Below are 72,089 nucleotides of genomic sequence, written 5' to 3'. Positions count from 1 at the left end.
TTTGGGAGACTGAGACTAGAGAATCACAGGTTTGAAGATAGCTTCTGAAAGTAGTGAGACTCTGGAAACAGATTGCTTCTCCCAGCTCCCCAGGCCCAGCACAGCTCCTCACACGGGTTCCAGGCCTGTGACTAACTTTAATATGCCCACTCAGCCAAATGCCAGGCACACCAAGAGTGCCAAATACAAACTAAAATTTCCCCAACCTTTCATTCCCTTTAAAACTGCTTTCCAATATTTGTAATTCACCATTTTTATATACTAATTTAGGCAAACACACCTCCTCCCAGTTTTTTGTTCACACAAAAATGAACAGCTTAATAGGAAACAAATAGACATAGCTCCACATGTTTTGAAGCTTTGCAGGAGAGCCTCTCTGCAGACCTGTCACCCACTCCCAGGGCGAAGGGAGGCACCTCTCCAGCTCACTTGAGGGTCAGCGGGTCACTGCTGCATAACCAGGTAGAGCTCAGAACACAGCACGTTTCCACAGAGGAAAACACTTCTGATAACAATTCTGTTAATACTTCTGTTGACAATTTCATTAAGACAACAGTAGATTGCAGAGGATTCAACATAATACAAATCATTAGGCAGTTTTTTAAAACATAAAATGAACGAACACATATAGCAAAGGCTGCCTGTGTTGGGCTCCATTAGGAAAGAGCATTTATTTATTTATTATTTATTTATTTAAATATTTATTTATGCGAGTCTGGGGATAGAACCTAGGGGCATTTGACCTCCAAGCTACACCCCCTGCCATATTTTTTATTCTTTATTTTGAAACCGGGTCTCACTGAGTTGCAGTGAACTGCGATTCTCTGGGTCTCAGCCTCCTGAATGCTGGGATTACAAGCATGCACCGTATGCCCAGCTACACACAGTATTTATTTATTTATTTATTTATTTGTTTGTTTGTTTGTTTGTTTGTTTTTGGTGGTACTGGGGTTCCTGGAAGCCCTTCTATTTCCGGGCTACACTCCCAGACCTATTTTTTATATTTTTATTTGAAAACAGGGTCTCTTAAGCCAACGCGGCTGGACTTGAACCTGTGCCATCCTCCTGTCTCCGCCTCCCAAGCACGGGGATTACAAGAGTGCGCCACCACGCCCGGCTACAAACAGCATTTAAACAAGCAGGTCTACAACTTAGGTATTTACAGACTTTTACCTGAGGTGCAAGCATTGTATATACTCCCCCCAACCCCAAATGATTCTTTCCAGCAGCGCTCAAATATGCAAAAACTCCATTTTTTTGGTCAATGCTAAAGAAAATATTATTCGGGGACAAAATAGAGATTTCCAGCCCCCCATTTGTGTACAGCCTACCTGTTCTGACTAGTTTTTATTGGTATTTGGTACAAAAGTTAACAGAACATCTTTACAAAACTGTAGTGTTCCTCATATGCTCTTTACAGGTTCTATGTACAATCTCTCTCAGCTTATTTCAGTAGGTGTCACCATCCACATTCTCAAAGATGAACTAAAATCTAATTTCATGGAGAATACAAATTAATATCCAGAGCAAGACCTTTTTTCCTATTGGGATATTACTGGTTTTGTATGTGTTCTTTTTTTTTCCTTTGAGACAACAGTACACACGATAGAGATACAAATTGTAGGATTTTTTATGTATTTATTTCATTCCAGTTTGACTTATTTTAATTGTCAATACTTTTAAGTTGTCAAACAGTAGACATTACTTGTTCTATTTATGATATATTTCAGCCTAAAGTTATGTTGTTATATGTGGATGTAAATAGAGATCTGGTGTTTTGCAAAAAAAAGAAGAAGAAGAAGACAAAGACGAAGACGAAGACGAAGACGAAGGAGAAGAAGAAGAAGAAGAAGAAGAAGAAGAAGAAGAAGAAGAAGAAGAAGAAGAAGAAGGTAGTGAGACTATCATCAACCTAAAGAGATTCTGTCTCGAAATAAAAATAAATAAATAAATAAATTAGGCTGGGGGGGTGTATCTCAAGGTAGAATGAACCTGGGTTTAATCCCTACTATTGCAATAAATAAATAAATTAATTAATTAAATTAGATTATTAAAGCAGACACTTGATAATTGGAATAAAATCTAAGGTTTCAACTCAATAGACAACTGCAGATATTTCATTTCACTCAATATAATTCATGCCATTTCTGAAATTGTACAAAAATACTTGTCTCCAATTTTTACCAAAATTATCAAATTATTTGGAGAAAATTATTAATACAGTTGCCTCTTTCTTCACAGTATGTGATATTTTTGGACCTCTCCAGAAAGGTGAAACAATACATTTCATGTTTTCATGGGCCATACACATAAAAGAGGAAAATAATCTAGATTAAGAGGAGATTTAAGTGGCTGCTACTTATGTGATCAATTTGAGACCCTGAATATCCAGTCTAAGGAAAACAACAAAAGTTGTATAAAATATAAATATCTTTTAAAAATTTCACCATATATTTGGCAAGAAGTAAAAAGTAAACAAATGACAAATAATAAAAATAAAATAAAAATCTTGGGAGATCAGAGAGAATTAAAAGCAGCCTTTGTCGCTGGGGCATCTATTAACCTTGACAATCTTGAGCAGAGCATTCTCTGCTGACATCAAAGACAATGAAGCACAGTTTACAGCTTGGCCAAAGTTGGAGTCTAATACAACTTCCAGGATAAAGCTAGGACTCAAAGAGGACAGACATCCTATATATTGGTAATGAGAAACCTGGCCCACCAAGCGGGCAGTAACAAATTTACTTACCTTGATATTGACCTTGTATGAAGAAGTAAACAACCTCTTCTAAGAACTCTTAAACACAAATAGTCCTCACACGCATTACAAATTCACATAAACTGAAACTTCTAAAGAAACACTTCAGATGACTGTTGAAGCAGATCACTGGCTGACTCGCACAAATCCTCTTTCGATGGAAAATGATTGCAACCAAGTCCTCAAAAATTTGCACTGATAACAATCTAAGTAGCATAAAATCATAAAACAGAAATAAATAGCCACAAGAAACCAGCTACTATACTTGAGAGACAGAAAATGAATGTACAAAAAAAATCAGTGTTGGAATGCCCAGACTTAGAATATAAAGAAAATATATTTGTACATTGTACATTTCCTTTTTTGGTACTGGAAATTGGACTCAAAGGCATTCTACACCTAAGCACCCCTCGACCTTATTTTTTATTTTGAAACTGGGTCATGCTAAGTTGCTGAGACTGGTCTCAAATCTGCGATCCTCCTGTCTCCACCTCCCAAGTACTGTGGTTATAGGTATGTGCCACCATGCCCAGCTTATTTTTGTATATTTCAAAATATAAAATAGATGTTTAAAATTTTAAAGAATAAATAAGAAATAATAAAAATAAAAGTAGATTTAAAATAGAATGAAATTTTAGAAATAAAAAATAAAATCACCAGTGGCCTAGTTAGCACATTAGATAATCAAGAAATAAGTGAAAGATTAGTCAAAACATATTAAGTGTACCCTTAAAATTAATAAATGTTGTATTATTTTTATTCCAGTAAAGATGATAAATATCAAAAGGGAACAAAACCCAAAGGCTATATAAGAGTTATAAAAAAATCTGTGTACTCTCTTATAAATCAACTCTTATTTCACTCCAGCTGCAGTAATGACTTTTGTGCTGTCTTGTTTTTATTTTTATTTTTTAGTATTGAGGATTGAATCCAGGAGTATTCTGCCTCTGAGCTACACCCTGAGCCCTTTTTATTTATTTATTTATTTTAGTTTGAAACAGATTCTCATTAAGTTACTGAGGGTCTCTCTAAATTGCTGAGGCTGACCTCTAACCTGCATCCTCCTGTTTCAGCCTCCCAAGTGCTGGGATTACAGGTGTGTGCCAACATTCCTGGCTCCATGGTGTCTTTAATGCATTTGTTCAGGAGCTACCTTCAGAAACTTGCCCTCCCAGAGTTGCATACAGCATTTCTCTCTTCCAGGAATCATGCTGATAAAGTTTACCTATAATAACCCACTTAGATTCACACATGCGAAACCTAAAATACAGGGTTAACAGCTTATGAGTCCATCTTGACTACCAGGATAAAAGAGTCCATGGATCAATCAGTGTTTCCCTCAAGTGGATATTCTTAGATATTTTCCTAAATCTCCTTAGGTTACCTAAGCGATCATAATAAGATGGATCAACAAAAATGTTTATTTCCTATAGAGTTTCTCGGAGCATGACTTGAAAAACAGTTTGGTATTGGTTACCCAATAAAAATAACAAGAGCATAGTTTATGACCTATGATTTCATTCTTGAGTATATACAAGAATGTTTTTCCCATTATTGTTCTTAAAGGTAAAAAATGGAACCAGCCCCAATGATCTTCCACAGAAGAGTGGACACGTTCATTCATGATATAAATATACACTGGGATATTATACAACAGAAAATACCTCACAAATGAATAGCAGTAGCCTGCATCAGTATGAATAACATTCAGAAAAGAGTCACAGAAAAAGATATGATGTAGGATTATATTGATGTAGCACCAAATAAAGTAAAGCCAAATTCCTATTGTGGTAAAAATATAAAGTAAAACCAAGAGATTAACTAATTAATATGAATTTTTTGTACCATGAGTACATCTATGCTGAAGAGAGAAAGGGAGTATACCAGTGAATTGCACGTAGAGTTCTAAGGTGCTGATAATATTCTAGTTTAAATTTGGGAATGGCTCCAAATTACTCAGTTAATTGTCTTTGGTTGTATTTATATACACCCTTTGTAAGTGTGGTGTTTCATAATGAAAGAAAATGTCAAAATGGTGTTAGGTTGAGAATTTGCTTATAGGCTGAAGATAGCAGATAAGGACTTGCGTCTTTGGAATGGAAGAATTCATGTGCAATATTCATTGAGATTTGGCTATAACACTCTCCAAAGACCTATTTATGTAAGACCACATTTCAGTACTCATCATCACCCTACCCATGCCCAGTGATGTTTTCATAAAGTTAGAAGGCTAAGCATAACTCTCCTCCCCATAATGTCCTCTGCTGAAAAATCACCTGCTGCAATCTAAGCCATGGGGAGCCTATAAGAGCACCCTTTTAAACAAGTGCAAGGCCTTGGACACCTTGGAAAGATCAATAGCTAATATCACTGCTCAGAGAACTTTTCTGCATTTCATTCCTCCCCTCTGCACTGTAAGTCTTATACATCATTTCATTTCTTCAGTCCTGTCTGTCAAATACTTGGACTTTACTTCTTGGTCTGTTATCAGAGTTATCTGTTTATATGATTTGGCTGGCATCTGTCCAAGATGTACCTCTTTACATTTTTTCCTTTATCTGCATTCACTGTACTGCCCATGAACAAGTAATGCTCTGGCAAGAATCCAGAGCCTTTTTATCTTGCCTTTTCATGAGGTAGGAAGGGGCATATTCACCCGTTTTAGCTTAGATCTTTTAACTGCATATTCACAGATTTTTATGATGTAAAACACAACTAACTTGGATTGGACTGAGTACAAATATTGGTCCAACTGTAGTAGCCAAAGCAATAAAGTTAATTAAAAAAAACATGAAGATGTTTCTAGAGTATGTACCTAGAAGTGGAATTATTGAATGAACCAGAAGCAAGAAAATAACAAGATAATACAATGTTTTAAATTAATTAAAAAAAAACAGTTCTTCTAAACCTGAAGCTTCTCTTCTTTGTAAATAAAGTGATGGTAAATAAATTAATTCTTTATTTTGGAAATATATTTAGATCACTTTATACTAAATCTAGCAATATTTCCTAAAATTTAATTATTTTTTTCAGTAGGTTGACATGCAAGTGAACTAATACCTTTCATTTTTCAAATTGATTGCTTAACACCTCACATGTCCTTAATAGTAGTATGTACAACTTTTTCTTTTGTGTATGTGTGTGTGTGTGTGTGTGTGTGTGTGTGTGTGTGTGTGTGTTACCAGGGATTGGACCCAGGGGCATTCTGCCTCTGAGCTACACCCCTAGCATAATTTTTTTATTCTTTATTTTGAAACAGGGTCTCAGTAAGTTGCGGAGGGCCTCACTAACTCGAACCTGGATCCTCCTGTCTCAGCCTCACAAGTACTGGGACTGCAAGTGTGTACCACCACATCCGGCTCAATTTTTTCATTTTGAGGCCTTTAGTTTGCATTTATCAAGAAAAGTAGAGTTTACATGGTCCAAAGAAATCAATTTTCCTTCCTAATGCTACCCACATTGAGAGCTAAAAAGTCCAGTTCTAATACCATTGCATTTCTTTTACATGGAGCCACAGTTGATCTCTGATTCTCTGCTTTCTAATGGCTGCTTTTCTACTGCTGAGGTAAAACTTTTGTGGTTTGGTTGCCTTATAAAATATAAGAGTACCTTGGTTTAGAGCTCCAACATTGTGTGTGTGTGTGTGTGTGTGTGTGTGTGTGTGTCTATTTGTCTGTCTTTGTTTAACTTCATACTCACATTATCAGATATTGTTCTTCCAAGTAAAATGAGACCTCTTCACAGTATAGAAATCTATTCACAAATCTTACAATACAGAACAAAGATATTTCCTTTGAATAAGAGGTCACTGATTGAAGTTTGATGATATTTTTAGGAGTGAATGAAAATTCAATTTTAACTATATTTTATAGCAGTTTTAATTTTCAGTAAAATTGAAAGGAAATACAGAGAATTCCATATACCTGTGTTCCCACACATGCACAACCACCTACAGTGGTATTTTCTCTTGGTGCTGTACATTCTATGGATTTTGACAAATGTATAATATGTATCCATTATTTTATTTTTTATTTTATTTTATTGTTATTGGTGTATTGTAGTTATACACCTTAATGGAGTACAAGATGGTAGAGGCATACTTGCACACAATACTCATTCAGCCATTACCCAATTCCCACTCCATTCCCTCCACCCTCCATCCTTCTCATGTTTGGCTTAGTAATTGATATGTTTGTGCATGTACGTCATGTACTTTAAGGGATTTTCCTCTTCTCCCTTCCCATCCCTCTCAGTTAAGTCACCTTATTTGCTCATCTATGGTTTCTCCTTCCTCCTCTAGAATTCCTCCTATGACCCTTTTTCTCTCTAGCTTCCACATATTACGGAGAGCATCTGATTTTTTTTTTTACTTTTTGTGACTGACTAATCTCACTTAGCATAATGTTCTCCAGTTCCATCCATTTCCCCAAAAATGATGTAATTTTGTCTTTCTTTATGCCTGAGTAAATTTCCAAATGTTCTCCAGTTTCATCTATTTCCCCAAAAAATGACATAATTTTGTCCTTCTTTATGGCTGAGTAAATTTTATCGTGTACATATCCCATAATGTTATAATCCATTCATCTGTTGATGGTCATCTTGGCTGGTTCCATAGTTTGGCAACTGTGGATTGTGGAGCTATGAACATAGGTATGCATGCATTAGTTTGGTAGTTTGTTTTTCATTCTTTTCTATAGATATCCAGAAGTGATATTGCTGGATCATATGGTAGGTTTATCCCCATTTTTCTGAGGTTCCTCCATTCTGTTTTCCAAAGTGGTTGCACTAACTTGTAATCCCACCAACAATGTATTAGAGTTCCACTTCTCCACATCCTCACCAGCATTTTGTTTTTGTGGTTTAATGATTGCTATTCTGGTTGGAATTAGGTGAAATCTCAGGGTAGTTTTGATTTGCTTCTTTCTGTAATCATCATTTTATCATCATAAGTATAGCTTCAATGTCTTAAAAATGCTTTGTGCTTCACCTCTACATCCTTGATTTCTCCCCAAGCACTGGCAACCACTGACTATTTTATTATCTCCACAGTTTTGCCTTTTCCAGAAAGTCATATGGTTGGAATCATTCAGTATTCAGCTTATTAGAAATGATTTCTTTCACTTTAAGTTTTTTCCATGCATTTTCATGACTTGGCAGCTCATTTATTTACAGTGCTGAATAATATTCCATTGTCTAGATGTACTATAAGTTATTTCTCCATTCACCCACTAAAACACATCTTGGATGCTCTAAGTTCTGGCAATTATAAATAAAGCTGCTATAAACACCCATCTGCAGGTTTTTCTGTGGACATAAGTTTTCAACTCATTTGAGTAAATATCAAGAAGCATGAATGCTGAGTCATATGGTGGGTTTATGTTTAGTTTATTTTTTTCAAGAAACTGCTATTTTGCATTTTTACTAGCAATAAATGACAGGCTCTGTTACTCCACAACCTTACCAATATTTTTTATTAGTATTTCAGCTTTTGGCCATTCTATAGCTGTGTCATGCCATAACATCAACATTTTAATTTGCAATTTCTTAGTAACTTGTAATGTTGATAAGCTTGTCATATTACTTTCATATATTTATCTTCTTTGGTAATGTCTTTGGCTCATTTATTGAATCAATGTGACTTTGTCAAGTTTTAAGTAAAATGAATCTTCTTCAGTGTATAAACATCTTTTCTTCAATATTGTAATACGGGCCCAAAATACTTCCTTTGAATAAGGGTCCACTAATGGAAGTTCCCTAATATCTTTTATGAATAAAAATTATCCTTTTGTTCATTTGTTTGATTTTTTAAGTAGAAAGAGAACTCAGATCATTAGGAGTCATTCTGGATTTGAATTATATCTAGATTGTTGTCTGAATATTTCCAAATATTTACCTTTTCTTCCTAAGTTAATTTGACACTTATTGGAATGTGCAAATAGAACAAACAGGTATCAAAAAGTTTATCAAAAATAATTTGTGGGCTTTTTTGTGTGTGTATGTGTGTGTGGTACTGGGGATGGAACCCAGGGGCATTGTACTGCCTAGTTACACTCCCAGCCCTATTTTTAGTCCATTTATTTATTTATTTATTTATTTATTTATTTATTTATTGCGGGTCTGGGGATGGAACCCAGGGGCATTCAACCTCTGAGCTACAGCCCCTGGCCTATTTTTTATTCTTTATTTTGAAACCAGGTCTCACTGAGTTGCAAAGGGCCTCACTAAGTAGCTGAGGCTGTCCGCGAACTGCGATCCTCTGTCTCAGCCTCCTGAATGCTGGGATTACAAGCATGTACCACCACGCCCGGCTGTCCTTTTATTTTTGAAACAGGGTCTCACTGAGTTGTGAAATGCCTTGTTAAGTTGCAGAGGCTGTCCGTGACTGTGATCCTCCAGTCTCTGCCTCCCAAATGCTGGGATTACAAGCATGGGACACCACACCTGGCCTCCCAGACCTATTTTTATATTTTATTTGGAAACAGGCTCTCACTAAGTTGCCGAGGCTGGCTTCAAACCCGTGTGATCCTCCTGTCTTGGCCTCCCAAGGGCCACCACGCCCCATTCCAATTTGTGTTTGTCATACCTATTTGTGCTATTTGACCCATCTCGCTTTATATAATCAGTAGATGACATTGGTTAATTTGGTGAGTTATTTGAATAGAAATAAGTTTCTAAAATGAGACTTTGGTATATTAAAAATTACATTAAAGTCCTATAATACAAAAGGAATCTGATTTGGGAAACACAGGTATCTCAACATTTATTAACTTTCACTTAAGACACATTCATTTATCTCTGATTAGCATAGTAGCCTTACAGACTTTTTCTTCACATTTGTATTCAGCTCATTCTTTACATAAAGTTAGCTTGGTGTGTGTTTTTTGTAAACACTGCTTAGTCTTACAGACTAAGTCTCAAGGTGGAGAGAACTGAATTAATGATGCCAGGGGAAGTAAAGGGGTGAGTGGGGTCAGTCATGAGCTGCAGTCTGCTCACAGGAATAAAACAAAAGGCAATCCTTCACCACAGTGTATAACATAGCTTTTGTCATCCTTGTAAAATAATAAAATATAAAATAAGATAAAGACACAGTTGAAAATAATGAAGCATCTTGCCATTGTATCACTTTCTTATGACATAATATTAAAATCTCAGCTTTACTACTTAGTTATGTGGCCTTATGCAACTTGGTTTTGTCATCTGAAAAGAAGGGTAATCATACTTCTTGGTGTAACCATATTCATTTAATAAATAAAAGGACATATTTAAAATACCTCAGAAAAGCTAGAATGGAAGGGTAGGAGAGAAAGAAGGCTGAGGTTGATTAATGGAGGAGCTACATTGGAATATGTGTGAAAGTATGAATGTAGCATGGTCAACCTGGACACTCTTGTTGGGAGAGGGAGGGGAGGGAGGGGGAGGGCATCAAGCACTGTCTGAATGTATGACATTTTCCATATGATCCACATGAAATTTTTTTTTTTTTTTGTGGTACTGGGGTTCCTGGAAGCCCTTCTACCTCCGGGCTACACTCCCAGACCTATTTTTACATTTTCATTTTGGAAACAGGGTCTCCTAAACCAGCGCGCACGGCTGGCTTCGAACCTGCGCGATCCTCCTGTCTCCGCCTCCCAAGCGCGGGGATTACAAGCGTGCGCCACCACGCCCGGCACACATGAAATTTTTGAAAAAGCATATAAAGAAAAGCAAAAAAAAAAAAAAAACCAGAAAATGCTGGCAGATGGTGGGCACTTACAGTAAATTACAGTTAATAGTAGTAAAATGATGTGCAATGAAATCTAATTCATATCTGTTTGCATCTCTTGCATTCCAGGTCATTAATACATGTGTGTAATAACCTTTAATTTTCTAACAGTCCTTGACCAGTCATCAGAGTGGTGTTCACACTGTTCTCTCTCTTTCTAAATAAAACATTATAACTGCTGATTTGAGATTTTATTTGAGACTTGAAGTGATCACAAGATTCTTTAATACATGAAATTGAATGGACACCCATGGGCTCTGTAAGAGATTTCAATGAGATGAAAATGTTTTGAGTGATAAAGAAAAAATAAAGTTGCTTTTTGTTACTGGAAATTGAACCTAGGGGAAATCTATCTCTGAGCTACTCCTCCAGACCTAATTTTATTTGGAAATGGGTTCTCCCTAGGTTGTTGAGAATCCTGCTAAGTTACTAAGACTGGTCTCAAACCTTCAGTCCTCTTTTCTCAGACTCCCAAATATTGGAATTACAGGCATGTACCATCATGCCTGGTTTAAAGTTGTCTTTTGACTCATACTTTTTCAAAAGGACCAGTTACCATTCATGACAAAATAATTTCAAAGTTTTACTCTGTAGTATCCATATATCTTGGTTGTTTCCAAACAGGTTTTGCATTTTTGTCTAATAGTTTTCCAAACTTTTCATTCCTAATATATTCTTGTCAAAACAATTATTCAGTTGTACAGTGAAATATAACTCAATATAGAATAACTTCAATTCTAAACTTCTGACCTCTTTTCATTTAAAGCATCATCAATGAACATCACCAAAACTCTCCTCCTTTATTGCACATAATCTGTTTACATTATGCTGATACTTGCCAGAATAATAGTAAGAAGGCAAGAAATACCTTCTAAGACTAAACACTGTAGCATTAGTGAATATGATGAGAAACTCAGAAAGGGTTGGAAACCATTTAAAAGAGTAAAGTAAAAATGGATTGATGATAAAGCCATGCAGATGTGTGTCTTCAAAATTAAAAATGTCTGAGTAAAAAGAGAGATCAAGGAAAGAGTAAGAATTTCACATTATAGTTTCAGCAACCCTATATTCCAGGTTTCAAAACAGTACCAATTTTTAATAGTTTGTCTGGGTGTTTCTTCAGAACAGTTAATCAAACTTTGTATCCTAATTTGTCTTTGATAAACATGCTGATTGGCATGGATCTGGCTTAGTAATGGCAATACCAGTACTCGGTAAAATGTCAGTAGGAAACATTATTCCAAGATATGTAGATCATTTTCAGTTTTGTGAAATGTGATTATAAGTCAGCAGAATACAGTTCTATACCTTTCCTGAGGACAAAGAAAGGACAAAGATAGAATGTCATAAAACAATGTACTGTGGGTTGTGTGTGTGTGTGTGTGTGTGTGTGTGTGTGTGCTCAAATAATTTGATTTACCGTTTTCTTATAAAAAAAAAAGAATGTGGGTCATGTGGAGAAAAAAAGAATATGATGTGTGTGTGTGTGTGTGTATGTGTGTGTGTGTGTGTGTGTGTGTGTGTGTGTGTGTGTGTATGTGTTTTGCTGGGGATGTAGTCCCTAGGTCTTTCACATGTTCTGCCATTTAGCTACTCACCCAGCCCATAGGGCAAGATTGTTTAAGGGAGAAAAAGTAAACTGTGTATACATATTTAGAAATTTCTTTTGTTTTCTTTCTTCATGTCTCTCACTTTGAATTTGGAATATAGGAGTAAGCATTAAAAACTTCCATGTAAACATCACAAATTTAGAAGGATATAACAAATTAATATAGAATTAAGAAATATTAAATAACTGAGCAATGTATAGCCAATATTTAATAATTAAAGACATACCATAAAATAATTATTGTAAGTTTTACCTTTTCATTTTTCTGATTCTAATGCACCACTTTAGTGTATTTATTTTCTCATATTATTTGATTCTGCACTCAGATACTTGAGCAAAGAATGAAAGGCAAGTTTGGTTTTTCTCTTAAAAGCAAGCCTCTTTTTTTGTGGTATTGAGAATTGAACCCAGGAGCATTGTACTTCTGTGCTACACCCCAGCTCTATATTTTTTAGTCTTTTTATTTTTGAAACAGGGACTCCCTGAGTTGTGAAGAGTCTTGCTAAGTAGCTGAGGCTGTCCTCGTACCGTGATTCTCCGGTCTCAGCCTCCCGAATGCTGGGATTAAAAGTGTGAGCCACTATGCCCAGGCTGCAAGCCTCTTTTTAAGAGAAAACCATCCCAGTAAAGGTATGAGTAACAACAGTGCACATCAATGAAAAAAATATGTTAAACCAACAAAGGGACTTGAAGTATGTGTGATGCCTTTCCTCCCCGCACACAGTATGTATTTCTTTTCCTGGGCACACACAAAATATTAAACTGCATGACAAAGGAGTGTCCAGAAATTGAAATTGAAGTGGCAGTAATTCGTAAGAAGATTAAAAAGGCTATGAGAAAAATTGCAATAGTTATTCAATATATTGGAAATGTACTTCTAAATAGTTAGAAATTTTCTTCATCTGTCTTATTTTATCAAAATTGTTGATACCTTGTCAGGAAATAATAAAGATTTAGCAGAAACCACAGCTTCACTTAGTTCACTGTAGGTCAACAGTGTCAAAACATAAAATAGTGATGTCAATCACCCTGATCCAATGTTAGACATAAAAATTGGGTTCCTAAAAGGGTTTCTAGCATGTTATTCAGTTTTAATTGTCAACTATAATAATAACTTTTATTTCAGTTTTTTCTCCTGATGTACCAACTATTCTAATATTACTGTGCTTTTGTAATTCTGTTTAAAGTAAATTTTGCTTGTTTCCACTTTTATTTTTTCTCTGTCATTCAAGAGAACCTGTATCCACTATTTCTGCACATCATGCCCCTGGACTGACTGTCTCAATTTATATCTCTATCTTGCTTTTGCTTCTACAGGCAACTTCAGTTCTAAATACTATTCACTGGCACACCATTTTTGTCAATTAAGAAATTGACATACATAAGATTTCAAAATCTGATGAATGGGTTCGCAGACAACGAGGAATATAAGAGAATCCCTGGGAGCAAATGTCTAAGTTGCCAGAGTTTGAAATCATAACACTGCAGCTTCATCCTCTTCTTTACCTAGAAGTATCATTTCCTCACCATGACTTTCCCTATTTGATGGTCTTACTCAGTGGGAATTACGTATACTTTTGAACTTTTTTCCATGATCCTCTTTCAGATGACTTGGATGACTGACCTTCTGCCTTAACTTCTACATCCTTAGTAGCTTATTGGTATACTGTGAAATGAGATGAATGTCACCAAGTTAATTCATAAAAACCTGGGGTTGCTCTGTGTGTGTGTGTGTGTGTGTGTGTGTGTGTGTGTGTGTGAGAGAGAGAGAGAGAGAGAGAGAGAGAGAGAGAGAGAGAGAGACAGACACAGACAGAAAGACAGACAGAGAGACAAGGGATTGAATCTAGGGGTATTCTACCTCTCCAAGCTACACTCTCATTCCTTTTTCACATTTATTTATTCATTGTTTTGTTTTGAAACAGGATTTCGCTAGGTTGCTGAGAGTCTAAATACATTGCTGAGGCTCTCCTCAAACCTGCGATCCTCCTGTTCAGCTTCCCAAGTACTGGGATTACAGGTATGCATCTCTGTGCCCAGTTTGTATTCCTTAGTATTTAAAATTGATTTAAGGTAAGCTTGGAAAGGAATCTTCGTTTATCATCAATAAAGGAATGCATCATCAGAATCATGAGTGGCAAGGAGAATCATAGCTCCCAGAAGTGGAAGCATAACCAAACAATCTGGTTGAGAACTATTTAGTCAACAATACACTAGCCAGGTATGGTGGTGCACACTTGTATTCCCAGCCTTTGGGAGACTGAAACAAGAGGACTGTAGTTTGCGGAAAGCCTCAGCTACTTAGTGAGGTACTTTGCAACTCAGTGAGACCCTGTTTCAAAATAAAGAATAAAAAACTGGGCTGGGGGTGTAGCTCTGAGGTAGAATGCCCCTGGATTCCATCCCCAGCACTGCAAAAAAAAAAAAAAAAAGAATACATTGATGATTGATGCCAGTGATGATTGATGCCAGGTAAACCATTGAATTCACAAATACTAATAGGATCAAAACTAGTAAAAAATAGAGCTTTCTGAGAAGTGGATATGAAAGAAACACCAATCTCCTTGTGACCACGTAATGTGTTAAAGCATCAGAAACTAGCCAATTTTTATACTCTTAGAAGTTGTTTGATACAGTTACTTTCAGTAGAGGGTGAGCCTTGAGAGGCCTAAAAAGATGGTATAGATCAGGGCTTCTCAAACTTTAACTTAAGGATATAATCAAATGACAGATTGTAATTCAGTAGGTCTGGGGTGGGGCAGACACTGGCATTTCTAATGAACTTCCCAATGATTCTGGTACTGCTGACGTCTGTACTTCATGTAGTAAGGAGAAGATACAATAGGGATGGAAACCATTGAAGAAGTTGGTGAGAGCAGGGATGTGACTGACAGATGAAGACTTAGATGTAAAGTCTGATGAGGTGAGCAAGTTGCTGAAGACTTTCTTCTTCATAGTGTAGCACCCCTTCCTCATGACATCTCAAGCAGTCTGAAAAACTAAATTGTGTGATTTGATTTGTTTTTCTTGGTACCTGGTTGAAGAGGCTGATATTTGCACCTAGATTTACTAGAGGCAGAATCTGATATTTGAATGAATGCAGAATCAAATACTAAAAAGAACCAAAGAAATGATAATTTAGAAAAGGACTTTGGACTCTGAAGGATCATAAAATTAAAGATTTAAGCAAAGTTTACCTAAATCTCCCAGGGAACAGGAGGCCCTAGCTGACATATGGATTATAATAATGTAATAATTATGATTAGTGCTTACCATATGTCAGGCATCAGACCTTATGTAAATTACCTCATTAATCCTCACAACCCAATAACATGTCACCCCATTTTATAGACAAAGAAACTAAGGTTAATGGTATGACCAAATCTACATAGTCAATAGTTAAAATAGTGAGCATTTTAACCTTGGTTTTATTTAAAAAAAATCCCAGTCTTGTTTACCAAAAAAAGAGAAAGCTTGAAAGACAAGGAGGAAAATGTTAAATAGGTAGGCTAATAAAAGGTAGGGAGACAAAGGACTCAGGGAATGACATAAAACACTGATTCTCATATTGTTCTGATATTTTTCCACCTATGTTTGTTTGGACCTGAATAAGCTGACATTTTGAATTTTGACAGACTGCAGACATATCATTCAGTACTACTTACTCACTTTACAGATTAATTTGAAAAGGTGAATTCTAGAGGTGAGAGCCACACTGAAATAAAATTCCTAAGAGGGTCCTTTTTCCATTAGCTTCAATCCCTTAGCACTGCTGACATTTAAGACCACCTTTTGGAAACCCCAGAGAGTAATAGCTTAGCTATATTCTTCTAACTGGAAATGTGAGTATAAATTGCCCCAGGTACCCTTTCTACTTAATCCTTTTTAGCTTCAGCCTTTTCTTCAATTAATGTTGAGCCATCACTATACTTGAGATGGGTAATTTGGGGCCCATTTTCCTTTTGTGCATATGACTCCTTCAGGCTTCAAAGGAGGGAAGAGAGGCATACTTTCTAGAAAAGGAGAATTTTTTTTTTTGCACTGCTGACACTGTCTCTAACAGGGAAACATTGGAAATAGGCTCCCAACTACAACAGTTTTGAGATTGTGTATATTACAAACATAAACACATGAGAGAGAATGTAATAATGTCAATAATAATGGAAAACTGACAGTCACTATAGAACTCTAATTTGGAAACAGGGTGTCTAAAACCAAGTGTTTTTAAAAATTTTTTCATCTAGTTTAAGTGCCTCCATTCAAATGTCCAAAGGTAAAAGAGCTGTATAAAAACTATCTCTATGAAAACTCATCAAGAAGTACACAAAAATGGCTTTAGGCTAAAACTTGCAGCTTGAAAGCTTAGTTAACCAAAGCAAAGAATAGCAGGATAAAAGGGTGAACAATTCCCCATAACATCTTTTGATATTCTGTCCATATCTATTTAACATCTGGGTCTGTGTCCAAGTCAACACCTAAGATATGATTCAGCAATAATCACCTTCACATTCCACCAAGTGTAAACTAAACCTGTTCATTTCAACAGTTTCAAATATTAAGGAGGTTGTGTTCCTCTTTCAATTTATGTATTGATTGATACTGGAAATTGAAGCCAGGAGGGTGTTCTAACTTTGAGCTATACTCCCAGCACCTTTTTTGTTTTGTTTTGTTTTGAATCAAGTCCTGCTAAGTTGTTGAGGGTCTTGCTAAATTGCTGAGGCTATCCTCAAACCTGTGATTCTCCTGTCTCAGCCTAGCTTCTCTTTTCATTTTACTTCCCAAGCATTGAGTACTCAGCAACAGATACAAAAATGATGCATCACTTTATTGATGTCCAAGAATACCTAAAATTCCATTGGGATAACAAAATTAAAATATGTTAATATATACGCACTTGCTTCAGGGTAACTGAAACTGTATTGACTAGTAGTGATAGAAACAAAGAAACAAAGATTAAAAATTAAATGATGTGCTTAAAACTGGTCATTTCTGCAGAGCTATAAGAGAATCCAAATCAAATACAAATGTAGAGGAAGATTTGTGCCTGTACAAAACTGTTGTTAAGGAAATAAATGATTGAAAAAGATCGAAAGGACATTTAGAATTAATCCTACTGGGAATATTCTAATTTTCTCATATTCCTAACTCATGGGCATCTGACTCACACTTTTTACTTTACAATAAACATTTTGATTTTAACACTAATCATCCTTTCATTAAACTATCCTCTAGTGTTTTCACTTCCATGATTTATTTTATTTCTTTGTGGGCAAGTAAATTATTATGATTATGGTTACTACTATGAAAAATCAATTAACTTGAAATCATAACATCAACACAAAATGGAAACACCCAATGTATGATTTTTGACTTAACTATAATTGATTCCACAATATATTATATTTTAAAGCCAGAAAATGATTAGAAAATGACAACTATTTTACGGATGTGGAATTCCAATTTTTATAACTGTTCCTTTTGTTAAAAAGGTAGAAACATCATTTATTAGTCATAGTTGTTTTTGACAATTCTAAACCAAGAACGTTGCAACAACATAAGAAGAAATCCCTTAAATGGAATACAGAATGCATTTTGACATGAAACTTCCTTGACCTCATTCATTTTCATAAGTAGCATAGGCAGGGGTCATTATATCATTACTTCGCTTACATCACAATCTGGGAGTGACCAAGGAATCAGAATTATAGTAAGGAGAATAAACTTCTATTCTTTTCTGTTTCTTATTTCTAAAGTACTTTTTGCTAAACTTAATACTTTACACACGGGAAAAGCAGTTGGTATGCATGTCTAATGTTTAAATGGCTGCTTTATTGTTTTTCCTTCCAGGTAATGTCCTTCCATTCTATTTCTTCATTTTGGGGAGCAAAGAGGTCTTAGTAATGCATGCCTGGATAGATCCCAGTGCTGAAAGACCTTTCCAGAGTCTAGGAAGAAAAGCCTCACTGAAAATGGCTCTACACGGTGCCAGGCGTGGTGACATATGCCTGTAGTCCCAGTACTTGGGAGGCTGAGTCAGGAGGATCTAGGGTTCACGGCCAGCCTCAGCTACTTAGTGAGGCCTTCCACAACTTAGTGAGATTCTGTTTCAAAATATAGGATAAAAATTCAGGCTATAGGTGTAGCTCAGAGGTAGAATGCCCCTGGGTTCAATCCCAAGTGCCACACACACACACACACACACACACACACACACACACACAATGGCCCTACACTCAACAAAGAGACTATTCCATATGGATGGTGGGTCTGAGTTTAGAAAAGCTGTAGGACACCTTCCCACTGCCTGCCTAAATAAAGAAGGGCTTACTGCTGACAGTGTCCAGCAGCTGCTCTGACAGTGACAAGTTAGTGACTGCTTGAAGCAATGTATGAGATTCATTTGGCTCATTCCTGCAAATGGTAAACTGTTTTTCTTTCCCATTTGATGTTTATTCCATGTCACTGGCAATTAGTAGTTGCACATTTTTGCCAAGCAAAGACAGAGATGGTGCCCATTATAATAGTTTGTGAGCTGATATTTTGACATTAACTCTTATTCTCTTAAGAAACATTCAAAGTCTGTAATGTCCTCCACCCCTATCTTCCACACAGTCTGCTACAGCCATGACACCTTCCATTGACCTGATGGACTTCTAGTCTCTTCCATCTAACTCCATGTCTCATGTTGATCACCCTTTTGCTTTTCTGGCCTCACTGATTAAAACGTGGTGTTGATTTTTCCCTTTACTTCAGCAGAACAACCAATTTTCACAGAGCTCCTACACTATAACAGAGTTATTGACTATAGATGATAGTCTTTTCTTCCCTGATATTCAGCTCCCAATTTTCACATAACGGATGGTAGGCCAGTATTTACCTTAAAGCAAATATCAAAGATAATAGCCTGAACTACATGGAATAAAGATAAAATATTAACTGATCCCAAAAGTAATATATTAAAGAGAAAATGATAGAACTTGGAGAAAAAATATTCTTGTAACTTTGAGAAAATATTTCAAAAATTCTTAAAGATTACTGTTGAATGTACATTACAAACTCACAAAGATAAGTCCAGGTAAAATAAAATATCACAAACTTGGTCACCCCTTTTTATCAATCATTTAGGTTTTGACATTTTTTCTATATTTCCTAAAGGATATTCTCAAGGAGAAACCCGTGGCTTTTTCCCAGTTAGGAGATGGAGAAGCTGGTTGGAAGTTCTGGGTAAAAGAGCTCAGAATACTCCAGGCATTTTTCCTGAAGGGTCCTGCAGTAATTGGCATGATAATGATCAAGAGGGTAGGGGGAAAGTTGCTAGTTCCCCTTATGAAAATTATGGGCTATTTCCCACTGCATTGGTTCTTAATCTCCTCACTGAACACTAATTCTATTGATTCTTACACACAAAATGTTGCTTCTGTCAAAATAGTCAGTTTATGGAAAGAGGCTGTTAAAAAAGAATTATCCCCCCCCTAAAAAAAGTATGAAATTTTACAGCGCTGAGGATGGCCTTTTATAAAAAGGAGGTGAAATAAAAAACTTTAAAAATAAAATATAGGTCTTGGAGTATAGCTTGGAGGTAGAAAAGCCCCTGGGTTCTGCTGCCAGTACCACACACACACACACACACACACACACACACACACACACACACAAAAGAAAGAAAGAAAGAAAGAAAGAAAAGAAAAAATCTTAAAAATAAAAAGCAGAGGGTGAGAGCGTGTTTCTTACATTCTTCAGTTTTTAACTTCTATTTTGGGTTTCCCACTAAGTTTTAAAGATGGTGAGTGAGTTCAGAAACAACCCATTCTGCCAATGATCTACTCTGTAATTTTTTTTTAATAGAGACGGAAAGTAGTCAAAGAGATATAAGATACCTAAAAAGCCAACCACACGCTCAACCACTCAATTTCAGAGCTGCAGTTTCAATTTCAAAGGAATGTTTAGTCTCCATGTAAAGATGAAAAACACGAAGTGTCTCCTTAAGAACCCGGACAGTGCAGTCTTGGATTGAATTCTTAACCCGTAGGTACTCAATACATATTTGTAGATTCATTCCTTCTCCTTTCAAGAAAGATACACCACTTTTTCCTATTGTAGGCCCTGGAATAGAGCTTGCCTGGGACAAAGAAGAACTTAATACTCAGGTAGGGATTCAGATCTGGCTGGGCATAAGGCAAAGCAGAATAAATTAAGGTTTTAACCAACATGCAAAGGATAGAGAAGTGAAGATGCAAATAATGTTTACGTTTTGCAGAATCTCTCATTCCCATTTTAGTTCCTGTATGCCTAGAGCAAACGCCCTTCAACAGGGGGCACAGAGAACAGAAGCAGCAGCAGGTTTAAGGGAGAACTAAGGAAACAGGAATCTAGGGACTCCAGGGCCCATCCAGGGGTTGAAGAGAGGACAGAACGTCCTTTGTCACTTTTCCCCTCCTTCTTCCAAAGCCCTCAGGATGTGAAATTGGCCCTGGAAGAGGGTGTTAACAGCACTGAGAAGGAGACCTTTTCTCCCTCCAAGGCCACAGCCTAGAAAAACTAGGAATCCACCTCTGCCACCGACTTCTAAAATCGGCCCACCCTGCTCCCTAAGAAAAGGAAACCCACATGACGGGGCAAAGGGATTGAAAGAAGACCCCGGAGCCAGCATGGTCCGTCCGGGGCAGGCTACGGGTGGTGGAGCTCTGAGGAACCGCTGGGCGCGGGGGCACGTTGGGCTAGGCGGGAGCCTCCCGGGCCCCCGCCGGAGAGACTGACGCCGCCCGGGTGCAGAGCCGCCGCCCCTCTCTCCGGGCCCCGCCCCTCGGGGCGCGGGGCGGGGCCGGGGCGGAGCGAGTCGGGCGGGTCGGGGGCGGAGCCGGCGCGGGCGCGGGCAGAGCGCACGGCGAGGTCCGCGGCGGGAGCAGAGTCGCTGCGGCTGCCGACGACCCCCAGCCCTCCAGCCACAGACCCTCCTTCCCGGGCCGGCTAGACTCGCGCAACCCGGAGGAGCGAGTCCCCGCGCGCGGCGGCTCGCCTGCTTCCCTCCTCGGGAGGTCGGGTTCGGGCTCTCCGGACCCACCTGGCGTCCTCGCCTCCGGCGGGGCGGGCGACCGCGACGCCCCGGCATGGCTTCTGCGGGCAGCGGCATGGAGGAGGTGCGCGTATCGGTTCTGACCCCGCTGAAGCTGGTGGGGCTGGTGTGCATCTTCTTGGCGCTGTGTCTTGACCTGGGGGCTGTGCTGAGTCCGGCCTGGGTCACTGCTGACCACCAGTACTACCTGTCCCTGTGGGAGTCCTGCCGGAAACCCGCCAACTTGGACGACTGGCACTGCGATTCCACGCTCAGCAGCGGTGAGGGCCCGCGTCCCGAGACCCCCGCCTCCTTCGCGCTGTCCCGCGCCCCACTGCCGGGACGGCCGCCGGCTTTCTCTGCCTCTTTGGGTCTTCTGCCCCGTCCGGTCCCACCCATCCCGGCCCGGCCCTTCTCACGGATCCTGGGGCTACAGCCTTGTCCCTGCCTGCACCCCTCTCCCTTCTCTTTTCCCGATCGCCAAACCTTAAGCGACTTCCCACGCCCTCTCCCTCCTCCCGTGGCTATTCCCTCCCGCTCTGGAGTAACACTGTGCTATTTTGGGTATTGTTATCTTTTAAGGCGAGAACCATGTGGCTGTGTAAAAAATGCATTGCCTTCCACACCCCCGTTTTTTTTTTTTTAAAAAAAGGCAAAACACCGCCCCAACTCCACCAAGATGTGTGCGTTCTCTGCTGTTTTTCTCTCGCTCCTTTTTCAAAGAGAAATTTGCCTGAGTTTAGCTCTTAGAGCCCACATTTCAGCCTATACTAACTACTCCACCTCATCTGGGATTTTCCGAAACAATCTTGATTTGTATTTTATTTCTATAATTTTTTCATTTTGGAGGGAGGATATGGCGAGCTAGTTGAGAGGGACTTAATTTCCTTTCGTTTCTTGGTGACACCGGTGTTGGCTCTGAGTTGCCCTCCTTTCTCTTCCACTGTAAGAAACTCCTCTCCTCCTTGAGCTACTCACAGTTGCCTGGAAAGTTGTCCTTTATTCAGCCAGCACTGAAAGCTGCAAATGGATGTGATAGGGGTGGAGTAAAGGGCAGCCACTGGGGCTACCAGCTCCAGGGACTTTGTGGTTTTCTCTCTCTCTCTTTCCTCTCTCTCTCTCTCCTCCCCCCCCCCTCTCTCTCTCTCTCTCGTTGTTGCCTTCCCTTGTGCCCCAATTATGCCCTTAGCAGAAAAATGCCACTTCTGATTGCTTGCTGCAAAGTCTTCCTTTTCTAACCTTAATTCTTCAGCTGTTGGTGTCTTCACAGAGGCAGAGGGATAAAGGGAGAGGACCAGCCTGTGATTTTATACACACACACACAACCCTAAGAAACATTAAATTTCTTCTTGATAGTTCTGTAAGACTTTACTGGAAACGTTTCAAGTTCCAATAAAGTTGGAATAAAACAAAAAGCCACAAAAATTTGATTTTCCTTTGTCTTTTATTTCTCGTTATAAGAGAGATTAATTCACTTGGTTAAGTTCCCTCCATAAATTTAATTTTGTGTTTACAAAAGGCCTTTTCTTTGCTCTTACCTCAGAATTCCCATTAAAGGATTTTGTCTTTGTTAATTAATTCACTGTGCAGGGGACTGGTTGGCAGCAGGAGGTCAACATTGAGGCCTTTTAATTCTTTCAGGGTTGGTTGTTTACAACTTAAGATAAAGTAAATCGGTAAAATACCTTTCTTCGGTAACCTGGATATCCAAATAAACTTTGGAGAAAATATCTTTTCGTTCCCCTCTTCAATAGAAATGGAAATTTATGTAGGAATGCCAGCTTCAGTATGTCTCCTTAGCAACGTGAATCTTTTGCCCCTTTCTCTCTTTCTCCTGAAATAATAGCCCTCTGATTGCATAAAGACTTTTCAGATAGGTTAGAGAAACCAGCTTCAACTTCCATTTGCTTTCCAGGCCCTTATCCTTTTCTCTTGGCCAAAATGTAGGGAATGGGGAGAAGCCAACTCAAGTTTGTTTGAGCGGTATGCAGTGTTTGCTAATCTTTCCTTAATTGCCTCCATACCAATTTATTTCAGCTATTTTTTTTCTAAGCAAAGAAACCCGGAGACATAAGCTTAATGCAAATACAGTGGTAAAGGATTCTGCAGAGTAAAAATCAAAGGCAGGCATGGTTTCTGACCCCCCCCCGACCCTTTATTGTACCCACTTGCATATACTCATACCCCCAGTATTTACCTCTATTTGATTTCCTCATAATCAGCTTTAGCCTTATTTTGCTTAAAAATATTTTTCAGCCCAGAAAACTAGAGTTTGTAAGCAAATGGGTAACAAGTGGAGATGGCTTTGTGGGAGGCTATCTGGAACAAGTTTGTGACTTTATGTTGTAGTAACAGTTCAGTTTTGCTCTCTGTTGTGGTGGAGAGGCGGGTTGGGGGTGTGAGGGAAAGGAAATAAAATGTAAAAAATTGCTTTGTGTCCCTACTTACAAAATGTGCTTTCTTCAAATGTTATATGGAGCTGAAGCTTTTATCCACCAGTGTTTTGAAAGGAAGGGAAACACAGGAATCAAAACCAGCAATGCTTTTCTTGCCTGTTTCAAAGGGCAGGCAGCTTGTTTTCAGTCCATTTGCTGTGTGGAGTAGCAGAAGGCAGGGAGGGAAATGTCTTCTCTGAAGGTTTTAAGAGATCCACTTCATTGTCTCTTGAAATGAATTACCTTGGGAGGAACCACCAAGGACAGTTTTTCTGAAGGCCCTTCACCAGAATCTTCAGGGCTTAATTAAAAACCGTTATCTTAATCAGAATTAAAACTGCTGTGAAGAGGCAAGCTTGTATTTACAGAGGGAAATTTTCTGGAATGTTTCTTCAGATGACAGTATGCCCTAGTTAGGCCCAGTTTCTACTGAAACTTTCCCTTAAGCCATTATTTTTAAACTTGCATTTTAATTTTGGTGCCAAATGTGCATCATTTGCCGTTTATACCCCGTTTCATAGTTTTAAGTGAAAACAGAATCATACCTCTTGTGTCCTGGTGTATTGAAGGTTGCGTCAGCACTTCTAGCGTGAACCAGTAATCTGGCTGTCAGTCAGTCAGAATGCTTTACTCTGGCATCTGATTCAGTGTATGGGGGAGGGGGGCCATGCAGACACTTGTGTTAAGTTGTATGTTTTGCAAGAAGACAAATGGGAAAATGATTAATTGGCTGTCATTTGTGGTGGAAAAAGAAAAGAAAGTATGCTTGTTGGGAAGTTTAGAATGTGCAGTACTCACATGACTCCTGGCTACAGAATTCCTTTCTAAAGATGGGTTTCCCTAGTACTCTATTCAACAGACTTTTAATAAATCTTAAATCTTAATCAAAGTGGTGCTGACGTTTTAGGATGCTGCTTACTTATACTTAGCTTTGATAACTTTTTTTTTCTCAAATATAGTTGTTAGAGTTTCATATCCATAACCATTAGAAAAGAATTCTTAGTGCTAATAGGATGGCTAAAGTGTACACAAAAGGCTCACGCCATTAACTCAACATCAAATCATCTCTAGGAGATTTTATATTTATTTTGGAAAAATTTATAAATAGCTATTTCATATAAAGCAGATTGCTTTTTGATGTCTGTGTAATTTATTGACTCAGCAAAAAGCAGAGACATACAGATGGCCAAATGAGTACATTTTGCTGAGAGTAATTTGAGAATATAGCAAGTACATTCATCCATCTTTCCATACACAAAATACTTGATCAAATAGTGCCTTTTTCAAGAAATATTGTTAACATCATTCATGCAATGACCTAAAAATAGCTGCATTTGTAATATGAGTCACTGGTAGTTTTGAAATGGCAGTATACTGTGTACTAACAACAGGTGAATATTATTATTTCCAGTTGACGAGAGGTTCTTTTCAGAGTGCTTACTTATAGCTCAATTTTAAACCCTAGTATAAAATCCTTTTTAAAAGAATGTATAAGGAAACCTGTCATTGGTTTTAGTTTAAGATAAACAGGTCAGCTCGAACACCTATAGTTCTTAGAAGATCTGAGGCAGATTAGAAGATTCTGAGGTCAGACATGTATCATCTCTGTGATACATACTTCAGATCTATGCCTTAATTCAGATACTGAATTTCACTGGGAAACCTCAACAATATGATTTGCTCCAGGGAATGTTCAGGTTGTTGTTTGAAATAAGTTAATATTGATACTTGTTTACACATAGCTCAGCAAGCTTGGAAGCCACTGCAGTTCCACCCTCTTCTGGCTGCCTCTAAAAAACAAAAGTAGAACAATAATTTAATTTAACTTATACAGCATAGACAGGTGAAAATTTAACAATGCTAGTTAGCACCAAAACTTCCACAACTGATAAGCCAGAGAAAACCAAGTATAACTTCTTTCTAGATCTTCGTGATTTTTTTTAAATATCCTCTAGAATTTCAAATAGGACATTTTAATTTGGGGGCTAGTATGATTTCTTTTTTTCTCACATTCATAAAAGGATTATAATCTTCAGGGAGCCCCATGGATCATTCTTTAGCAGCTCATGGATTTGAAAGGTATGTGAAAAGCCTGGCTTTTAATAAAATAAATCAAAACAAAAGTGTATTTCAAGCAATAGATTTTACCTATTGTCAGTAATACAATTTAGGAATTTCCTTCATTTTTGTTTAATAGTAACACTCCTAAGAGAGACCATAGATACCACCAGTGCTATTAGATATATTAATGCAAATGGCTGCTGAAACTTTTCAAAGATTTATCATGAAGATTAAATATATAAGACACTGTACTGATTTTAATTATATATTTAGAAATATAAACTCAAAGTGATCTCTTTTTCAATAAGGACACGTCCCTCCCTTGCATTGCATAATGAAGTATTTAATTTCAAATTTAATTATATTTAAATATTTGTATACACACATATATTTAACAACTAGCATTTAATAATGCTCTTGGTAAGTCATGATCACAAAGCAGTTATTTATTGTCTACCTTTTATTCAATACTGTTATAAGCCATATATCTCCCTTATACCCATTGTCACAATAAATTTGCACAGTTGCTAATAGAATCCTTGTATACTATTGAGAATAACAGGGATTGTTACAAGTTTACCAAGGTCTTATTTAACTTGTGGTAGAGACAGGATTTACCAAGAGTTCAAATTACTAATGCTAGGAAATTAAACACACTAAAAGGTAATGGTGTAAAATAACCATTTTCATATGCTAATGAATTGTGTGGGTCAAGAATTCAGGTGGGGCATGATGAGGACTGTTTGTCTCTGATCCCGGATATCTAGGGCTGTTGCTAACAATGACTTCAGTACCAAACACCTGGAACTGGAAGGTCCTTTTCTAAATAGTTTGGCTCCAAGATTTATCACCTTGATGGAAATGGCTGAGAGGCTAGTCTCAGCTGGAACTCTGTCTGGGGATCTAAGTCAGACGTAGAATGCTCCTGGGTTCAATTTCCAGTACCCCCCCCCCAAAAAAAGTAAATAAGTAAATAAGTAGTATGTGAAATCAAATCATGGCTAATAATCTTATAAAAATGGGCATTTATTTCACATGTAGTTCTTAACTACAAAGGAAGGAGAATTTGGACTCCCATTTTGTGTGTGTGGGGGGTACTGGGGGTGGAACCCAGGGGCTTTCTACTTCCGGACTATACTCCCAAACATATTTTATATTTTATTTGGAAACAGGGTCTCACTAAGTTGCTAAGAGCCTCACTAAGTAGCTGAGGCTAGCTTCAAACCTGTGTGATCCTCCTGTCTCAGCCTCCTAAGCGTGGGGATTACAAGCACGCACCACCACGCCCAGCTTGGACTTCCATCTTGATGAAGCATATCATCTAACACTGAGTCTAGCTATAAATCTATATTTTCTATTACATTCAAAGATAAAAACATCCTCATAGCTTCTGTACTTTAGATTTTTTAGTCCATTATATAAATAATGCATTACTAAAAGAAGAACTGCCCTTAGCCAACATATGACTTTAATGATTGGTCCCTTTTATGGGGTCACTTTGAATTTGGGATGAAAGAAACTCAAGAACCTAACACGTCCACAAATACAGAAAATTATCTGTCATATCTGGTATACAGTTTTTGATAGTCAAAGCTCACTGATTAGGAATCTGGAATGTAATCTATTATTTAGTATTGCCTAAACATGTTTTACTCTTATTTACCAAGTTTTGAATGTATCCAATGATATGCTTGGTACATAAACACTAAAATGTTAAAATTTCACACAGGCACCAAGTTTTGCAGTGCTGGAAAGATATTGGAGCTGCAGAGTTTTTTTTTTTTTTTTTTGCTTCCTTTTTCTTTGTTTTAGCAACATAATTCACTTGATAATAGTCATATATTGAATTGCAGAACCATAGCACATTTAGAGTACAAAATGTATTTAAATAATCCAGTCAAATAACATTACATCTGTAAGGCAAATTAGGAAGGATACAACATTAAAGAGTCCATGAATATATTGCACTTACCTTAGTATTTTTGCAGGGTTGTTTTTTACATTTTTCTGTAATATTGCAGATAACTATCTCTTGGTGTTTAAAGGACTGTTGAATACTATGATATATGGAATTTTAAAGAAATGATTAAAAACTATGTATGAAATGAATGTCCATTTTCATAAATGTCCAGGATTTGATTTTACTTACTAGTTATTTATTTACCTATTTATTTTTTGTAGTATTAGAGATTAAACCCAGGTGTATCAGCCGGGTGTGGTGGTGCACACTTGTAATCCCCGCGCTTGGGAGGCGGAGACAGGAGGATTGCGCAGGTTCAAAGCCAGCTACTCACGCTGGCTTAGGAGAACCTGTTTCCAAATAAAAATATAAAATAGGTCTGGGAGTGTAGCCCGAAGGTAGAAGGGCTTCCAGGAACCCCAGTATCACCAAAAAAAAAAAAAAGAAGAAAGAAAAGAAAAACCCAGGTGCATTCTTCCTCTGAGTTATACTTCCAGCCTTATTTATTTATTTTTTAAATTTTGAAACAGGATCTCAATAGTTGCTGAGGCTAGCCACAAAAGTGATCCTCCTATCTCAGCCTCCTAACTACTGGGATTACAAGTGTCCAACACCATGCCTGGTGATTTCACATACATTTTAAAGGGTCTTTGAATAATAAATATGTATGTTATAAGTTAGACTTTAGATGCTTATTATTATATGTTAATTTTTAGCATTATTAGTTCTTTAGAATAAACACTTGCATTGCTTCAAATTTGTCCATGATGGAATATTTATAAAACAACAGCCTAATTGTGTGTGTGTGTGTGTGTGTGTGTGTGTGTGTGTGTGTGTGTTACTGGGGATGGAACCCAGGGGCTTTCTAACTCTGGGCTATACTCCCAGACCTATTTTTTTGTATTTTATTTGAAACAGGGTCTCACTAAGTGTGTGTGTGTGTGTGTGTGTGTGTGTGTGTGTGTGTGTTACTGGGGATGGAACCCAGGGGCTTTCTAACTCTGGGCTATACTCCCAGACCTATTTTTTTGTATTTTATTTGGAAACAGGGTCTCACTAAGTTGTTGAGAGTCTCATTAAGTAGCTGAGGCTGGCTTTGAACTTGTGCAATCCTCCTGACTCAGCTTCCCAAGTACTGGCATTACAAGCATGCACCACCACACTCGGCTACAGCCTAACTTTAAGTTGAGTAATAATTTCACAAGTATGTCAAAGTTAGACATAAGTTTTTCAAATTGATTAAGTGAAGTTAAATGCACTAGCATTTGGCTATTAAATATATATGAAGCCATATATAAAAGGTAGTAACATAAATCTTACCAATCTTTTAAGTATTACTGTATCATCTCCCTTGAAAATCAACAAGGATACTTTGCTATTTTTTCGGTTTCCTTTCCTTTTTTTCTGTATTGAAAATTGAACCCAGGGACATTCTACTTTCAAGCTATACCCCCATCCCTGTTTTTTATTTAGTTTGAAACAGGGTCTCACTAAGTTGAGGAGGGCCTCATTAAGTAACTGAGGCTGGCCGTGAACCTGTGATCCTCCTGTCTCAGTATCCCAAGTGCTGGGTTTATAAGCATGCATCATCACACCTGGCTTAAGGATACCTTTCTTTAGCCTTTTTGGTCTTAAATCTTTGTAGGATTTAGGGACACTAGTAGATTCACAGTTTTTACTTCTAGTCTAATCTTGCCTTGGACACCAAGGACTCCCATTAAAAAATACACCAGTGAGACATTCATGATCTCGCCCCAAAACAGGAAAAAATATGTTGATCATCATGGTTTCTAGCAGCTTATTAACTATCCTGAAGTTTAAAATAGTAGTTAATGAGCAATGTTTCGAGTTAATGCCACAAATATTGTTAGTGCTTGTTTAAAACATATGTTTATTAGGTAAACAGGTGTAAGAAAAATAGAGGTTTGGATCCCTGCACCACATATTCTCTGTACAAAAAGGGCCACCCACTCCAAACCCTAATTTTTTTTGCAGCACTAAGGATGGAACCCAGGGGCATTCTACCTCTGAGCTACACACCAAGCCCTATTTTTTAATCTTTATTTTGAAACAGGGTCTCACTGAGTTGCAAAGAGCTGAGCTAAGTAGCTGAGGCTGTCCGAGAACCCAAATCCTCCTGTCTCAGCCTCTCGAATGCTGGGATTACAAGCATGCACCACCATGCCTGGCTCCAAACTCAAATTTTTATCAAAAAGGATTTTGTTGCTATCATGTTTAAGATCTCTAAACTAAATGTTCTTCAAAACGCTGCCACAGTGTTTTGTGAATGAAACCTGGAGTCCATTCCTAGCACTACCAAGTGACAAAGTACAGTAGTAAGGACTTACCTCTCTGTTTCCTATCTTCTCCCATATACCTAGAAAGCTAATTTTATTGAAATATACTGTTTTCTAGCATCAGTTAGACATGACCCTGGTATAAAGTCAGCCAGTCAGTCTGTGTGCCAAGTTCTGTGGTGGTATAGAGTGTAAGGGGATGAATGAAACAAATGGTTTCTTTTAAAAAATGAAATTAATAAACAAAGTGCTTATAGGGAGGCTTTATTTTTTGTAAAGGGGTATAAGAATGAGCTGGTGGAACACTAGTTTGCTGATTTTATCCTTCCATATTTACCAAAAGGGTTGTCTTAATACCGATTGTGGGTGGCTGGCTGGATGTCTTCCTTCTGCTCTTTGATTATTATTAGCTGCAATAACCTCATCACAAAAGGTTTTTAATATTTTTAGTTGCTTAGAAAAGGTCACTCACTCCTACTCCTGTTGTGGGTTTTCTTTTCCAAATAATAAAGTTTTCCATTTTACAACCTTCTAAAGTTTTGTTTTTTTCTTTCAAAGAGTGGAAAAGAAACAATCTGCAATGTGCCAAACCCATCACATCCTTATAGAAATACCATGGTCTGAATTTAGGTAATATTATCAAATGCTAATGAAAATTTTCTAATATGGTAAGAAGCAACAATCTTTAGAGATGATTGTGTCTTTCTTTTTGTCTAAATACTGTAACATGCCTTAATTAGCAAAGTTCTTTGTTAAGCATTTCATACAGTGATTTTTATTCAGGGGGGAAATACCATATGCTATGGTATTTAGATTATACATTACATTTCCACTGAGCTTTCTAAAATAGAATTATATAAAGCAGCTAAAATATCCCTTTATTAAAGAAGAAAGTAATGTGTATTCTTCTAATATCAACACAAAACAACTCCTAGGGTTAAACAAAATTGGCCTGAATTGAAAACTAGTAATCTGTCTAGTTCTTTTGGATACCGAGTATTTTCTAAGTGTTTGGCAGACATTACAGGCACTTTGCTTCATTAGAATTACTCAGTGATTTATTTATTATTTAAATGGTTATCTTGATGTAGCTTGAAATCAGATTGACCCTATATTTCTGATGCCTTTACCTGTGAACTGGCTTAAAGAATAGGAATCCAAATCCTACTGGCAAATTGGTTAACATGGGTCTCCAAAGTAGCTGTTTTTATAATAACTTACTTTGATCTTTGCAGCATGGTATAGATGGTGCCCATATTAACATTTTATAAAAGACAGTTATTTTCTTTAAATATTTGTTTGCACATGAAAAGTATTACTTGTGATAGTATTTATTTGAAAAAAAGAGGTGATACTTTTAATTATTGAAATTAGAGTCCTAATTCTTTGACTCCACATCCTAATTCTTTGTGTCTACATCATGAAGTAGTGGAAAGTTAATGCACTGACGGATTTAGGTCTAAGTGCAACTTAACCAAGAAAACAAAGTTTAAATTGCCTCGTAAATGATTTCAGTGTTCCATTTCATTTCCACATAACTTAGAAAAGTTAAGTATGTCATTTGATACTTCTGGAGGTAGTTAGGCTGTTAAAGTCTATAGTTATCTTTCTTTTATATAAAATAAGAGCACTGTATTAATTTGCTTTTCATATGAATATAGGGTTTTTCTAGCCAAAATTGGAAGTAATGTAGCATTTAATCTTAAAATATTAAGTTACATTTGATGAAAATCATTATATGCTATCATATCTGGAAAAATGGGCTGGTTGGTAAAAAGACACCGTCTTCAATAAAGAGATGGATAACTTGGGGGATGTGAGTCTGAGATATAATTCTGTAACTGAGCTTTTTTCACCTTAAATAGTATCCTGTTCCTTCCAATTTCTGAAGATGGAGATTGAAAATACGTAGCTTTCAAAGTTCTTACAATGTGAGCAAATTAAATTGAAACATTTGCTATAAAGATGTCCTACAAGGAAATGAAGGTTCTTAGAGTAACTGGATGTTTGCTGGGAACGAGTGAAATTGGCTCAATTTATTTAGGTAAATTAGGGGAAATTTGTGGGTAACTTAAGAAATGTAGTGATAGGATGATAGGTTAAAAAATCAACGTTTTATGTGGTTTAGTGAGTGATTTTGACTGTTTATGAATATCACTTTAATATAATTTCCTTCACAGGGGTTCAAAGATAAAAATATAAGTGCCCATTTGACAAATTTAAATGTGATTATAATTTTTTTCAAAGTTTGTGTTTCAACTTGTAATGAAAATTATGCAAAAGTGAGAATCGTCCATTAAAACTGTAGAATATATGTGGGCATATGTTATCCACCAAAACAGTAAAAATTGAACTCATAAGGTTAAACATCTGGCTGCACATAGTGGCACACACCTGTTATCCCAGTACTTCAGAGGCTGAGAAAAGAGGATCACAGTGGCCAGCCCTAGCAATTTAGTGAGGCCCTCCACAATTTAGTGAGACCCTGTTTCAAAATAAAGAATAAAATAGGGCTAGGGGTGTAGCTTGGCAGTAGAATGCACCTATTTTCAATCCTTAGTACCCCCTCCAATCTGTTTTTTCATTGCCTTTTAATTACTAACTTACCTAATTTTCTTAAACAAGTAGCAATTTTATGTCAGTGCATTTACATATAATGAAACCAATTTAAGCATATAAAAATACCTGTAGAAGTAAACAAAATATGAAGCATTTGTTAATTTAAAAGCTTGTAAATAAGATAGATGGAGAAGGGAAGCGTTAGGCACTGATATGTTGTGCACTGAACTGACCTTGGCTCAAAAAGATGGAAAATGTATATTTATTAAGATTTTTGCCTAGCTGGGCGTGGTAGCACACACTTGTAAATCCGGTACTTGGGAGGCTGAGACAGGAGGATAATGCAGGTTCGAAGCCAGCCTCAGCTACTTAGGCTCTAAACAACTTATTGAGACCCTGTTTTCAAATAAAGTATAAAATAGGTCTGGAAGTAAAGCATTTAGGTAGAAAAGCCCCTGGGTTCCACCCTCAGTACCACCAAAAAAAAAAAAAAAGATTTTTCCTTTCCTGAAAATCTAAGCAAATTTTGACTGTAAATTCCTTGAGGAAAAAATAATTGTCCAATTGGGCAGTTGTAATGTGTACCATAATATATTCATAATGCAGTGGCGATTTCAGCCATCTCACGTATTATACTGCTAAAGTAAGTCAGTGCAATTCTGCACAATACTTAGAATATTTAGAGACATTGGAAACTTTGAGGCCAGTTAATGAAAATGCCTTGAAAGTGGACTTAAATTTTAGTTACCAAGTTGCATATTAACATTGACCTTGATGTTATAGTACAAATCAGGATATGATTTGTATCCTGTTATTATGGGTAAAATATATACTTCTTTTGAGACTTGGTTTCCCTAGGTTCAGTTCCAGTGCCTCCAGGGTGTCACTGTGTGAGTTTTGCCAAAATACTCTTGAAGAAACCTGACGTGTAATATGGTAGTTTCACTTCAGGTTGGCTCATCCAAGCTCACACCACTTTATAAACTAAGGAAACACATTAGTTCCTCAAAATTGATTACCACTTGCTCTCCTCATCTTAGAAAACAAATTCAGATTTCCAGTTAGCAGGCCTAACATTGAATAAATGCCAGTTTTAGTAGTGCAGAACACTGTGGTTTGTAAAACATCACCAAAGCTATTGATGTTTTGCAGGACTGGTTTATGTTCACTATTCCAGTACAATGTTAGCACATCACTTATAGAAATGTGGAAAACTAATCCAGAGTAATGTATCTCTAAGGACTCTAAACAATTCAACTAAGTTCTATAAGGACTTTAAGGAAATAAGGTTGATACACAAGTTAACTGATTATGAGAACTTAAAATATGACTTTTTTTTAAGAACTAGGACTGAAATTTGAGAATTGCATATCATTTTAATCTGCTTTGCAAACTCATGAATATGAGATAGCAAATATATGTAGCATGCAAAACTTAATGGAAAAACCACTAGAGTACAGATATGTTTTCTGTTCACCTATCATTAATTTTTTTTGTGGGTTCTGGGATTGAAACCAGACATTTTATTTTACTTTTTTAATTTTGAAACAAGTTCTTGCTAAATTGTTGAGGCTGTCCTCGAATTTGCGAGCGTCCTGTCTCAGACTCCCAAGTACTGGTATTACAGGCATGCCCCTCCTTCTGGTCAATTATTATATTACTGTAAAATTCCAGAAGTCCAATAGGATAGAATAAAAAAAAGTCATATGTACACATTGTTACTAAATCTAGTAATTGGACTTTGACTGAAAAGTAAATATCTGTGTAAATACAATTAAAAAATATTTTAATTGCCATTACTTGTTATCTATAAAATATTTTTCACTTCCCACATCCATATTCTCGTCTTGTTCAACAAAAGGAAGGAAATGATATTCATCCACTCTACATAGTCCCCAACATTAGATCACGTCCCAAGATAGCCTGAGTGTTTGAATAATGGAATCTACTGGTTTACTAATGGAGACATGATACCTCAAGCTCTATTATGAGCTCCAAGCTGCCCAGGTTGAACTTGAAAAAGCATTCTGGGCCTTTCTGACTACCATAGCCATGTCTAAGCACTTTTTGCTTCCTGACTGAGGCAAAAAATACTTTTTCATGTTTGTCCTGGGCAGCTATTTAAAGTTGTGGTCCTAGACAACCAGGCTGACTGAGTCTTTCCAAGTGGTATGAAGGCAATAATTCTAAAACTTGGCACGATCTTCCAGGGATATAGTCTTAGTATTCCAGTATAAGCCCCAGCTTCTGGCCCGGACAGTCTCTGTTGGAAAAATAAAACAGATTTTCTGTTCAAATAGCTATAGCTATGGTTGTAGATCAGAGGGAAAGGTGGCAATTTCACAGCAGTGATAATGCAGGTGAATCTCCTTATTGACTTCCATCTAAAATTATGTTTCTCATTAGCTACAACCTCAGTATTAAAATACAAATAAATATAGAACATTTAGGAAAAATCCTAGAACTACTTGTGTTCATCCACTTTTTGCAAATATTTCCTGTGCTCTAAGAAGTTCCTTTCCTAAGTAAGTTCTAATCTCTTTTAATAACTTTTTTTCTTATGTAAAATTTATGATTTTTGCTATTTTTATTGTTGTTTGGAGTAGATATCAATTATATTTTTATTAGTCATTTGTCAAATTGACTGTATTAAGTGATTTTTATTGTTTGAGAGACCTTCACCTAGAAAAAGTTTAATATTTGAAAATGAAATATGAAGTATAGACCAAGGATCACTGAATAGTATGTACCCAGCCAGAGGGTCAAAACCAGCCGGAGAGTCAAAAACAGCCTACCACCTGTTTTTATAGATAAACTTTTATTGGAATATGGTAATGCTCATTCATTTACTTATTATCTCTGGTTGTGTTCACACTACATGGCAGCGTGTACATGGCAGTGTGTAGTAGGTACAGTAAATATTTTGACCCACAAAGCCAAAAATATTTATTATTTAGCCCTTTATAGAGGATGTTTGCCAGTTTTTTGGTCTGTCATTAAAAATGTGAATAAATGTATATTTAAACCTTTTTAAAAAGATCTTTAAGATAGGAATGAGGGGTCAAAATTCCTTCTTCATTTTGAGTTGGAAGTAAAAATATTCGATGTGTGACATTTTATATTCATTAAATAACATGAAAGCTTCTGAGGAGATAGCAATTTATTATAATGTTATTTAAGATAATTTTTAATGGGTGGATATTTAGTTTTATCTTGCTTCAAGCAAAGCCAACACTTTAAGAATTTTTACTTATGTAGAATTAAAGGAAAGTTGTTAAGGTAATACTTTTTTTTAAAAGGAATAGTCAGACTATAATGTATCCAACATAGGCTCTCCTAAACAAAATCTCCAAGAATTTCATTTATAGATGGATGGATTTTATTTTTTGTACCCTAAAATCTTTGATATCATTAATCTTTGATGTTTTTATTCAGAAATTTCAACTTACATGATTCCAGAAAGATTTCCATTATGTTAAATAATGTGCTATTTATAAACTTTCCCAAAGAAATTTGGAGACTTGCAAGAATAAAGATTATTCTTTTGGCTTTTTAATTCAAAGCTACATACTGTTAGGGAATAAAAAAGCCATAGTATGGCTATCCTTTTAACTTCTAGTTGAAAGCCAGATATATTTTTGTTTGAAGTTATATGGCTTTGTTACAAATAGATGGCATAAAACTGCTCTCTACTTTCTTGTGATTCATCTTTATATTTTAAGAAGTGTGGATTTGTTCTATTTTTTCTTATTTATTTGTTTCCTGATTGCTGTGCAAGTTCTAGTTGAGTGCTAGTGAAACATCCAGAATTTCTTAGTAGGAGAAAATGTGAGTGAGGAAGGATACTTTGGAAGTTTTTTAATCTTCTTTTCTTTTTCTATTTTGTGCTACTGGTGTTCACAGGGCCTTGCACATGCTAGGCAACTTCTACACCACTAAACTACATCCACAGCTTTAAATATTATTTTACTTTGAAACAGCTTCTTACCAAGAGCCCAGGCTGATTTTGAATTTACAATCTTCCTGCCTTAGCCTCCTGGGTAGCTGGGATTACGGGCATGGACCACCATGGACAGCTACTTTGGAAGCTTTCTGGAGAGATCATTTCAGACGGAAGCACACCATATCATGAGTCAGGACTTTGAATAGGATACATTGCTATTTAACAATAGATTAAAATCTATTTGCATTTCCCACATGTACATTAAACTGATGGCCAGAAGAGGTAGCCTGGAACATTCTATCACTTCTTAAGAGTGCTGCTCTCTGCAGTATCCATTTATGTGATGCTTGCTAACCTGTGTAGTAATTTCATGGGTTCACTGAGAGCTCATTCTATTCTTCTTATGAATGGAAAATTGGCCTATTTTCTGTCATACAGTTACTGCACCTTTTAGTGTAATTGCATTGTATGATATTTACTTTTTACTAAGTGTGTGAGAGGCTCTGTTGATGTATCCAGTATTGCATCCAGGATATATTGCATGTATCCTTTGTTGATTGTACAAAGGATTGCAAATAGTAAGTGGACAATATAGGCATACAGTTTCTGATGTTGTTGTTTTTGTACCAGGGATCGAACCCTGGGACATTCTACCTCTGAGCTACACCCCCAGCCCTATTTTTATATTCTTTATTTTGAAACAGGGTCTCACTAAGTTGTAGAAGGCCTCACTAAGTAGCTGAGGCTGTCTGTGAACCACAATCCTCCTGTCTTAGCCTCCCAAGTACTTGGATAACAAGTGTGTGCCACGCCCAGCTACACTTATGATTTCTTGTATGAATGAAGAGAATTGGTGAGTGGCCATTAAAAGCGCATTCTGGCTCTCTATGAATAGGAATTTTAGCAACTATCCCTATGGTTGCAAATGTAAGAGTGAGATAAGAATGACATAAAATCATTGTGATGCTAATTGGCTGGGGAGTTATTTTAGTGGTGGAGGGAAGGCAGATGAACACTTGGGGAATTTTTATGAGCTGAAGGAAGCCTTTTTTGAAGGGATAGCTGTAAGAAGGAATGCAATGCCATTACAACATAGATGAGTTTCAGAGATTTAAAGACCAGACACAAGAGTTTATACCATTTATGAACAGGCAAAACTAATCCATGGTGGTAGATGTTGTCAGTATCCTGGATTGGTAGATGGTTATTGACAGGGAAAGGACACAAGGGAAGTTTCTGAATGATTGAAGTATCTGAGATCTTAATCTGGATGGTGGTAACATTGATATATTTATATACCATACACACACACACATATACACACATGCATATATGTATATATATGTAGATTCATCTCCATGTTTATTTTCCATACTTATGATTTGTGAACTTCATAGCATAATAAAAATTTGAATCACAGTAATGTTGAAAATAGGTCATGGAGAAGACATTCGATTTAGTACAAATTCTTAATAGAGTCCTTGGAAGAAAAGTGTGGCAAATTCCTGGTCTAAAAATTATTTGCCTGAGCTTAGCATAGAAGCCATTTCTGAATAAAGAGATTAGTGTTAATTTTTGTTGCAAAACATTTGAAACCCTAAAGGATGCTTATTGTGCAGTAGAATCACATTTGTTGAGTTGCAGCAAGGTGAGGGCTGCTAAGCATAGTGCTGTTGTTTCTTGTGGACTTGGTGCTTAAAAGCAATGAAGCAATGCTTTTCTTTTTTCTTTCCAGACTGGCAGATTGCTACTCTGGCTTTACTTTTGGGTGGTGCTGCCATCATTTTCATTGCATTCCTGGTGGGTTTGATTTCTATCTGCGTGGGATCTCGACGGCGCTTCTACAGACCTGTTGCTGTCATGCTTTTTGCGGCAGGTAAATATATAACTTTCAAACCAGTATTATTATTTCATGAATCTTACTTTATCCTCCATCTCTTGCAGAAGCACTTGTGTTTGCTATATTACATGAAAATTGAGAGCATTTGTTATATTTTAAGGTTAATTGACTGAAGACATCATAATATCAGTTTTCAGTATCAAGCATTTCACAGAGCACAGTAGCCACTTCAAAACTTGTAACTAATATATAAATAAATAATACTTCTTGACAGGGCTGTCTCCTTAGGAACTGCAGCAAATGTATGTGCCAACAGCCTTTTTCACATCTAGTTTTCCCCTTTCTACTGTCCCCTGGTGATCAAAAGGCAACATCATATTTTCTGACAGGAAACTTAAAAAAATTTCAAAATTTGAACCCTTAAAGGCATATATCTCTTTGGAAATAACCATGGTTATACTGAAAAATCACGACATAACTGAAACCGTAAGACAAGTTAATTATATGGTTAATTGTTCATTAATTTAATAGTCATGATAATCTAGAAAGATAGCTATGTAGAAACGGGGCATGTGGACTAAAATCTCAGTACAGTATTTGATGAGAGTTTTAATTCTCATTTATAAGAATATCCTTGAATATATTATTCTTTTTTACTCAAACTGAAATAGTCATGTATTGCCTTCAACTTAACCTGTCAATCATATCTGATTTGAAGACTGCAAAATAAGCCCCTATGACTGTCAATAATGAAGAAACTGACAGAACCATCTAAGGTGTTAGACTTTAAAAAGCTGTTTTAAGGTTGGAGTAGATGAAATTCTCAGGATTTAAAGGGTAATTTGTTCTAAAATGATAAAATCCAAAGTGTTCTACTACCCCCTGCTGTTTGTGTTCATCTTCTTATACCCACAAAGATTAGTCAGAATGTAGATACTATAAAAAATGAAGGTCCAAAGGGCTGAAGAAAAACAGAAGTATATCTAGTTCATAAGTGATTTGTTCAAGATCACATAGTAGTAACTGGTAGACCTGGGGCTGAAAGGCTACTGAATCTTAAACTGGTTCATTCACTACTGACTCCCTCACACATTCATTAAATTATTAATTATTAAATTATTTTTGGTGCCTGTTATATGCTAAATATTGTATTAAGACAACTGAAACACTATCCAAAGTATCACCACATATATGTTCTAATAAATTTGGAAGCATGAGTATGGGAAATATTTTTAAGTTTTAGATAGTGACCATAATATCATTTTATTATTCTTGTATATAATGAAAGTCTATTGTGAATGATTTAGTACAACAGGAAGATTCCCCTAAAGATCCATCACTACTCTTAATTTATTTCTTGGTTCATGGATTTACCATGGCCATTTTTCTATTTAAGAATGGAATAATTTAGATACACCAATTTTCATATGTTTCCTTTGCGACTAGGATTTATTAACATAGCATCACTTTGCACATATGCAAGGTCAAATTTAGTGGTTATATGTAACATCATGAAAAGGTTTCTCTCTTCTATATGTGAAAGCCACTAAAGAATTGCTTGTAACTGATTTCTGGAGAAGAAAGATATTTATGCATATAATAATTCCATATTGAGGGGTTGGGGATGTAGGTCAGTAGTAGACTTCTTGCCCAGCATGTTTGAGATTCTGGGTTCAAGACCCTGTACCCCCCAAAAAAGTCATTATTGATATTGTATTTAAAATTGGAAAGTATGCTTACTTGAAACAGTGCCAGCTAATGTTATAGTTGTCTATTTTGATCCCCTCTTAGTAAACAGACTTCTTCAAGTAGTTGGCTTGTCTCACTTGTAATTTGGTTTAGTGTTTCTTTCTAAATGTGGTTTTAAGGCTGTCCCTCCCCCTCTTTGCATATTTTGGTCTACTTATATAAATAGTGTATGTTTTTCTTCTCTTACCAAAATGTTTTCCCCAAATAGCATCAAGCCTTGTGACAATGAGCAATAGTTTGATTTTCACACACACAGAAAATGATACTGATCCCTACAAAGAAATGCTTTTTCTCTTCTTTTGCTGAGATATTCAAAACAAACATATCACTACCATTTGGAAACGTCTCTACTCAGAACTACATACTTAACTTCAGTACTACCCACTATGCCTGATACTCATAGAAACTCAATAAGTAGTATTTTAATCAATGCTAGAAAGATGACTAAGGAGCTAGGTATGGTGATACGTATTTGTAATCCTAGTACTTGGGAGGCTGAGACAAGGATTGCAGGTTATCACCCAGCCTCAGCTACTTAGTGAGGCCTTCTGCAACTTAGTGAGACCCTGTTTCAAAATAAAGAATAAAAATAGGGCTGTGGGTATAGCTCAGAAGTAGAATGCCCCTGGGTTCGATCGCCGGTACCACAAAAAATTAAAATAAAGAAAGGTGACTAAAATCTATTGTTTTTAACCTTTTAGGACAAAGCAGTCATATAAACAAAAATACTTTGTTTTTTAAAACCATTTCTCTTGTTGGAGCTTATGAAGCAGGACGTTTCATATGACTACAAAGCCCAAATCATAGTTATCAAAATTACTTTTTCTATTTTTTGGTATTTTTATTCATCTAACAAATGTCAGGCACCTAAAAGAGTGCCAATATAATATCTTGATGTTGGACAATGCATTATAAGGGTTAACTATATACCACCAAATCTTATGAAGATAGCTCAAAGGATTTTAAAGATTTTTATCATGTTTGTTTTTTAGGTCCTCCATGGGGGGGGTCGTTACCTGTTTGAGCATTTGCTAGCAGAGCTAAGAGCTAGCCATAATTACAGTCTATATTTTTTTTTAATTTATTTTTATTGGTGCACTGTATTCATACATCATAGTGGGATACAAACTTTTGTAGACATACATGCACACATCGCCCAGTCAGCCCTCACCCGATCCCCACCCCATTCTCTCCCCATCCCTCCCTCCCATGCTTGGCTTAGTGGTTGACATCTAGTATTATAGCAATTTATCCAAAATTAAAAATGATAATCTCACATAACAGTTTCATTTGTCTGATACCAAGCTTTTGATGACTTAAAGATAACATTTCAATATTTCTTTTTGCTTTCTTTCTTACCAGAGAATATTTTTTTCTTTTTTTTAGGTGAAACTATCATATATTTATTTTTCAGAAAAAAATCTATCCTGATATGGAATATGGACTCTAGATACCCAAAACAATCTCGAAGCAAAAACAAAGCTAGAAGATGTATATTTTCTGATTTCAAACCATATAAAGCTACAATAATTGAAACAGTGTAGTACTGTTCTAAAGGCAGATATATAGACCATTGGAGTTAAATACAAGCCTAGAGCTAACTTCTTCCCTATATTGTCAAGTTATTTTTGACAAGGTTTCCACGAAGATTTGGTGGTGGAAATAATAATCTTTTAACTAAATATTGTTGAAAAATAATAATTACATGGAAAAGAATAAAATTGGACCCTTACCTAATCCCACATACAAGTATTAACTCAAACTAGATAAAAGACCTAAATATAAATCTTAAGACTATAAACTTTTAGGAGAAAATCTGAGTCATAAAACCTCACAACATTGAAATTGGCAGTGATTTCTTGGATATGATTTCAATGGCACAGGCAACAGAAGAATATACAAACTCCCTAAAAAATAAAAGAAAATATTGTATCCAAAGACAATGTAAACAGAGTTAAAAGTTACTAATAGAATTGGATAAAATATTTCCAAATGCTATATCTGAAGGTATATTAATATTCCAACTAGAAATCCTAAAAATTAACAACAATAAAGGCAAACAATACAATTTAGAGATAGGTAAAAGACTAACATAAATAATGAATCTCCACAGATAACCAATCTTAGTTGTCTGTTGGATGGAAACTCTTGTTTCTCTGGTTCTGGTGAGTTCTGGTGTGTGTTACCTATTTCTTCTTTGTAGTTAATCTCTTTGAGTATTTTCTCTAGCGCTGGTTTTGAAGACATAAATTCCTTCAGTTTCTGTTTGTTATGGAAGCTTCTTATTTCTCCATCTAATTTGATAGAAAGTTTTGCTGGATAGGAAATTTTTGGCTGGAAGTTATTTTCTTTCAGAGTTTGGAATATGTTACTCCAAGCCCTTCTGGCTCTCATGACTTGGTTTGGGAAGTCTGGAGTGATTCTAATTGGTTTGCCTCTGAATGTCACTTGGCCCTTTGTTTTTGTTGCCTTTAAGATTCTCTGCTTGGCTTCCACATTGGTCATTTTGACAATTATATGGCGTGGGGATCCTCTTCTCGGATCCTGTCTAAAGGGAGTTCTATAAGTTTCCTGGATCTGTGTATCAACCTCTTGCTCTATATTTGGAAAATTTTCTGCTATTACTTCCTTGAAGAGATTGTTGATCCCTTTGGTATCACTTTCTTTTCCCTCCTCTATTCCAATTATTCTTAGGTTAGCTCTCTTAAGATGGGCCCATATTTCTTCAATGTCAGATTCCTGCTGTTGGATATCTTTTTCTAGATTAGAAACTATGCATTCATTTTTGGATTGCTCATCTTCTAAGAGCGAGATTCTGTTCTCCATGTGGTCTAATCGGTTGTTTGTGCTTTGAATTGAGGCCTTTACTTCATTAATTGCATCCTTTATCTCTTTTTGGCTCTCTCTGAGTTCTTTTCGAAGCACTTCTATTATTTCTACAGTTATTTTCCTGATTTGATCTTCTAGAAATCTCTGATTTTCTGTTTTATCAGGTTCTGATGTTGTGGGGTTGTGCACATTCATTACTTCAGTGTTATTCCTCTTTCCCATGATTTCGGAGGTTTGTGCCTTCTCTGGGTTCTTCCCTTGGGTCACTATGGCTTCACTTAAGGTGCTCTGGATCTCGAGTCTCTATTATCTCAGACCCTACTACTCCTTTACTGGGTTGTATCACAGAGTCTCCGACCCAGGGAGTCGATAGAGGCTGCTTTAAACTATGGGGGGTGCCAGGTTGCACGCTCTCCTATGGTGTGATATCTCTGCCACCACCACTCCCTCACTGGGTCAAGTCCCAGGAGGCACAATACTGGGATTTCTCCTCTGTGGCCCGCAATTTGACTCACTGTTCTTGAGTACGTAGATGTAGCTGTATTGGACTCGGTGAATTCACTGCTGCTGCCGCCGCCAGTGGCAATATGGCGCCTCTGCCACGCCCTCGGCCATGAGGCTGGCGTATTTTTTCTTCTCTGGTTTTGATTTCCACTCTGAATCCCTGCAGCGTGTGCTGAGCTCAGCCACTGGGAGCTTTAAATGCTGTCTGCGCCGAAAGATCCCGCCTGGCTGTTCCGCATCGGCTCACCTCGGCTTGCTGTAGCCATCCGCTGAGTTCGCCGCTGCCACCGGCAGTATGGCGCTGCTGCCGCGTCCTCGGGCGCGTGTGTCTCCTCTGTGGCCCTGAGCTCTGTTCTCAGTCCGCTTTCTCTCTGGAGCCTGGTGGTTTTTTTGTTTTTCTGGTGATGGTGTTTTCTGGCTATGAAAGGCGCTCTTTTTGTGGTAATGGAGATTGGTTGTTAGCGGGACTCTTAAGCCCCGCTTTTCTCGGTCGCCATCTTCCCGGAAGTCAATTACAGTCTATATAAACTATTGGCTTGCAATGTCTTACTCACCGGTAGTAGAAGTTCAAATTTTAGAACCAAATTCTATCTATAATAATTAACTCAGCACCTACCATATATCACAGACTTAGACAATATACACTATTTCATTAAGACCACAATTGTACAGTTGAATATAGCATATTTATTGTTGTGTAGCTGACAGTGATAGAAAATATATGACATGATTCTAATAACGGGCATCTAGTTCTCTTCACTAAGGACTTGGTGAAATTATAGGACTGTTTTCTTTTTCTTGGTTTATTTCTTTAATTGTTTGGTTTCTGAACTGGCTTCAGATCACTATTATGCCCAACAGGTATTTAGGATGACTGTCCTTTTCTTTAAATTGGTGCATTATAATTATGCATCATAATGAGGTTCAGAGTGTTAGGAACATACATGCACATAATACTTGGTGTATAACAATAGAGTTGATATTGATAACTTTATATACGAACATAACATTATTCAACTGTTTCCTTTATCAGATCTCTTCAACCTTCCCATCTCCCTCTCTAAATCTTCTTCTACTAGTATCTTCCCTTACTTATCTGAAGTCCCTTAGAGAAACTTTCTACACAGGGACTTTATACTTTAATACAAATTACAGAAAATCTTCAGTCTTTTATGATATAAATTTTAAATAACATAATCCTCATTTATAATATTATTAAAGATGCTTTCTTTTGTTATCTCTACAAAAAGACCCCATGTGATTATTTATCTGGACTGGTGATCTATTTTCAGGATCCTACAACTTATTTATATTCCTGATCTGTCTGTGATTAGAGGCTTGTATTTTGGACCCCTTGTCACTGTCTTATAAATTATGGTGAGAGGGCTAGGGTCATTAAGGATCTAGATTTGGGCAGAAAAAAAATTGTGTCCAGCATATATTTCAAAGTAAAAGAAAATTATTACAGATTTCATGTTACTTTCCAGGTACTAATTATCAAACTATATTTTGGTTGGTGTGATTTATGATACCATTGCCCAATAATTAATTCCACACCATCACTTTTAGTAGATATAAATTAAGAGCTTCATATTAATACTTCGTGCACAAATATCTTTATTCTTCAAATTATAATTTCTTTCATTTAATTTTATATTTATGGACCTAGCTGGTAAGGCTTGCCAACTTTGCCTTAAATCATCTCCTAAACCTGCAGCTTATTTTCATATGTCATTATTACCTTAGTTGGGGCCACACCTGTTCCTCAAGTGGCATATCTCACATCGTAGGTTTTGTCTCCCCCTACTTTTTTTTTCACTATGGTAATATCTGACTTAAAATGTCTGTGACTCCTTTCTTTCCCATTGCTAGAATCTAGTTATACAGTTCTTGCTTAGAGTCATTTTTTACATTTTCTGACCTTTCTTTTCCACTGACAGCACCTTAGTCATCACTGTATTCAGGTACCCAGGCACTGACAAACCCTTTAGGGGCCTGTCCTTCTCTCTTCTCTTCCCTATATAGTCTCTTTTGCACAAAAACACATGAGTTCTGTTTTTGAATTACAGATCTGGTCTTGTCACTTGCCTCTTTGGTCTCCACAGAAGAAGTCCCTACAACAAGTAATCAAGTGCAAATACTTTATTTAGGAGATAAAATTAAAGGATATGGTAAGGGATATGAAAAATAAAGCAAAGTTGGAAGGGAGCCAATAAAAGGTACATTACCAACCCAGTTGTCACTTGAAGCAAAAGCAGCTGGAGCTTAATCTTCCTGGAGAAGAATTATCTTACAGGAAAGACTGTTTTCTTTTTCTTTTCTTTTTTTTTTTTTGTAAACCAACTTCTGAGGTCTATGACAAGGGCCATTGGTTGTTATTCAGGGACCGCAGTGTTCATTTTCTAGGACATCTGACCTGCCCTACAGGCAGACAAAGTAGCTTTAGTGGCCAGAGGAAACTCAAGCAAAGAAATGCAAATGCTGACAATTGGAAGTCAGGTTGACATTTATGGAAGTGGTGAGGATGAGAATTTATGGATAAGGTATCAATCGAATCTATAATTAAAATAACATTTCAGATTTCACCTTAGAGAAACAAAAGTCTATTATTTTATGATTTGTTCGGGCTTTTATAGTCTTAACCAAACATGTCACTGTGCATGCAGCCTTCATTCTGCCCATGTGAATTTCCTATAGGGATGTTTATACTTGTGACCTCTATATTGTTGCTTCTTCCTAGAGATTTTTTTTTCATCTTTTTATTCTTACCAAGTTCTACCCATCCTTCAAGAACCAGTTCAAAAGGTGCTTCTATGCTGAAGCTCTGACTTTATTCTCTAAGTAGGACTGATGTGATACATCTTTGGAGCTTGGTAAATGCATTTTGAATGAATTACAAATAAGCATGTGTCCAGTAGTGCTGATGAAAACATTGATTTGTATTTATCTGTTTTAGCCCCCACCGTCATAGTGTGACATGTCAAAGGTCAAGGGCCATGCCCTCTATATCTTACTCATTTCACCTAGAACACAGTGGGCACCCAATAAATATTTACTTAAATAAAGAAATATTTCCTTAGAAGAAAATATTTAATATTTCTATATTGAATATTTTGAATACCTTAATATTAAAAACATTGAAAATACCACCTTAAAACTAGGGAAAACACAGGAAGTACTTGCTTCAAATTCCTATCATGCTTCTCTCCACAGTTTTGTGGTCAATAATTTTACTGTCTGTTTTCACAAAAGGGGGGAAATATAAAATGAAACCCCAAATTATCTTCAAATTCTGAAATGCTCCATAAATTTACTTATGTTGGCCCTGAGGCAGAGCAGAGAATACCACAGCAAAACCCTAATATCCTTTTATTGATTTATAGTAAAACACAAATATAGTGTGATCACATTTGATTTCTCAACATTAGTCTTCCCTCCTTTTGCAGAATTTTCAAAAGACAGGGAGTTATTTGTATATACAGTCATTTATTTTATTAAGTGGAAAATATTTATTAATGTAGATTCATATTTTTCTCAGTTTTAACATGTATTTTTCTCTGTTATCCCAGAGAAAGTAAAGTAATTTAGAGGCATAAAGTGTTTTAGGGTAATTTTCATCTGGCTTCAACACAATAAAGGTCTAAAATGCTACTCAAGAAATTGTGCACTGTAGCCTAATGGAGTTGTATTTCTACTTTTCCACTGTAAGAAAATTATGATTATATTGTACAATACAAGCCAAGTATTTGTTAAATAAAACACATTGATATTAACATTGAGAACAGTATAGGTAAACACTTTACTCCAGGGACTGGCCCATTTGCAAAAGAATCAGTATAAAATCCTTTTATGATCTAATTCAGATTAGTTGTCACTTACCTGCTCACTCTCTAGCAGCTGTCTATCACATTTTGAATAAAATCCAGACTTCTAACCATGGTTCTCAAGGCTGTTCATGAACTGTACATGATCAGGCCCCTCCTGTCCCTTCCATGGCTATTCTCTCCCTCTGTGGCCTCTGCTGCAACTATGGCATTCTTCTTGGTATTCTAGTATACTGGATGCTCTTTGTGTAAGGAGTTGGGTGCTGCCTGTACCTTTCTCCACCTAGAATGCTCACTCACTACTATATTGACCTGGACCTCTATTTCATTTAGGTCTGTTCTCAAATATTTCCTCTTCAGAGTAGCCTTTTCCCATTATCCATCTAAAAGTGTAGCCTTCATCCCTCTGGTCCTGCTTTCTTGGATTTCCCTGTCTCTCAGCAGTACTTGCCATTGTACTCAGTATTTACTTACTAATGGGCTGCCTAGGGATCAGAGTAGCAGCTTTGTCTCTTTTATTACCAGTAATATCTTATACTGTACTACTTTAGAAACAATCAGATATTTATGGAATGGATGAATTTGTTGAACAGCAACTTAATGACTATACATAACTCACACTTCTTTTAATATATTTTATGGATACATTGTAATCATATAGCATAGTGAGATTGTCATACAAACATGTGCACAGGTTTTGGTGTGTTTCGCTTAGGTCCCACCCCTCCTCCTACATAATAGTAAGATTCATAGTGATACTTTAATACATGGGCATAGCATAATTTGAACTGTTTCTTTTCATATCTCAGTCATCCTGGGCAGGATCAGCAATTATATTAGTGACTAGATCATAGAAACCTAAAAAGAAATATTTTTTTGCAATACGTTTAGTAACTTTGGAATTTTTTTTTCTGTACTTCATTGGTTGGTAGTAATTGACTTTTTGTTTACTTTAAGACATTTACAACATGAAAGGTCCCCTTTTCCCACAAAGGCAAAGAGCATACTTTTTTAAGTGTGTGCCACCACGCCCGGCGTCTACTTAATGTACATTTTATCACTTACTGAAAATAGACAAAGTGTGGGTTATATAATATGCTCTCAGCTGAGTCCTAACAATGACCTAAAACTTTTTTCTGAGATTTTTTAAGCTAAAAACAGGGTATAGTTTCTATTTTGAATGTAAAGAGATTCACTTTTACATAAACCTCTCTGTTCACTCTCAGTAATAAAATACAAGTATTGAGTTACAAGGCAAAAATTTTTGAAATTCTTAAATTTGGTTCCAGATCCCTTACTTCCTACTCAGATTCTATAGAAAGTAATGTTTTTGAAGAATCATGCCTTCAGGACTTTGTTGTATTTTATCATTTTTATGCCAGAGGTAGACGATGTTTTGTGGGCTTCCCAGGAATGTTATTCATATTTGGTAATATGATCCATAGGTTCTAAGAATAGATGGGCATAGATATTAAGGCATAAAATTCCAGTTTCATTAAACAAACTACCCTTCCTGTTGCTCTTTTTAAAAAGTTTAATAAAGACTCGGGTGTCATGGCACATGCCTGTAATCCTGGCACTTGGTAGGTTGAGACAGGAGAATGGCAGATTCCAGGCCAGTCTCAGCAACTTAGTGAGACCCTGTTTTAATACAAAAAATAAAAGTGGCTGGGGATAGAAATAGAATGCTTCTGGCTTCAATCCCTAGTACCACAAAAACAAAAAAGAAAGAAAAATAAAATAGGGTTGGGGGTGTAGCTCATTTGTAGGATGCCTCTGGTTTCAACCCCCAGGATCCCCCCAAAAAGGACCTTAATTGTTCACATTTTTGTTCTTGAACTTCAAGAATTTATAGTATTTTAAGGTGAATTATACAATAATCATTTAAACCAAAAATATTACTTCATATATAAGAGGTTGGCTCTTACTGCTTGTGTGCTTGTATATCCTCTCAAGTCTTGTACTCCAATGTGATATATGACTACAATGCACCAATTAAAAAAAATAAAATATTTAATCTAAAAAGAAAGTCAAAAAAAAGAAAGTACTTTTAGGTTTATATGCTTTTGTAATGTGGCCACTTCAGAAGTGAGTGAGCATATCTATGCTCCAATGAAATTTCTTTTGAAAAACAAGCTGCAGACCAGATTCAGTAGTTTCTCAACTCCTATTAAATATAACTTTACCCTAGATTTTTAGGGAGAAGATTGTTTATTTCTTGGGTGTTGAAACTGTCATGAAATAAAGAAGGAGAGAGATCCATCTCATAAATTCTCATTGAGTAATTTAATTAAGTGCAAGTTACATAAAATTTATCTAATGGGAAGTTTTAAATTTTAAAGAGATGATGTCATCTCTTGTGTGTCCCATGTAGAAATATCTACAGGATATATGCCACTTTACTTTTAGTTTAAGAAAACTTTCCTTCTTCTACATTACTCATGAATTGTTTTATTTTATTTTATTAAATATGACTCATCACATGTCCTCTTTTGTCCTGACTGGAAGCTAAGATGTAACTAGGAGATGAGAGCTAAATTTTGTGCTCTGCTATAGTAGCCATCCTTATCCTAATAGCTTTTCATTTATTTATTTACTTTTGTGTGTGTGTGTGTGTGTGTGTGTGTGTGTGTGTGTGTGTGTGTGGTACTGGGGTTCCGGGAAACCCTTCTACCTCTGGGCTACACTCCGAGAGGTATTTTATATTTTTATTTGGAAACAGGGTCTCTTAAGCCAGCACAGCTGGCTTCGAACCTGCACTATCCTCCTGTCTCCGCCTCCCAAGCACGGGGATTACAAGCTGCGCCACCATGCCCGGCTATCCTAAGTTTTTCAATAACATCTTCCATGCCTTCATTGACTTCTCTCTTGAAAACAGATGGAAAAGAGATATGAAGTATCATCTATTAGCTATAACAGAAAGATGATAATTGTGGTTTCTTGACAAAGATAATTTTAGAGCCTCTTTAAAGATGAGAAACATGGACTGAATAAAGGAAAAGAATGAAACTACTTTTGGATCGGAGTGATAGGACTTTATTAAGTAAGGCAGAACTTTCTGGAATACTGGGCTGAGTTAGATGCAAAGTCATAATGACAATAAAGGGATATCTCATGATTCACTGGTTGACCAATTTCATCAGTTGATGGGAATTTGAATTTCCTAGTTTCTCGAGCACATGAATAAATAACAAGGGTTTGTGTTTGCATTGAAGTCACTATTTTTATACTTACAGGATCTGTATAGAAGGAAAATTTTGCATAACTAGTACTATTTAATAATTGTATATGTGTTTGTAAGGTGAGAATCACTATTACAAATAGGGCAATTCTTAACATACTGTAAAAATGTTTAAACAAAAAAGTTAGTATTTTAAAGTACTCCATCTACAATAAGCAGTGCTTTAAAATTTTTTCCCTTAAAAAGTAACCCTTATAATATGCGTAGTTATGTTTTTATTCTTCTACTTCCTGTAAATAACATTTTCTAATTCTGATTTGCTTTTCTTTCAGTTGTTTTACAGGTTTGCAGCCTGGTCCTTTACCCAATCAAGTTCATTGAAACTGTGAGCTTGAAAATTTATCATGAGTTCAACTGGGGTTATGGCCTTGCCTGGGGTGCAACTATATTTTCATTTGGGGGTGCCATCCTTTACTGCCTGAACCCTAAGAACTATGAAGACTACTACTAAAACCAAGTCTCAGATTAAAAAAAAAGAAAGAAAAATCAACCACCCAACAAAAGTTTTACGTCTGCATCTTTTCTAACTCACTGTTTTTAAAATACTTGTGGAGTATCAAAGCAGTTTGCTCAGTTGATTTAATATATTTTGCCTTTTGGTTTTCAATATCATAACCAGCTTTTACATCCATTTTAGAGACCTGCACAAATTAAAAGAGCTGATTAGACTTAGGCAAATGCTGCAAACTTCCAATATGTTCATATCATTTTCCTTGACAAGTGAAGGGTATGTATGACAGCAACTATTATGAGAATCTAGTTGGAATGAGAATTGCCTGAATTTCCTATTGCCTGCAGGGGAGCAACTGGTATAAACAACATTTGTAAGTTCCTTTGGGCTGACAAGGATTCCACTGTTAGAACCCTTATCACCTTTTTATCCTACCCAGTGACTACATTGGCTATTGGTTATTTGCTTGAGTGAGCTCTTGAAATGTGAACAGCCCTCCAACATCTAATGGGTGTTTTGAATATAGCTAACTGGTTAATGATACACATTCTACCTTCAAGAATATTCTTTTTTTTAACAATTTTTTATTGAACATAAGTAGTATACATTTATACTATATTTGGTGCCCTCTCACCCCCGCCCCCTTTCCTCCCCCCACCAATGGTTGTCCAGGTTAACCATGTCTTATTCATAATTTTACACATGTTCAGGTGTAGAACCTCATTAATCCAGATCGGATATTCTTTTTAATGGGAAATTATGCCTTGTCAATGAGCATATCTCTGGGAAGGAGACATGGAGATATGTGCTATTCATTATGTGGTTAGACATTGTGCCTCAGTTTCACCTAGAATAGGAGAAGATCGAAAGTTTCTGCTCTCCCTGAGGCTAAAAGAAAGAAATACACTATGAGTTGCTTTTGTACCCTTTAAATCATTTACCAAACATTGCAGCAAATAATTGTGTAACAAGTCTAAATATTTTTATAGAAAGTGAACCATTAGTATAAATGGTAATATGTTTTTCCCTTATCCTCCACATCCATTCACTGATTACATATAGAATTAATATTTGCTCTAGTGAAGTGGTTTGGACACTAACCTTGTACACACTGTTAAGAGGCTTAGATTGGTATTCACACTTATTTACCATAAAAAGTACATGTACCTTAAAGCTTTTGCTCTATGTTCTGTACTGTTTCACTGAAAAGTGTTAATAGAATTGCCTAAGAGGAAACATTGAAATGGTGTTAATCTTAAAATTAATGATTCTTCTGTAAGCACTGTAGTTCAAAAGAAAGTAGCAGTTAGGATGATCATTTTGTGGAAAACTCATTAGAAGGCTGCTATTTTTTGCAAGTACTTTAAATGTTTTCATTTTAAAAGAGAAATAGTAGTAGATTTATATAAATGTCTTGATAAAGGAGTAGAATTCATTTGGTTATCACCTGGTCCTCTAAAGTTAACTGATGGGCTAACTTATTTCTGCACACAATTATAATGGATTTATATAGGGGAATCATTTATTGACTATTCCAAGGGAAGGAAATATCAATAATAGAGAATAAGTTTGCAACTAATCTCTCATTGCAAACTTACGTTGTTCTGTTTAATATACAAATTTGGATAGTTTAATTATGAACCTATTTTTATATAAAATATACAATTCTAATATAAAAGTTATAAATAATTATTTTTTTTAACAAATACACTAAAACAGTATGTTTTGGTTCGGCCCTCTTGCAGAAAGCATTGGAAAAATGACTTACAGTGTTCCTATTTACTGTTGTTTTGCAAAATTCATCAAGAGTAGGACCACATCAATAGTATTTATTAAGTAGCTTTACCTCCCAGAGCAGAATTCTGCTTTCAGCTTGTCTTACAAATGGTTGCCAAAAAAATAGCCCTCCTCCTCTTCCTGAATAAAGTATTTTGTTATTCAAATGCCAAAAAACCACTTATCTTGTGAATTTTCTATAGAATCACAAAGTAATTATGAAGTACCAGGTTTATTATTGCCAGGTTTAGTAGTGATAGACAAAAGTGATTAAGTATATCTTAGAAACCTTTATAAAAGTATGAATCATGAGAACCTATGAGTGGAAATTTTTCAGTAAGATATTAGTATTATAGAATATTTTGAAACAATTTTCTTGAGAAATAGTAAAATCTGAGGCAGACTGCCTTGCAGTTAATTGCATATTGTCAGAGCAGCATGAGACGTACTACATTTAGATAGAGATTTAAGCTACTAACCATGTTTTATTATGAGATCTCTAAATTCCTGAATAATTGAAGAACAGTACTTTGGTGCTGACATAAATGAGGCACTTTTCTTGGACCTAGTGGAGGATGCAGTGTGCTGTTAACACCAACATATCTAGTCTTATCAAGTTTTCGTTCTCTGTCAACATGACAAGCTAGATAGTGACGGAATACATTATAGGTTGAGGCACACATATTTGCATTGTACTGAAAGGTAGATTTTTTTCTGTAACTGTTTTCCCTCCCTGGTGGAGAGCCCTGTGCTATATTTCTACTATCACTAATATTTGGAAGTGTTTCATTACTAACAAGGCTCAGTACAACAAGAAAATTGTTGCTCATCTGAAATACTACTTTGTCTATCAGAAAAAACATGAGTGAGGTTTTCACTTAACATAAACATTATGTCTTTGCAGCATTAGATTTTTTGATGTTTTCATAAACAAGATTGTTAACCACAAACGCATTGTTTATCTTAGAGAAATTATATATATATATATATATATATATATATATATATATATATACACACACACACACACACACATAGCATAAAAGTACTCAGCAGGGCTAGTTATTTGGATTTCTTGCACAAGTATTTAGCTTTTTATAAGTTCAACATGTAAATTTTAAAGACAAATATAGAGAGACCTATGTGTTTGAAATATAAATGATATATATGGATTAGCATGTACTTGTATATTATTAAACATGCAATGAACTGACTGGTAAGTGATGTCTAGTTGTATGGCTAGCAATGTAATTTATTCAGACCGTATTTTTGTACAGAGCAGCGCACACTAACCTATGCCTCTGTGTCCTCTTTAATGCCTAAAACTGTGCCTAGAAATTTCATCTGTCTTAAAACTTAAAATGTACTTCATGCTGTTTATGCTATTAATTTCTCTACTGCTAATCTATATTTATTGTTTTCAAATATATGCCATGTTTACTACTTAAATATGAATTTATGATATCCTGGTTACTTTTTTTTAACAGTCATCTGGAGGAAACCTGTTTATCGCTCCAGTGATTTTGAGTTTGCAGTTTCATGATCAATTCTTTATTTCGTGATTTTTGTAGTTGACATGAAGTTATCTATGTGGAAAAATACAAATAAAAGTGGTTTCACTGATATGGTTTGAGTTTGTGTCTTCTCTGTTGTGTAAACCCTTTAGATAAAACTTCTAATTTACATGTCTTCAATTAATTTTCTCCTTTCAAATGTATATTACTTTGGAAATCCAGCATATGTTTATTTCATTTTAAAATATTTTTGTTTCTTTGTGGTACCAAGGATTGAAACTAAGGATTCATATACTAGGCAAGAACTCTAACCTGAACTATACCCTCAGGTCCCCATAATAGGGTTTTTAAATTTTTTATATTTCAAGTTCTTACCCAACATCCTTTCTGTCATCTGCAGTTGAATTATATGAATCAGCAATAAAAGCCTCTTTTAAAATGTACAGAAAGGAGATGGAGGTATAGACTGTCTTTTTCTCTACTCCATAATCACAGAATTAGAAACAAGAGTAGTGAAACTGTTTGATATTGTATGTTGGGTTTTGGTAGTTTTTGATTTGCAGAATATATTAATCCAGGCTTCCCTACATTCTACCTTTCTGCTTTTGCTTTAATTAAAGAGGCACTTTATATATTCAGTGCATATGCGCATATATACATAAAAATTTATGTTAGGTATGTTGGTATAAGCCTATAATCCTAGTACTTAGAATGCTGATATGAGAGGCTGGCAGGTCCAAGGCCAGCACACAGTAACTCATAAAAAACGGTTGGTGGTATAGCTCAGTGGTTGAGTACTGCTGGGTTCAATCCCCAGTACCACACACACACACACAATCATAAAATTAAAATTCAGTATCACACTTTGGTGTGAATGCAATAGTATTCACTTGTATGTATGCCAGAAAATCTTCTTGAAGATAGAAATAAAATTATATGCAATTAAGCATACTTTATTATATTGATAAAATCTTTTTGAACATAAAATATATTTATTATAAATATGTCTCATGAACCTTCAGGTTTTGAGTGGTTCTGTTATTTCTGCTAAAAAGAAAATATTTTAAAACACTTCTAAGCCTGTAATTAATATCAAACTTTCAAAAATATGCATATTTGTTGTAAAATTGAACATTTTCTCATTTTTCTAATAATGTTTCTCTTTTTCAGTGGCCTTTTAGTATACTACTTTGATGACATAGCATCATTAATTGGATATATTGTATTTTTAGTGTAAGTAATTTTCTTATAGAGGATTCTTATGAGCAAATCACCTTTACAAACATGTCTTGCCTGATAATTTTCTATGACACAATTCCTCTGAATTTGGAAGAACATGGAGACATAATCTCACTAGGACCTGACAAGGGAAAATCTTTGCCTTTAGAGATTTCATTATGAACATAAAAAAGCAATTTCAGTTTACTTTTTCATATTGTTCATATATCCTGTGAACAATCTGCTTTATTAAGTCAAGCCCATGCTATGTTGATAATGTTCCAATTCAATAGTTTTTAAGTCATTTTGGTTAGAAAACAAATTGATGATGAAATTCTATATTCTGTAGATGAATCCACTGAATACCTAAATTATTGATTTGTTTATCAAATTTTAATGGTTTGACTTTATGTTAATAGCTTTTCAGAAGTGCAGTGTTAAATGGGTAAAATTAAAAGAGCAAATAAAAATTAGAATTAAGCACTTAGGAGTATTTTTATAAGAAGCACTAATTAAATAATTCAGCTTCTATGTCAAGTTTTGGGACACAGTATCATAGCAACTTAATCTCAAAAGTTAAAATAAGACTAAACAAAACTGTGTAATAAAATGCCAACAGTTTTCTTAAACAAAGCAAGTTTGAGAAATTCATGGAAGTCCTCACATTTCTAACTACTAAATGTTGCCCTGGGAAGAGGTTCCATAGAGCTACACTTGGAAAATTTATTTTCAGAGTCACTAGCTAAGTAACTTGCATTTATATTCCAGAAGGAAATCTAATTGCTCCAAAGTATAACGAAAAGAACAGGAACTGAACTGTTCAAGTGGAAAGGATAATATGTGATGTTTCTAAGCCAAGATTAACAACACAGAAAGAATGGTGTTCTTTGTACAACCAAAGCTGTGTTGAGTAGTTCACCAGAGAAACTCAGCTTTGGCAAGCAATTTTTTCCAAGTTGAATGACTTCATAGAAATAATGATTATAAAAGAAGCTTGGAGCAAGTACTGGAAAGTCATGTCATCAAACCACTGGAAAGTTTGAATATTTCAATTTCTGCAACAAAATTCTAATATGTATGTGTGCGTGCACACACACATACTCATGCTATTTTTTGAATGTATGAATATCAGTCATTCGTAGACAATATTGAATTTTTAAATGAAAATATATTTCACAAGAAAGACTTAAATTATTTTAAACCTGAGCAAGAGACTTTTAAAATTGTTATGAATGTGAAGTTAAATTCTTAAGAATTTAATGGAGAAGAAACACCACTTTGCTGGGTTGTAATACTATGTGTTCAGTACAAAGGCAGTTAATGCTATCATGCTTGGCAACTTCTCTCTGGCAATTTTCTGTTGTATCAAAATAATTTTGAAGAAGGAGTCCCCTTGATGCAGGCTCAGTGGGGCTCTTATGTTCTTCATCAGAAGAATCAGGAACACAACTATAACTGGAACTAGACTCTATTGGGACACCTTTCCCTAGCCAAAGGGAGGGATAGCACTGACCAAGGTAGTTAGGTTCACTCTCAAGGCAAAGGAGGGAGCTAGTTTTATTTATGAGAAAGGGTGGTAGGGGTGAGCTAGAGTTTAGAATGTTAATTGGCTTTAGGTACTTTTTCTGGGGTAGCACTTTAACTCTGAGCAAGGATTAGTTGGCTATCCTGGCACCAAATATTACAACTCATATCAATGTGATATCCCATATAAACATCTCTGCTTCATGTTAAGTATGAAGTGCTGCAGCATTTAAGAGAGCACATAGGTGGAGAGGAAAGAAAAACATAAATGGCAAATAGCCAGCTAAGGATCCTGTGAATTGACTGTTAAGGTGACCTATCAACAATTTTATTCTTTATGTCATGGCCAAGGTATTCTGGCCTTCTTAATACTGACATTTTGGAGCTGATAGGACTATATGAAAGGTAGTGAGTGAGAGGATAGGGAATGGTACCCATCATACTCTTTGTTTAGGAGGAGGGTACTGCTATTGAACCCAGAGGTGTTCTATCACTGAGCTATACCCCAGACCATTTTATTTTTGAAACATGGTCCCACTAAGTTAGAGCATGCTGGCTTCAAATCTGTGATCCTCCTGTCTCAGCCTCCCAAGTACTTGGAGTATAGTCATGTGCCACTTTACCTGGCTCTTATAGCCAACAATCCATGTTAAGTTAAGGTGAAAGAGTAAGGGAAGGATATTCCATACATTGAATAGTTAACAATCTGTGAGTTAAGGCCCAGGAATAATGCATTTGCTTTTTGTTCCCTTTGTGATCCCTTACTGTCTCATTCCCCCTCAGAATTTTTACATCTTTAATCTTAAGGGATTTTGCTGTGTGTGTGTGTGTGTGTGTGTCTGTCTGTCTGTGTGTGTGTATGTGGTACTGGGGATAGAACTCAGAGGCTTTCTTCCTCCAGGCAACACTCCTAGACCTATTTTTATATTTTATTTGGAAACGTAGTCTGACTATGTTGCTGAGAGCCTCACTAAGTAGCTGAGGCTGGCTTTGAACCTGTGTGATCCTCCTGCCTCAGCCTTCCAAGTGCGGGGATTACAAGTGTGTGCCACCACACATGGCTTAAGGTGTGCTGCTTTTTAATGGGGTCTCTAACTGTCTCACTTTTTTTTTCCTGGGGGAAATTGGCAACTCCAGACATCACAGTTTTTCAATTATTATTATTCCAATAAGTGTTTCCAATTATTAACTTTTAGGTGAAACTTTCCTCAAATGATTTCTAGCTACTTTGGCTGTGTTAATAATTTGAGATGTGGTAATGTGAAGAAAACAAAATAAATTGTAATAAACATTTAACATATGATCAGAAAAGGCATTTTTCTCATTTGACTAACGGCTATGAATGCTGTTTATCATGACAAATTTATTTGGCATGATGTAGAAATTCCATGGAGATGTAAACTTGTACATATATTTTCTAGTTCCATTTCTTGAAGACCTTAATATTTTAGAATTTTTATGATGAGGAAGGATTTTGGAAAACTCATTGCTCAAAAACTCAGTGCAAACTACAATACTTAGCACATATCTTTCCATTCAACACTCAAGATGTGGAATATTTTTTCTGTTTGTCTCAGAAAATTAATAAATGTTGGTATATATTTAGCGAGGCATATGAGCTTCAGAAAGTTCAAGTACAATTCAAGATGCAATAACCAAATGCTCCCAGTGATTGCAGAACATCTCTAGATCAGAAATGCTCTAAAGGACAAAGCAATGAAACTTCTTAGGCCCATTCAAACCAAAAGTGCTGTTTGGCTTCAATTAGACTTGTTTGAATTTGATATGTTTTGGTGAGGAAAACTCTGGTAATATGATGTTTTCCTCAGGTTGGTCTGGTTTTTATTTATAAGTATACATATGTATATATGCAATGCATTTATATACTTATGATGGTTTAGAATTGGATCATTTTTAGAATTGTTTATAATTTATGGACATAAAAAGTAGAAGTCAGAGTAAGTATTGGGAAAAATTACATACAGGAAAAGGAAATTGAATGGTTAGCTTTTTCAAATGTTGTCATGTATAACTGCACAATTGTGAAAAAGAGTAGAAACTTGGAAGAGTTTGTGCATTTGATTAGTTTTGGAATTTATTCTCCATCCATGATTTCCCTGAGAATAATGGAGAACTTGGAATACAGCCATATTTGTACCACATGACCTTGTACCCCAGGTCAGAGATGATTAGAGCAGACATGGTTCCTGCCTTAAGCTAGTTCCCTCTGTTTCTCTTGCCCATTAATTTGGAATTGGTCTCTGCATGTAGCTAATAATAAAATACAAAGACTATGGGGCCTTGGAGTGTGTGCAGAGATGCAAGGAAAACAAACAGCAGAGAAAAAAGGAATGGAATTAATCCATAGAGACAAGCAGTCATTAGGAGCCATATAGGACCTAGAGGGAAAGATAGAGAGGAACCTCAGTTCCTAGTAAGTTCAAACTGCCTTATGTTCCATGTTGATATGACATAGGTCATAGCAACAATTTCATGTTTTTATTAAGCCAGTTTTAGTTGGACAAGGCAGAACCTTGACAGAGACCCATTTGATAGAGGTCTCAGTATTCATGTTGTACTAAATTTCTAAATAAGAATTACTTGAAGATTTCTTAACACCTCCCATCCCATCCCAGATGTCAACACTTCCTGGTCCCCCATCAAAAATTTCTCCAAGTTATCCCATTCACATTAAAATATAACTTATTGAAATACTTTGGTCTTAACTCCTCTACATTCATATTTTTCCAAAATCAAAGTCATGTGTGAACAGGAGGGATCAATAGTTATAGTGTGAAACATATTCTGGAATCTCTGATATCACCCATGAGAGTTTTTCCCCATCTTACCTCTAGATTCTGATATTCTGCTTTGTCCCCTAAAAAGAGCACCATTCACATGTGTTCCCCAACCATGGTGGTCCAGTTGGCTTGGTCAATTTATTTGTATTTATAGCTTACTTTGAAAAACAGTCTCTTGTACATAAAACACTATCAACAGGAGTTTCTATTGCCTTCACTGTAGTGCTCCTTCAGTCTCTGGTGAATCAAGCCCAGACAGAAGCAGACTGTTGACTACAGTCAAATATTTTATTTTGCTGAGCGTGGTGGTGCATGCTTGTAATCCCAGCATTCCTAAGGCTGAGACCAAAGGATCATGTTTCACGGACAACCTCAGCTACTTAGTGAGGCTCTTTGCAACTCAGTGAGACCCTGTTTCAAAAAATAAAAAATAGAGCTGGGATTGTAACTTGAAGGTAGAATACCCCTGGGTTCCATCCCAAGCGCCACACACACAAAAAAAGAAAATTTATTTTTTCAGCTGCCCTGGAGACTTGAACTACATGGTTACTAAAATTAGTCTATCAGTTAAAATTATCCTTGGGTCATCCTTCAACCTGAACCCAAAGTGAAGAACCTAATCTCCACATTTGTGTTCACAACTCAGCCTGAGGTTAAGCAAGACATGGGAAGTAAAATTTTGCCTTCATGCTGTTGTGTTCTCCTAAAGATAAATCTGTGTCTTTTTTTTTGGGGGGGAGGGGTTGATACTGGTACTGGAGATTGAACCCAGAGGCATTTTACCTCTGAGCTACATACACCCCAGACTATTTATTGAAACAGGGTCCCCACTAAATTGCTGAGGGTCTCCCTAAGTTGCTGAAATTATCCTTAAACCTGCCTCAGCCTCCCAAGTACTGGAAATCCAGTTGTGTGCCACTATGCCTGGTGAACTGGTTTGTATTTAAAAGGTCATGACTTCATGAAAATACATACATATTGTATGCATTTCGATCTCAAGTGCTCCCAGGACATAAACAACTTTAAAGGGAGGGCCAGTCTGTCTTGAAATGAAACAAAACATATTTAGGTATTTAAATGATATAATGACTTAGTTTTTATTACAAAATATCATTTGCTATTAAAATATGTCATCACAACAATTTTCATTCAGGTGGAAAACAATTGAGGAATTTTTTTCTCCTATGAAATTCCAAATCATAAAATTCTATTGATTGATGTGAAGTTCAGTTTTGACAGACATTTTTCTTTGATTCTGTATGACAGTAGATAGCCAAAAGATAAAATGATTTATCACCAGAGCATCTACTGGTATATAATACAACATCCCTGCTTTTTTATGCATAATATCTCCAAGTCGTGTACTCAAACCACAGGTACTCAGAACATGAGGCAAAGAAGTGGTTCTGACAACTGTTGTGAAGCATTCCTGCAAGAAGGGTCCCTTAAGACTTGACAAAAGATTTCAGTGATATGGCAAAACAAAAAGGCACTTTAGTTCTTTTGATTCACTATTACTAAATACCTCATTGCTTTCTCATTTATTTAAATGTATCAGACCTCCAAAGATCTTTGGACATATTTAACAAAAAGTCTAACCATTTATCCCATTCTCTTTCTGTGACTGAGCAGCAAGATTCATTTGTCTTTGAAATACCAAGCAACTATCACACTTCCTGGGTCAAGGAAAAACACATGCCTTGTTATTTTCCATTCTTATTTGTATTTAAGAAAGCAGAGTAAAATAATTTTGCATTTATGACTCCTTCATCAGGAAAATGAAATAAAAATCCACATAGCAAACATAGGACAAGACATTTAGGAGCACTGTATTTTACAAACTGAATTTAAATGTTGCAGGAATAAAATTAGAGTCTTAAAAATATGTACGGTCAAGACTTGCCTCCTCCTATCCCCACAGCCTTTAAATGCAAACTCATGCATACTGACAGCATTCAGAAAAAAAAATAGCCCTAATGAGAATTCTCCCTTTCCCAAGGGGTGCCCTCTGCCACCATCTATTTATGGAATAATAGCTGGCTCCCTACTTCATTCTCACTTCGTACGTTTAAAAGAGCAATTTCCATTTTTGAAGTATTGCTGAAAGGAAAGAAGTCATCTTTTATCACAGTCAGGAAAGGTCAGCAAGTCAGTAATCCCCCATTCACTTACTGACAGAAATATCCTCTTTTCTTCCACAGAAGACTAGAAAAGCGATTTATTTGAGATTGGCATTAATACATAAAATGGCCAATGCACCTAGCTATGCCTGGGCAATCCCTTACATGGTCCAGAGACTTCTTTTATTGCCTGCTAAAGCTATGAATTGAATCTTTTGAACAAGCATTGTAGATAGGCTTCTCAATCCCCTCCCTAGCACTCTTCCAAAATATTGAATCCTGGCAAGGCCAAAACATTTGCATAATGAAGACCAACCCACAAGCTGTCCTTGTTCCTAGGTCCAAATGATGACCTTTCATTTGCATTTAGGTACACACACACAGATATGCAAAAGTTTTGTGTTTGCTTTTTATAAGTGTATTTCATATGTTTGTTTTCCAGTCCTCCAATCATTTTTCAAGTTTTATTGAATATTTAATATGGGTCAAATATTGTATAAGGCAGTAGAATATTACTAAAGATGTAACCTGAGACTTTGAAGGATTTATAATCTAGCATGGGAACACAAAGCTCTGTATAAAAACAATGCCTTTTTTGTTGCTTTTGGTACTATGATTGAAACTAGGTGCATTCTACCTTTGTGCTACACCCTTGGTCCTTTTTTGTTTTATTTTTTATTTAGAAACACAGTCTCACTGAGTTGCTGAGGGTTTCGCTAAATTACTAAAGCTCTCCTCAAATCTTTGATCCTCTTGTCTCAGCTTCCCAAGTACTAGGATTACAGGCATGTGCCACCAAGCCTGGAACAGGAATGACTTCTTAAAAATATGATGCTTAATGGCAGCTTAAGATAACTGCTTGTGATAAGACAAAAGATAGTCCTATAGAGGTGCTTTCATATATGACAGTCTTATTAGTATTTTTTCGTTTGTTTGTTTTTGTAGCACTGGAAATGAAATCCAGGGCCATTCTACCTCTGAGGTATACCTTCAGCCCTATTTTTAATTCTTATTTTGAAACAGGATCTCACTTAATTGCAAAGTGCCTCACTAATTAGTTGTGGCTATATATGAACCATGATTCTCCTGTCTCAGCCTCCTAAATGCTGGGATTACAAGTGTGTGCCACCATGCTCAGCTAGTATTGTTTTTTAAATAAATCATTTCTATTGTGAAAGAAAGCACAAAGAAGAGTATAGAAACACATACTTAAATTTCAATAATTTATCACAGTAAACATCTAAATAGCCATGAAACCAAGACATATAAATTGCCAGCACCTTAGAGATCTCTCATGGTATATCTGTCAGCCTTCTTGTAACCATAATCTATAGATCTGACCATATAACTTAGAGGAAAGATTATTTTCTTACAGTTTCAGGCTCAATCCATGTGACACTGGGGACCACAGGTCTCAGGGCATAGTGAAGGAAGAGTATATGGGGTATGCTCCTCATGTCCCAAAGCCTGAAGCAGTAGAGCTCCAGCAGGGTGAGGAGGAACCATTTATATAATCCCCAAGGTCTCATGCCCAGAAACCCACCTTTAGCCACACCAGGTACTACCCATGTTAAAATAGATTTACTTATTTCTGGGATTACAACCTCATGACTCAATTACATCAGCTCCAAACATTAAGTGAGCTCTTTAGGGGATATTTTTATATCTAATTATAACACATAGTCATTTTATCATGGTCTCTCCATTTCCCTTAACCCAGAGATAATCATTTCCTTGTTCTGCTATTTTTTTTTTTTTTTTAGCAGTACTGGGGATGGAACGCAGGGGCATTCTACCTCTGAGCTTCACCCCCAGCCCTACTTTTAAAATCTGTTTACTTTGAAACAGGGTCTCATTAAGTTGTAAAGTGCCTCACTAAGTAGCTGAGGCTGTCCTGAAATTGTGGTTCTCCAGTCTCAGCCTCCCAAATACTGGGAATCTTTTTGTTGTTTCTTCTCTTTTCTTTTACATCTGTTTTTTATTCTCCTTTTATAAAAGTGTAATTTCTTTGTATTATGTAAATAGGAATACTACACCCCAAAATATTTCAATTGAAGAAGTCCCTTGCTGGGTGTGGTGGTGCACACTTGTAATCCCAGCATTCGGGAGGCTGAGACTGGAGGATCATGGTTCGCGGCCAGCCTCAGCTACTTAGTGAGGCCCTCTGCAACTTAGTGACACTCTGTTTCAAAATAAAGAATAAAAAGCAGGGCAGGAGGTGTAACTTGGAGGTCGAATGTCCCTGGGTTTCATCCCCAGACCGGCAAAAAAAAAAAAAGAAGTCCCTCTGCTGGTCACCTCTGCTGGTCATACCCTGCTCAGTTTAGTTACTAGGCTTCAATAGAATCATGCTCCCCATCACCCATTTCATCCAGTGAAGCCTGCTATTGTTAATTTGTTCAAAAAATAATAACTTTGAGAGTTCTCAATACTTGCAAAATGAAAAATCAAATGGAATTTTAAAAATTCATGCCCATAGAGAATATTCCGTGTAAATAAAGTCACACCTCATAAACTTAATGCCTATTAGCATCTTCAGACTTTTCTTTTTTATGTTTATTTCAATTTCAAGGCATAATCAGTTTCCTGTTTTCCACCATTTCTATATGCATGCCTCCTGAAGCTTAGGAATAAATGTCCTGTTTCATTGCAATTCCCAGAGGTTATTTTGGTTCAGTGGGCTGATATGTGTAACGCTTCATAAAATTAAGAAATATCTTATTAATGCCTTCATTTCCCCTTCAGATTTTTTTGCCTGTATGATCTATGCTACAGATTACATTTACTGTAAAGTTAATCTATTTTTAATGACACTTGCCAAGAAAACCGTGGCTTTATTTTTCTGTTTACTTGGTAGTTGCCTAGCAAATAGCAGCAGTCTATCATTGATTCGGAAGGAAGGTGGCATGTTAAATTTCACCATTTATCAGTTTTCCCTCTATAACTGGCATATCAAAGAACAGTACATTTTAAATCATCTAGTGCTTGCCTGGGGTTTCTTTTTATGAGACAAAGAAAAAAATTTAGCTGGAATTGTACACCATCTTTGAAAAGAAGTTGCAGCCTCATAATAATACTTTATATTTTTAATGTGCTTTAACATTGACAAAGCACTTTTTAAAAAAATCTCATTTCATCTTCACAAGAACAAAGCTCTTCAGTGTACTGGTTAGAATATGACCTCTGGAGCTAGGCTCCCTGACTTCAAAACCAGCTTCTATCATTTACTTTCTGGTAACATGTCCCAGAGCCGTTTACTGAACTTTGCTCTGAATCTCATTGTCTCCATTTGTCCAACGGAGATGATAATAGACCCTACTGATTCATGTTTGATTGAAATGCGAAAATCATTTGTATCTTACCAGTTATTACCACTATAATGCATATACCAAAATAAGTCTACTGTAGACTGCAACTATAATTTTATAGCTGGGGGTTGACTAGAGGTTTGTAACGCTATTCATGCTAGGTCTCATGAACAAGTCCCAGAGTTGTTTAGATGCCCTATGGTCTAAAATGGTGCAGGCTGAGATTATTTAGTGTCCTTGACTCTATCCTACATGTGTTTTATTCTCCAACAGTTGATCCTGAGCATATTCTTATGGCAAGCCCCATTTTACAAATTCATTTCAAGCCCTCCCTTACTCACATATGCTAATATTATATTTGCCAAAGTAAATGAAGCTTTTGTGACCACAGTTAAGAGAAAAGACAGATCAGCTCATTTATGATTGGAGGAACATAAAAATGCATATAGCAAAGGGGACAGATAAAGGAAGAGGTAAATAGTTGAAACCATTACTGCAATCTACTATAACATGTAAAACATGGCAAAGTGCCTATAACAAAAATAATTCAATAAACATGTAACTATTACAATTAGATTTATTCAAATGAAATTTTCATTTTTGATCCAGGCATGGCGAAGCATGCCTATAATCCCAGCACTTAAGAGGCTGAGACAAGAGGATCACAGGTTCAAAGCCAGCCTCAGCAATATAGTGAGACTCTCAGCAACCTAGCGAGATTCTTATTTCAAACCAAAAAATAAAAAAGGGTTCAAAAATAATTTAAAAAAAGGGTTGGGTTTGTAGCTCGGAGGTAGAATACCCCTGATTTCAATACACACACACACACACACACACACACACACACACAAATCTTTTTTGTAGATAAAAATGATCAACTATTATCTATTATTCATTTCATATGATTCAACCTCAATTCACTATTAAGATATCCTGTGAATAGGAATTATTGTCTAAAATATTCAGTGGAAGAAATTAAAGACTAAGTAATTTTCAAAGTTACCCAGCTAGTAAATTTTATCTTTATATTTCAATGTAGTCTTCAGAGTCTAAATCCAGTTGTCTTCTCTGATATTCCAGCTGCATTTTGAGATGCCTGATGATAGATAATTCTAACTGTGACATGAATCTATATATAACATAGAGACGTAATTTCCCAACCTTTTATCCTCATGAAACTCATGCACTGCTAGTAAGTACTGACATCTGAAGCACTTGGACTTTAGCCAACAATAACCTTGTAGCATTCTATCTCCTGGTTACTAGCTCCTAGAAATAGAAATGAGTCTGGTAGTAGCTAAATGTACTTGCAGAAAAGCCATTTAAAAAGCACTTGAGGATTTGTGTGTTATGCCTAAATAAAGTATTTCATTCTTTCTCTCTTTTGTTCCTCCAAACTATGACTATATTATTTTCACATTTATTTCATGTCTATATGTCTAGTTTTATATTAACTTTATATATCATTAGACTAATGTCAGGAGCATCAAAGGATCTTTCATTGCCTGATAAACAGTATTCAAGACTGAAGAATTATGTTACTTGTTGTTTATTACGTTGAATGATTGTCACAATATTTGTTGATGTTATCAAACCAAGAAGACAAAATATTTCATACTAACACAAGTAACCATAGCAATTTATCTGTATAGTGTTGCCCTAAGGACTCAGTTCTTAAATATTCTATTTTCTGTTCCAAACCTGAAAGCTGTGTGCATGTAGAATGCCTGTCGTTTGCCAAAATGTGAGTAGGGTATATGACATCAGAGGGTTCATATTTGGTTGTAGTTTTTGTCTTGTATTTGTTGGGTGATATTAGGAGACATTTAAATTCATTGTTCTTGATTCTAATATTTGTATAAATCCTAAATCACAGAATTTTATGTTAAATTAGATATTATTTATGCTTAGAGTCCACACAATTATTGATCAAGCTTTGAATTTCAGAATCCTGAAAGCCATCTGAAAGATATCTACTTAGATACCTAGTAAAGGAGAAAAAAAATAGCCCTCACAGCTTTTAAATCTTAGGGAGTTAACAATCACGTCTGCCAGTTATAATATTTTATTTTAGGGTTTTTTTTTTGAGTATCATAATTGCTACAGATCATTTTTATCTAAGGTTGTAGACTGCAGTGCTTTTTTATTTTTTAAGAAGTATGGTACTATAAGAAATGTATTTTATTATAACTCAATATGCACATGCTGTGGACATGTGCACACATCTGAAATAAAAGTTTTGTAACTTTGGCTACCTGTTGTTTTATCTAATATGTTTTATTGTCTTATTCACATGTAATTTATTTTATCTTTTATAAAACATGTTTAGTCAGTATCCTTGCAATGCATCATGACATATGTTTTAAAATATTTGAAGTAAGATAGATCCAAATTTAAGTCTGGAATCATCCATTTCCTAGTATAGTGACTGTGAGGAAATTAAAAATCCCAATTTCCTTATTGAGAAAATGAGAATTATAATAGAAACAAAATTATTTATCCCTTGACTATTTTTGGGAGAAAATAAAATAATATATGAATGAATATATTGTTATCTTTAAAGCCCACAAAACACACACACACACACACACACACACACACACAAACACACACATTTTGTATCTAAACACCACTGACCTGGTTTAGCAGAAAAGGCCATTAATGCTTCCAAAACATCATACTGGAACTCATCAAGTGCCTACCTGCTCAAAGCCATTCAGGGGGCTTGCCTGATACAATATACCGCTGTTCCCCAAATCTCTAAATTCAGGTCAATATTTGTAAACACCACTGAACAAGTGATTGCAATATTACCGTGTTCTCCCTTTGCCGTCCTCGCCCCACTTGTTTCCCCAATGTGACAAAATGTGTAAATTTATCTGAAACTTTCAAGTGTATCTAAGATAATTAAATCATTGTTATCCACTTACTTCCCTTTGTATTACAATACTTGGGCAAATCCAAAATTACCTGTGACAAGCAGCATTTCAGTTTAATTCAATTTGCCTTTTCTCTCTAATTTAATAACACACAATATTATATTCTGTACTGTAGATGCTACAGTGCACAATGCATTTGGGACCCTGCTGGCTAACGACTCAGAGAAATAAATCCATTGAGATGTTCACAGGGAAAAAAATGGCATTCTTACTTAAAATTCACTTATTTTTAATAGGAAGAAAATATCTTTTCAAATGGTAATTTAGAGGTGCACCAGTCATTTTAATCATTATTGCTTCTTTTCCTTTCTTCTCCCCTCTTTTGCTCTGCCTGATATATTGCTCACAATGGGCTTCAAAACTTTCTGTTAGTATGCTATGCTTTATTCTGTGAATTCCTTACCATATTGTCTTGATATATGAAACAAAGTGTGTGTGTGTGTGTGTGTGTGTGTGTGTGTGTGTGTATGTGTGTGTGTGTGTGTATTGGGGTGGTACTAGGGATTGAATATATGGCATTCTACATCTGAGCTACCCCCTCAGACCTTTTTTAGTTTTTGTTTAAAAGAGGCTCTAAGCCGGGCGTGGTGGCGCATGCTTATAATCCCTGCGCTTGGGAGGCGGAATCAGGAGGATCGCGCAGGTTCGAAGCCAGCCTCGCTGGCATAAGAGACCCTGTTTCAAAAATATAAAATAGGTCTGGGAGTGTAGTCCAGAGGTAGAAGGGCTTCCAGGAACCCCAGTACCACCAAAATAAAAAATAAAAAATAAATAAAAATAAAAATAAATAAAACAGGCTCTAAGTAGCTGAAGGCCTCATAAAATTGTTGAAGTTGCCCTTGAACCTTCGATCCTCTTTTCTCAGCCTACCAAGTACTGGGATACAGGCCTGCACCACCACACCTGGAATAATGTGTTTTTATAAGTAAACTTAATCTACTTAACTGTACATTTAGTGTATGTTTCCCCATATACTAAATGTACTATTAAATAGAAATAAGAGGGCTATATTATGCTAAATGAAATTCTCTAGATAAACTAAGAACATGACTTTTACTTCTAACTCATTAGGTGAATGTGAGCCAAGCAATTCTTCTGAATGGAAATCCTCATGCCTAGTCTCTGATAGGAGATTTTGATCTATCAGATTTCAGTTACTTTTCTATAAAGAAATCTTTGAAAATATTTTTGTAACCTATAAAGTTTTCAGGTAGCCTTAAAAACGGAATTGCTTTCAACTAAGAGGAAATCCCATTAATAAAATTGCTTAACTCACTATGCAAGTTCTTTTGAAAAGACACTGTAGAATGAAATTCACTCCAAATTTTTAATAAAACAGACTTTATAATTTGATATCTTTATAAATTTAGAATCACTGTGAAAAACAGAAAATTTATAATCAGAAAAAGCAGGATAGGACGATTATTTATAAAATAGTGTCTCCATTATTCGTAGAATTCTTTGTTTTTATCTTATTATATCTTTGAAACCTTATAAAAGATATCTAATTTCAAGATTTCTAGGTCAAGGGTAATAATATTTCTCTGTTTAAGTACACTGCCTATTGTATCAGCTAAAATGTGTGGTCTATTATAGATATTATAGATAAGCGATATTATAGATAAGCTATTGATGTGAGTATCATGTATGCATGAATCATGCTAATTCGCATATACTATTCAAATATAAAGACAGTAGTAACATCAGAAATGAAGACTAGAATTTGAAAAAAGGAAAAAAAGGAGACAACTATAAGCCCTAAATGGATGAAAGATATATGACTAGAGTCTTGAATTCACATGCCTACATGTTTTTAGAAACAACATAAATTAATGAAACTTATGGGATGTAAGACACATTAGAAAGTGGTGGTGTTTATGTACAACTGACCTGGTAAAGATTTATTTTGCCCTAAGCCCAACTGCTGGGCTTATGTGAAAATGTAGGTTCTATGTCTCCAAATCTTTTCATTTCCTATGAAAAGCCAGAAACACAGATTTCTGATTTGAAAATGTTGGTAGTCATTTTAAAAATTAAACATCAATTTAGAATAGCTCTTATTAAAATCATCTTTTCTGTACAAATATGAATAAGTTTTGGTATAAGTATATATCTATATAATATTTATCCCAAACAAATTATAAGATGTTTCCAATATCCCAAAATGTTTCCTTATTCAATATTCCAGTCAATTCCCCAATCCCAGCATTAACTACTATTTTTATTTTTCCCATTATAGCTTAGATTACCATGTCCTAGAATTTCATATAAATGTAATTGATGCAATTGCACAGATAATTTGAATATGGTTTATTTGGCTTAGAATAATGTTTTTAGAGATTCATCCATGTTGTTACACTTTGATCATTTGTTAATTTGAATTGCTGAGTACTATTATAGTCAAATCGTTTTAAAGCATGATTTGGACCAAGTCTTAGAATAAACTTTGGCTACAGAACTATGGTTACTTTTGTGTTGGAGGTAAGATATGTGAAAGTAAAGAATCCTCAATATGGAATGAATTGGGGAAATATGATTTTACTGGGAGAGTGATTTTATATATATATATATATATATATATATATATATATATATATATATATATTCACTCTACATATGTTTATTTGGAAATATATGACCCAAAAGGAAGAAGAGAACAAAGGAATACTTAGGTCTTTTAGGATATTTAAGAATTTGGGTATGAGACAGACATAGATGTGACTTAAGAAGTGAAGAAAATAGCTTATGATAAGTGAATTCATAACTTAGAGTCTGACGAAGGAAAAATCATGATTTCTAATATCTAAACTCATTTAAGTGAAAATGTTTAGAATGCCTTTTAAAAGAAACAGATAAATCAACATACTTTTTTTTTGTACTTGAATGACATTGTGGTGGGTGTGTTAATGGAAATATGTCTTCTCTGTTATTTCCTTTCAATTTATTCAATTTCTTTTAACAGGATTTTGTTAACTATTTCCAAACTTAAGCTGTAATAATAATGTTATGAGCTGTGTTTCTATGTACAGTCAGCCTTCCCTATCTATGTGGTCCACATTCACAGATTTAATCAACCAGGAATTTAAAATATTTTAAAAAGAATTGTATCTGCATTGAACATGTAAAGACATTTTGTGGCAATATTAGCTAAACAATATAGTATTACAACTATTTACTAGTATTTACATTGTATTACAAGTAATCTAAAGATAATTGTGTGTGTGTGTGTATGTGTGTGTGTGTGCATGTATGTGTTACTGGAGATTGAACCCAGGAGAATACTACCTCTAAGTTATACTCACAGTCCTTTTATTTTGTTTTTAAAATAGGGTCTCACTAAGTTGCTGAGACTATTCTCGAACCTGCAGTTCTCCTTTTCAGCCTCCCATTACAAGGGTTTGCCACCATGTCAAAATGTCCATGAAGACAGGATAAATGGCTGCTTTTCTAGAAAGAAAAAAAAAGCTAATGGGGATTAGGTACCCAGGCACCCTAACCCAAGGCATCCAGGCACACAGGCACCCAAAGCCTAGGGACCTAGGTACTCAAGTACCTAACCCTACACAACCAGGCACCCAGGAACCCAAAAGTTTGGCACCCAGGCACCCATGCACCCTAACTCTAGGCATCCAGGCACAGAGGAACCCTAACCCTAGGCACCCAGGCACCCTAAACCTATGCACCTATGCCCCCAGGCACCTTAACCCTAGGCACCCAGGCACCCAGGCACCCTTCCTTAGGCACCCAGGCAGTCAGTTACCCTAACTCTAGGTACCCAGGCACCCAGGCATCCTAACTCTAGGCACCCAGGAGCCGAGGCACCCAAAACCCAGGCACCCAGCCATCCTATCCTTAGGTACCCAGGCATAGCAGATGACAGAAACACAATTAAAATACATTGTTTTAAAGGGTGATGACATACAGTTTACATACTTGACTTCTGACAAAAATGTCAGGGAACCTTTCTTCATGTACAGATAAAGACATTTTTAACAGTTCCAGGTTTGCATGG

The 72,089-nt window shown here is 36.0% G+C and overlaps 1 protein-coding gene across 1 annotated transcript; it reads left to right on the top strand.

The window, feature by feature from the left end:
• Positions 1-21,239: 21,239 nt before the first annotated feature.
• On the top strand, positions 21,240-50,877 carry TMEM47 (transmembrane protein 47; the record flags this gene model as incomplete). Its single annotated transcript, XM_080718464.1, has 3 exons — positions 21,240-21,465; positions 38,175-38,315; positions 50,699-50,877. The coding sequence occupies 3 exons, from the start codon at positions 21,240-21,242 to the stop codon at positions 50,875-50,877; spliced, it is 546 nt and encodes a 181-aa protein (XP_080574590.1).
• Positions 50,878-72,089: the final 21,212 nt, after the last annotated feature.

Source organism: Muscardinus avellanarius (assembly GCF_963383645.1).
Source record: "Muscardinus avellanarius genome assembly, chromosome: X".
NCBI lineage: Eukaryota > Metazoa > Chordata > Mammalia > Rodentia > Gliridae > Muscardinus > Muscardinus avellanarius.
The sequence above is the reverse complement of the archived record's forward strand: the minus strand, read 5'-3'. Positions and strand labels throughout refer to the sequence as shown.